General features: G+C 45.7%; 14 protein-coding genes across 14 annotated transcripts; 7 read left to right on the top strand and 7 right to left on the bottom strand.

Annotated features, from left to right (window-relative positions):
* Positions 1 to 12101: 12101 nt before the first annotated feature.
* MYCFIDRAFT_188290 (uncharacterized protein) lies at positions 12102 to 13029 on the top strand (the record flags this gene model as incomplete). Its single annotated transcript, XM_007928290.1, has 2 exons — positions 12102 to 12635; positions 12691 to 13029. 2 exons carry the CDS (start codon positions 12102 to 12104, stop codon positions 13027 to 13029), a joined length of 873 nt encoding a protein of 290 aa, XP_007926481.1.
* A 1099-nt stretch (positions 13030 to 14128) lies between these two features.
* Positions 14129 to 15792, bottom strand: MYCFIDRAFT_207717 (uncharacterized protein; the record flags this gene model as incomplete). Its single annotated transcript, XM_007928288.1, has 7 exons — positions 15050 to 15792; positions 15014 to 15020; positions 14930 to 14958; positions 14515 to 14902; positions 14260 to 14484; positions 14171 to 14221; positions 14129 to 14140 (listed from the first exon to the last, which is right to left on the bottom strand). The coding sequence occupies exons 1-7, from the start codon at positions 15079 to 15081 to the stop codon at positions 14129 to 14131; spliced, it is 744 nt and encodes a 247-aa protein (XP_007926479.1). The 5' UTR covers positions 15082 to 15792.
* On the top strand, positions 14937 to 15792 carry MYCFIDRAFT_211264 (uncharacterized protein). The gene has a single exon (XM_007928289.1). It carries the CDS (start codon positions 15115 to 15117, stop codon positions 15631 to 15633), a length of 519 nt encoding a protein of 172 aa, XP_007926480.1. The 5' UTR covers positions 14937 to 15114; the 3' UTR covers positions 15634 to 15792.
* Positions 15793 to 15838: 46 nt separating this feature from the next.
* Positions 15839 to 17266, bottom strand: MYCFIDRAFT_84857 (uncharacterized protein; the record flags this gene model as incomplete). Its single annotated transcript, XM_007928287.1, has 3 exons — positions 15839 to 16290; positions 16366 to 17095; positions 17150 to 17266. The coding sequence occupies 3 exons, from the start codon at positions 17264 to 17266 to the stop codon at positions 15839 to 15841; spliced, it is 1299 nt and encodes a 432-aa protein (XP_007926478.1).
* A 532-nt stretch (positions 17267 to 17798) lies between these two features.
* Positions 17799 to 19682, bottom strand: MYCFIDRAFT_46000 (glycoside hydrolase family 13 carbohydrate-binding module family 20 protein; the record flags this gene model as incomplete). Its single annotated transcript, XM_007927621.1, has 1 exon — positions 17799 to 19682. The coding sequence occupies one exon, from the start codon at positions 19680 to 19682 to the stop codon at positions 17799 to 17801; it is 1884 nt and encodes a 627-aa protein (XP_007925812.1).
* Positions 19683 to 19706: 24 nt separating this feature from the next.
* Positions 19707 to 21093, top strand: MYCFIDRAFT_174653 (uncharacterized protein; the record flags this gene model as incomplete). Its single annotated transcript, XM_007928286.1, has 11 exons — positions 19707 to 19740; positions 19793 to 19867; positions 19929 to 20047; positions 20080 to 20153; positions 20191 to 20207; positions 20233 to 20240; positions 20280 to 20294; positions 20324 to 20461; positions 20507 to 20634; positions 20669 to 21012; positions 21041 to 21093. 11 exons carry the CDS (start codon positions 19707 to 19709, stop codon positions 21091 to 21093), a joined length of 1005 nt encoding a protein of 334 aa, XP_007926477.1.
* Positions 21094 to 21355: 262 nt separating this feature from the next.
* On the bottom strand, positions 21356 to 22104 carry MYCFIDRAFT_211263 (uncharacterized protein). Its single transcript, XM_007928285.1, has one exon. The coding sequence runs from the start codon at positions 21973 to 21975 to the stop codon at positions 21625 to 21627; it is 351 nt and encodes a 116-aa protein (XP_007926476.1). The 5' UTR covers positions 21976 to 22104; the 3' UTR covers positions 21356 to 21624.
* A 507-nt stretch (positions 22105 to 22611) lies between these two features.
* Positions 22612 to 23965, top strand: MYCFIDRAFT_84855 (uncharacterized protein; the record flags this gene model as incomplete). The annotated part of the gene is made up of 5 exons (XM_007928284.1): positions 22612 to 22623; positions 22712 to 22759; positions 22841 to 23170; positions 23246 to 23630; positions 23802 to 23965. 5 exons carry the CDS (start codon positions 22612 to 22614, stop codon positions 23963 to 23965), a joined length of 939 nt encoding a protein of 312 aa, XP_007926475.1.
* Positions 23966 to 51838: 27873 nt separating this feature from the next.
* MYCFIDRAFT_203535 (uncharacterized protein) lies at positions 51839 to 53273 on the top strand (the record flags this gene model as incomplete). Its single annotated transcript, XM_007928283.1, has 3 exons — positions 51839 to 52168; positions 52219 to 52737; positions 52787 to 53273. 3 exons carry the CDS (start codon positions 51839 to 51841, stop codon positions 53213 to 53215), a joined length of 1278 nt encoding a protein of 425 aa, XP_007926474.1. The 3' UTR covers positions 53216 to 53273.
* A 531-nt stretch (positions 53274 to 53804) lies between these two features.
* MYCFIDRAFT_196527 (uncharacterized protein) lies at positions 53805 to 54938 on the top strand (the record flags this gene model as incomplete). The annotated part of the gene is made up of 1 exon (XM_007928282.1): positions 53805 to 54938. One exon carries the CDS (start codon positions 53805 to 53807, stop codon positions 54936 to 54938), a length of 1134 nt encoding a protein of 377 aa, XP_007926473.1.
* Positions 54939 to 59036: 4098 nt separating this feature from the next.
* Positions 59037 to 60509, top strand: MYCFIDRAFT_215212 (uncharacterized protein; the record flags this gene model as incomplete). The annotated part of the gene is made up of 2 exons (XM_007928281.1): positions 59037 to 60277; positions 60399 to 60509. Exons 1-2 carry the CDS (start codon positions 59237 to 59239, stop codon positions 60507 to 60509), a joined length of 1152 nt encoding a protein of 383 aa, XP_007926472.1. The 5' UTR covers positions 59037 to 59236.
* Positions 60510 to 61184: 675 nt separating this feature from the next.
* On the bottom strand, positions 61185 to 62582 carry MYCFIDRAFT_136460 (glycoside hydrolase family 53 protein; the record flags this gene model as incomplete). Its single annotated transcript, XM_007928280.1, has 4 exons — positions 61185 to 61389; positions 61455 to 62089; positions 62163 to 62255; positions 62343 to 62582. 4 exons carry the CDS (start codon positions 62580 to 62582, stop codon positions 61185 to 61187), a joined length of 1173 nt encoding a protein of 390 aa, XP_007926471.1.
* Positions 62583 to 63555: 973 nt separating this feature from the next.
* On the bottom strand, positions 63556 to 64785 carry MYCFIDRAFT_46968 (uncharacterized protein; the record flags this gene model as incomplete). The annotated part of the gene is made up of 1 exon (XM_007927630.1): positions 63556 to 64785. A coding segment is annotated over one exon (1230 nt), but the record flags the coding sequence as incomplete, so codon positions are not given.
* Positions 64786 to 65524: 739 nt separating this feature from the next.
* On the bottom strand, positions 65525 to 67042 carry MYCFIDRAFT_215211 (uncharacterized protein; the record flags this gene model as incomplete). The annotated part of the gene is made up of 1 exon (XM_007928279.1): positions 65525 to 67042. One exon carries the CDS (start codon positions 67040 to 67042, stop codon positions 65612 to 65614), a length of 1431 nt encoding a protein of 476 aa, XP_007926470.1. The 3' UTR covers positions 65525 to 65611.
* Positions 67043 to 69356: the final 2314 nt, after the last annotated feature.

Below are 69356 nucleotides of genomic sequence, written 5' to 3'. Positions count from 1 at the left end.
ATATACTAGTAGCTATAGAGAAACACCCTTTCTTTTATAGCATCGTATCGTTAGGAACAGCTAGGTAGTAAATAGCTAGCTACCTTTTTTTTTTGTTTCCTAGCTACCTAACTACTAGATTTTTTTTCCTAGCTACCCTAGCTAGCCTAACTACTAGAATTTCTTTCCTAGCTACCCTAACTACCTGAATTTTGCCTTCTATACGGCGGCTCTCTCCTACTAACGGAACCGAGCTACTATATCTAACGAATCTAAGCTCGTTTTTAGTCTTAATCTATCCTCTTTCGGTATAAGACACTCGACAAGCAAATGCTTAGGCCGAGTCTAACTACGAAACCTAAGACTAATTAATAGCTCTATTAACCAATCCTAATCCTCGAACTCCTTCCGCTTCTTAGTAAAGACCTTAAAGAGCGCTCGAGCTTCTTCGGGTGCCTACGGAGTAGTCGAGATAAAGCCGTATCGCTAAAATAGGTAATCCTTCGGAGGCTTATATAGAGATTTAGAGAATTCTAACGCTAACCTATCCTACTAGTAGCTTAGATTCCGGATACAAGCCCTCTCTGCCTTAGTAAAGATTTTATATAGTAGTAGCACTCTGTCTTCGAGAAACGCTTTCTATTTAACTATTAGTATCTGCCGGCTACGAACGCCGGCTATATATACCGAGTATAGAATAATTACCTGTACCCCTTCCTCCTATAGTAATACTTCTGCCGTCCCTAGATACCTAGCCCCGATCGCATTAATCGCAAGCTACTTTGCCTTTATAGACGTAAAGGCTTCGCTCTAATACTAATAAAGAAACTTCTACTCTATATCGAGGATATAAAGACGACTAGTCTCGATTCCAATCCTTGCTAGCTTTTCGTAGTAGCTTTAACTATAATTTTCTAGATTAATAGGACTTATGCCTTAGCCCTTTACTAGTATCTCGTCTCTTTAACTGTGCTCGATCTACTCCTAGCGCTTATCGTCTATAGCGTTAGGCCCTAAGACTGCACCTATTACTAGATCGACGTATAGTATCTCCTCGCTTTTTTTAGTTCCTTTATTCGTAGTATTAAGCTCTGTCGCGGTATCCTAAACTCTAGTATTGTTGTTCTCGGCTATCTGAATATCTCCGTTACTATCGGTCGTATCGATAGAGGTAGCGGCTACAGGTCTAAATGCTATTAGTTAACGTGTTAAAGAAAAATATGCCGGCTACAGCTGCCGGCTACGGCTGCCGGCTATAGCTACTAGCTACGGCCGCTAGCTAGATTAACTTACGCTGCTAGAACTTTACGCTTAAAAACTAGCCGCAATTCTTTCCTCCTCTTAGCCTTCTCTTAGGTTATCTTCTTATTCTAACCTTCACTTTTTTCTATAGGCGCTAGCTATCGATAGAATGCCTTATTCCGCGCCTTTCTTCTTTTATCCTTAGCTCTTTTATCCTTATCTATCTTATCCTTTCTCTCGCGGTCTCGTACGGAATTCTTCTTCGTAGAGTACTCCTCTTTAGTCTTACGCTTTTTAGTTAGACGCTTAGGTAAAACAAACTCGCGGTCTTTAGTTCTATCTTCTGTTTAGCGCGCGGCGCGCTTCTCTCTTGCTATTGTAAGGGAAAGGGGCGGGGGCGTAGCGTATAGTAGTTATTGTCGGTATAGGTATAGAGGAAGAAGTTAAAAGTATAAGAATATCGCGAAGCCCTAATTATTGCCGCCTACGTAACGTTATATAGGTAAGCTTTCGCAACTACGGCAACTACGCCCTAGCAATAGCAACTACGCCCTAGCAACGGTAACTACGCCCTAGCAACGGTAACTACGCCCTAGCAACGGTAATAAAGCGTAGTAAATACAACCTAGTAACTATTATAGCCGGTAATCGTAGCCGGCAGTCGAATAAGAGTATCCTTGTAGCAAAACTACGCCCTAGTAACGGCAACTACGCCCTAGCAACGGCAACTACGCCTTAGCAACGGCAAAAGAGCGTAGTAAATGTAACAGAGTTACTATTATAGCCGGCAATCGTAGCCGGTAGTCGAATAAGAGTGTCCTTATAGTAAAACCAATACAGTCTCTAGTTTAAACTAGGAATCTATATAGTTCGAAAAAACTAAACCGGAACTAGGGAGCTAGTTCGCCGCTAAGAAACCAAACTATATACGTTTAGTAGTTCGGAAACCGAACTACTACGGGGTCTACTCGTAACGTATATAGGCTATAACCTTAGCACCCTTAACAATTCCTAGTACCTAAAAATCGAGATCTACGTACTCGCTAATATCCGTCGAGCCTACGCCCTTAACCTTTAGTAGAGCTACTAAGCGCTTACGCTCGATATCTAGGCGTATCTAGCGTAGGAAGGCCTTATCGATAAGTAATACTATCGCGCCTATATCTAGGCAGACCGCGTATTCGGTGCTGTCCTTCTATAGGCGTACGACTATACGCAAATAATAATAGCCTCGGAACGCGTATCCTCCCTTAACCTTTAGTAATATAGCGGACTTAATAAGCCTAGCGTTCTCCTCTACGCTATCCTTCTTAGGCGTTAGCTCCGTAGCGTACTTAGTACGCCTATAGTTCTATAAGAGATTGTTGCTATCGAACTTCGCGCTACAATTTAAGTATAAGAACTTTAAAGGCCGTATCGTAGTAAAGGGTTCTATAGCTAGAGGAAGGTGCTTACCGACGTATAGGGAAAAGGGGGATAGTAGCGGCACTTCGCTATAGTATACTAATACAGAGTCCTATAAAGAGGCGTTATTATCTACGTCGTCTAATCTATAGTAGATGTCTACCTAGTCGTTAAAGTACGCTAGTACGGAGTGTAGGCTTACTAGCCTCGCCGAGTAGCATAAGCTAGATCGTAGGCGTAAGTATAAACGCGGCTATAGGATAGATATAGGCTCTTCAACTAGAGGCTCTAGTACCTACTTATTAGCGTAATAGTTACGCGGGGCCTTATTGCCTTAGCGGCCGCGTTCTTACTAACCCTAGGTATCGCGTACGTTGTTTCGCGTACCCCTATCTTGTCGTCGTCTACGATTAGTATTCTTGCTACCGCGTGCTTCGTAGCCCCGATTATTATTATATAGCTCTACCCGATTGTTATAGTTAGAAACATACTCTTTTTAGCGTCCGTCCCTCGCTAGGGCTTGCCTATCGTTTCCTTAATCTCGGCGCTAATACTAGTTTTAATTAGTATAGCTACTATTTCTAGGGCGCTTATTACCGTAGCCGCCGGCGTAACCGCGACCTAAATTGTCGCGATATCCGCGTACTACTACGGCGTACCGATCGTCGAACCTACCGGCGTAACTGCGACCTAAAGTATCGCGATACGCGCCCGAAGAATCGGCGTACCGGTCGCTATTACGAGCGTTTCGGTATTGTAACTTACCGTTATACCTATTATAGCCGCGTGCTATACCGTAGCTATCGGACTATATATACCTACGGTACTATGCTTTATACTTGTCTTCTATAGCTTGCGTAAAAGTATAGATCGTATTACTTAGTAAAGGCTTATCGAGCTTGTCTTATAGGCGGGGTTCGAATCGTAACTATACCTAGTAGAGAAGAGCGTACGGTCTATTAGGGTCTATCTCGAGACCTACCTTGCGTACGTAGCGGATGCAGTTTATAATAAACTACTAGAGTGCCCTACGGTTGCGTATATCCTATACTATATAAGATTCGGCGTATAGCTTATCCTAGGCCTCGATAATAGATCTGCTAAACTTGTCCCTTAGTGCCTTATACTAACGCTTAATGCCTTCTCCTCCGCGAATAGTATTACGATTATTGCTCGTAAGCTCGTAAATAAACTATTGCTATATAGCCCTATATAGGCACTTAGTAAGCTAGGTACGCACGGTACGAGCGTAATTAACTACGGCGTAATTACAAGCGGCGTCTAGAAAGAGGTATACCGAAGTAAAGGTAACCTTGTTACCGTACGTATAGATATCCTAGCTATCTAAGTCCGCGTATAGGGCGTTAGGGTAGAAATACCTAATATCTATCGGGTTAAACCTCTCTAAACGCTAAGAACGCTACGGGCTGCGATAGGGTAAGCGGCTAAACTAAAAGTTGTCGATATAGTACAGGTTAAAGTTGTAACTATAGGGGCTAAAGTTCCCGCCTTAGGTGCTAGAATTACCCGGGCTCGGGCTAGGAGGTCCTCTAGTACCGCCTTAGCTATAGCGGCGTTGCCTAGCCTCGGCGTTGCGTTGTATATTACGGCGTAACTAATAAGGCTAGGCTTCGACCGGGTTAGGTAGTAGGGCTAATAGAACTTGTTTATACGGGACCTGTTTATTTAAACCTATACGCGCGAGGCGTTCTACTCGTCTAGTGTCTAGCCTATCTTATACTAAGCTCGAAGGGATGCTTTAGCGTAACTAGTCAATCTCGTCCCGAATCTTATCCCTAAGTTACTAGGTTTAGATAACCTATTAATTTAAGAGTTGTCTAAACAGCTAGCGTATCTTATTGCATAGGACGGCTAGATTAGCGGCATTTAGGATCTCGCCGTTAGCGTCTTTAGCGGCCGCGTTAGCGCTAGCGGCGTTCTAGTTCTCGCGTGCCGGGACTTCGCGTAGTGCGCCCTCTCGTAGGCGTTAAGGCTACAGGTTGTCGTAGGCTAGCTACTTACCGTTGCGCTAGTTTTAGGAGGATAGTCCTACGCTAGCGTTACGTACTCGCTAGCGGTCCGCGACTAGGCGTCTAGCCTCTATACCTAGGAAAGCGTCGACTAATCTATTATAGCGCTACTAGCGAGGAGGCGGGTTACGCTCTATACTAGGCTCTATATATACTAAGTCTATGCGCTAGGTATCCGGGTCTATATCTTAAGATATATCGACTATATTCTTAGCTAATACGGGAGGGAGTAGTAGCTCTTACTCTTATCGTCGGGGTTCTCGCTACTAAGTGCCTTATCGCTAAAGCTTAGGAGCTAGTAAAGAGGACTCTAGACTGCTTAGGGCCGGGAGCTCCTACTGTTCGGGCTTAGGGCTCTATTACTCCGGAGCTTGCTAATTAGGACTCTACTACTCCGTATCCTAGTACTCGGGCTTAGGACCGTATTGCTTAGGACCTTGCTATTTAGGACTCTACTACTTAGGGCCGACTAAAACCGGTAAGGACAAATTAGGACTACTTATAGGTAACAGCTCTAAGGCACTAAGTTCTCGTAGACCTAGGGGAAAAACAATTAGTAAGGACCTATAGCGTACGTACGTAACTCGTCGCGTACTAGCTACTAAGATCGTCCGGCGGCGGCGTAGTTATAGACTAGTATCCGGACTTGCGGGCACTACTATATCTAGAGAGGGTAGTGCTAGTTCCGGAGTAGGAGCCGCTAAGTCGTTAGGTCCTATTGTGTCTAAAACTACAAGTTCGTTATAGAGAGCAAGCAGCGTCTTCGCTACTACTATAACTAAAGAGCAGTTAACTGCCTAATCCTAAGGGAAACCGAGGGTAGTACCGCCTCTAGTATCCGAGAGTTTTCGTAGTATATATTCTTCTAGGGGCTAATACTACGTAGTAATTTTCGTAACGACTACTATAAGCGGGTCTCTTTGCTTCTAGTATACTAACTTAGCGTAACCGGCGTTAGCTAAGAACTCCTTAAAGCAAAAAGCGATGTTTAACGAGTAGGCGTCTAAATTAGGGCGTACGGAAGCTAGCGTATTTATAGAATAAGCGTAGGCTCGGTAATCTTATAAAAATGTAGGATAAGTATAGAGTTAAGGAACTAGACTAAATTCGGGAAACTATTAGGGTACTTATAGGCTCTTGCCTCGACCGGTACCCGCTTCGGCAGGTACTAGTATAGAGTAAACAAACCTAGATAAGGAAGGCGGGCCGCCTAGTCTAGCGATTAGAGGGCTATAGGGCGCCGTCGATTAGAGGGCTATCGGTATATAGCTATATATATACGGAAGATAATATGCGGAATTTAGAGGACTATCGTAATCGTCTCGGTATCGAGCGTAGGTAGTTGTTATAGTTAGGTAGGTAGGTCGGTACCGCTAGTACGGGACCTCGCGGTCGCGTTTTTTTAGTTTTTTTAAGGTGCCCGTTCGTCTAGTACTCGGGTACTATTCGAACGGATCTAGATCTAACTAAAGCGAAGCTACTAATTGTTATACAAGGGACGATTAGTAGTTAGGCAATAGTATCGTATTAGTAAGAGTATCTACGGTCCTACGGAAGTATATATAGGCCCGGCGTTCCGTGCCTACTATAATAACGAACTCTTTAATTAGATAATTAGGGAGCTATAGTATCTTTCTAACTAGACAAGACCTAATATTACTTATACTATTAACTACTTAGCTAGATTCCTACAAAACCCTAGACTAGAGTATATTATAGTAGTAAGATATATCTAGAAATATATTATAGGAACAGTTAACAAATCCCTAGTATTTAAGAAGAGCAAGTCTAGAAAAGTTAATCTTAAGAGCTATCTTAAGGTCTACTTAGATTCTAACTTCGCTAGTAACCTAAAAACCTCGAGGTCTATATTAGGATTCCTACTCCTTATAGTAGGAGGACTAGTTCTCTAGAAATCCTACTAGCTTTAGAAGGAAGTTGTCTACTCTAGTACTAAGGCAGAGTACGTAGCACTTACTAAAGCTATAAGGGAGTTAAAGTAGCTAAGGAACCTCTCTAAGGAAATTAGTAGCTTTACTAGGTTTAAGTTTGACTATATTAAAATCAACTGTAATAACTAGTTAACTATCTATCTTATAAAGAATTATACTAACTCTAGCAGGTTAAGGCATGTTTCCCTAAGGAACTACTACTATAGAGAGCAGTATAATAAAGGGAGGATTGATATTTAGTATATTCCTACTAATCTCTAAATAGCAGACTAGCTTACTAAGCCTAAGTTAAATAACCCTATCCTCTAGGATCTAGACTAGCAAAGGACAAACTCTATAGTAGTTACTTATTTTATTCTTATTTATTACTAGAACAGGAAGTCAAACTTAATACACTTATTTTTATTTTATTACTCTCTATAGACTAACTACTCTTCTAGTTCTCTACTAGGGCATCTCGGTATCTAGAGCAATCTTTTAGCTCTTAGTATAACATCTTAAAGCAGAAACAAATATCAAAACTGGATTTGCCTAATCTATAAGGACTAAAAGCTCCCTAATACTACAAATCTTAAATTATATATTAGAAGTTTTATCTAAAGGATCTCTAACCTTCTAAGAATACTCTTATCCCTTTAAGGACTGCCTATTTCCTCGTTAGTGTTGACCTTGTCGTTATCCTAACGATCTAATAGCCTACTCTAGGAAGAGTAACGATCTAATAGCCTACTCTAAGAAGAGCTAGACGGGACTAGTATAGCCGATCTAGAAGAAAGCCGAGAGTATAGATTCCGACTACGACTAGCTATCGTAGCAGTAGTATAGACCCCTGCCTACTAAGCTAACGCGTTCGCAATCGCCTAAGCGCCTTCCGGAGTGTTCTAGTTAATCCTAGAAGGAATCGGGATATATAGGCGACGCTAATCGCTGCCTACTATACTACCTAGATTACGAGGCGGCAGCCTAATAGGACCCGGAAGATTTACCTAGCGATTAGTACTCGAACGAGGGCGCGATATATAGCCTATAACCTAGTTAGTTTCTAATTGAAATCTCGAGTTAAACCTAGCTTACTCGACTTGTTATAATAACTATAATAGTTCGGGCTAGTACAATTAGTATAGGCACCCTTAAGAAACTTACTCCTATTAATAGTTAGAGTAATATACTCCTTATATATACCCTTACCCTCCTAATAGGGCTTATACCTATTATTCCCCTAATAGATAGTGCGACTAGAAGTAGTATATATAAGTACAGCTAGAAGATAGTTAACGTTAGATCTAGAGGCTAGGTTAAACTTCTTATCCGCCCTATATATTATAGCTACGATAGCTAGGTATAAGGGAGTATTACTACCCTTTTACTTAAAGATACGCACGAAGATAACAATATCGCTATTACGTAGCTAGGGAGGCATCTCGTTAAACTTCGAATTAGCTAGAGCGATTAGGATCTTCTATAGGATCGCGACGGTAATCTTAATCTCCTTTAAAACTACTCTCTATTAGTATAGGAAGGCGCATCTAATTAATAAAGCCTTACTATTGTCGATTAACTACTACTTATTATAGCGACTAGGCAGCTTCTTATTTAGATCGTCTCCTCCGCCGCCGCTACTACTACTACCTATACTAGTAGCTAGGCTACCTAGACTAGACTAAGTTGCCGTAGCTATAATAGTAACTCTAGTTAAAATTAGGTTATATTAAACTATATTAAAAAATTTCGGTTATATATTAGTTAGTAGAAAGAAGAAGTTTAAGTTTAAATAGAAAGCGTACCTCTTAAATATAGACTGCTAGGCTTACTATATAGATAGGGTCTAAGTAGCAAACGCGTAGCAAGTACGACTTTACTTTTACTTTAGTATATATAAAAGAACTAGACTAATTAGCGAACTAGGAGAAGCAACCCTATATTACTTAGAATATAATATATAGGTTACCTGCATCTAATTAATTATAAGGTAGCTATACTTTATCTAACAATGCCTATAATAGCCGAGAAAGGAAAAGTAAGGGAAAATAGCCTTTTATTCTAACAGATTCTGCTAGAGGGGGAGTATTATAGATTAGTTAGTACTGCTAAGTGCTAAGGCCTAATTTCCTAGCGATATATATAGCCTCTAGCTTAGATAGAAACTTAATTCCTTTCTTTATACAATTCTATAGTTAATTAATTAATAACTTATTCTACTTAGCTTAATTATAATAGAAGAGACAGGGACGGTAATGCTCCCTATGTATCCTATAGGTTATAATCGACATCCTAAAGCCGCGATTAGACGTCTAAGCCGTCGTGCCTAAGCCCTTTTTCTATATCGAGACTAGGGGTGCTAGGTTGTTAATTGTTAGCAACGTTACTAACGTTGCTAACTATGTTAATAACGTTGCTCTTGTCTACTAAGTTGTTAGTAATATAAGGCTAACTAGGGCTAACTAGAGGTAGAAGGTAATGCTATATTAAAGGCAATATAGCTATAGAATAAGACTACTTCTTGCTATAGATTGAGACTGCTGTATAGACTACTTCTTGCTATAGAATAGGCTACTTCTTAAGCTTAATAATGCGGCCGTTGTTAGAGCGCTTGTCGTCTAAGCGCTTCCGTACTAGTATAGTTACTATATGTCTCTAGCTATTGCTAGCCGTTGTTAGTATTGTTGTTTTATAAGAGCGACTAACTGAATAGCGTATAGCTAACTAGAGGGTCGTATTTGGAAGAAGCCTAGCTATTAACTAGCTTAAAGAATAGTAAGCACTATAGTAGTTAACTACTCGTTGTCGCCTCGAAGAGCGCTTTATAATTAATAGGCTCGTCTTCGAAGTCGTTATCTTCTTAGTAGTAAGATAGACTATATAGATTAAACAGCTATTTAAGGTTAGGTATATAGAGATAGCGAGGGTCGCTTAGTAGTAAGTAGTAGTTATTTATTATAGCTTCTTCGAAGGCAAGTAATGCGTCTAATTCCGCCTTCCTAATCTCTTTCTTAGTTGCTAACTATCGCTACTATATCTCTCGTAACTTAGCTTGTCGTTACTGTCTTACTACCTCTTCTACTAGTCGCCTACGTAAGGCGCGGCTATTTATATAGATATAGGTATAGTCGTCGGTACGCGTAGCAGATAGCTTCGAGCGATAGTCGTTCTATATAAAATTTATAGCGCTAAAGGCTCGCTCGGAAGGTACTAAGTTAGTAGATATTCTATATAGGCGGAGGGCGACTTCTACTATAAGAGGCGCTTTACAAGTAAGGAAGTCCTAATAAGCAGTAATATTGCCGCGCTCTCGGTGCCGACTAAGCTCGTAGTAGTTGCTAATAGCGAAGAAGCGTTGCGTAGAGTCTCGGAATTCGATAAATTCGTCGTTAAATCGTAGATAGCGCTCGAATATAGAAGGATCGTTGTCTTCGTAGGTAAAATAGCGCTTAAAGAAGGCAATGCGGTATTCTTCTTCGCGGTTACTAAATTCTCGAGAAACTAATAGATTATTAATATATAACGAGTACGCTACCTAGTAGACGGGTTGTGTTTGCTTAATAAACTAGAGGTTAAAGAGCGACAATAGGTCCTTCTAGTAAGGCAGGCGCGCCTACTTAATCGAGCGACGTAGTTACCGCTAGCGAGGCACTATATCGCTAACCTTAGAGGTATCGCTCTTACTAACTAGCCGTACTTCGTTAATTAGCTAAAGGAGTATATAAAGGCTCTATAGGCGGCTCTAGAATAGAGGCGAGTTAATAGTCTTAAGGGTAGTAGAGGCGCCCTTTGCGAGGCGACTATTCGAGCTTCGGAATAGCCTATAAGCTATAACCCTCGAGTAGTCTTAAAGGGTTGTTATTGCTATAAATAGGCTATATATTATAGTATAGTATAACCCCTAGCGAGTAAGACAGGCGATAGCAAATGCCCTTAAAATAGCCTCGTTGTCCTTAGTAAAGGCCTTTAGGATATTCTAAGCCTTCTTCGACCTCTTAAATAAGGCAAGTATATATAAAGCCTCTCGGAGCGTATCGCTATAAAACGGTAGGTGCGAGTCCTTCTAATAGTTACCCTAGTCGCTAATATATAGCTATATACTATACGAGTCGTAAAAGACGCAAATTATATGCTTAGTAAGTAGATTCTCGGCGAGTCGGTCCTAGAGTAATCTTATTGTCGCGTAGGTATCGGTTTATAGGCTATTCTATCGTTTAAGGTTACTATTAACAAAGGGCGCTACCTGCTTAGTTACCTACCGCGCGAGGGTAATAGCGTTAGCGTTAGAGTCCTTTATATCTAGCAGGTTACAGAAGAACGAGCTAGATACTATATTAGCTAACAGGTTACAGAAACGAGTACTACCGCGGCTCTTACTCTTATTAGCGCTAAAGTTAAGGTCTCGAAGCGCATTAAATACCGCCTTAACGTCCTTCTCGACCTCCGCTCGTACTATATCGATACAATCTACTACCTTATCGCGACTTAGAGGGTTATAATTAGTATCGAAGGTATAGAAGGCCTCGCGCTATTTAGGATAGAATCTCGCGTCTACGAGATTAAATAGCCTTCTACTATATAATATCGCCCTCGTAATAGCTAAATTACGTACCTTCTTAGACTTAGCGACACTAAATAGCAGCGTGCGTTGCTTGCGCGGCGGCGCCTCTTTATCGTTAGAATAGTAAGCCCTCTTATAGTCTAAATACTTCTAACATTTCGCTAGGTGCGCCTTCTTCCGTAATAGGCTTCTCTCTACTATCGTTCCTTTCCCGCTATCGTACTAGATATACCTTACAAATTTGCTTATATTAGCGGTATCGACTTAGGAGAAGTTAAGGTTAACTAGGTCTTTTAAACGAGGCATTTTAAAAAAGTCGGAATTATAAGATTCGTAGAATTGCTAGAAATGCGAAAATCGGAGGATTAGGTAGTCGAAATAGGTAGAAAAATAGTAGGCAATTCTCTCTTAACAATACCTCTCGAACTATCTAGTTTTAGGCTATTCGGACAATATTAGTAAACCTACTATTCTACTAACCCTAGTAGTATAGTTGCTAGGTAACCCTCTACTAAGCAGTCGCCTAAGCAACTACTACTCGGAAGAGCTATATAAGCAATCTCTGTACTAATCTATACTAAATTGAGCTTAGCTAAGTCGGAAGAGACGGATCTATAAAGGATATTAGTACCGAGATAGTTACGAAGGCACTATGCTATTACTATAGGCTTAGTCTATTCTATACTATAAAGAGGTGAGGTCTATATAGACACCTAAGGCATAAAGATTGATACTAACTGGTTATTAACGTTGTTTTGTTACTAACGTTGCTTTCCACCGACAAGTGGTTACTAACAGCACCCCTAATCGAGACACTGCACCTGCACCCCACCACAGTCAGCCATACCAGCCATTGGAAGTGGAGCTTCTCTACCATGACCTTTTGGAGTATTTATTCCTTGAAGCCTGTGCGACCAGACACTGTCCGTCTACTCTCTCCCTAATTCCCACACCATGAAGCTTGCAATCCACCTAGCCTGCTTCGGCCGTCTGGTCGTGCCATCGACAGCATGGTATCTCCAAGTTCATAACCAGATTGGCTACGTAGTAGACCAACTCTTGAATCAAAACACAAAATACATGCTGTCCCAGATTCTGGAACCGGAATATAAGGGCTCAGTGGGACGTTCTGCGGCTTGGGCAGATACAGTCAGTCGAACCACCGCGCCATATTCATACAACTGGCACTGGATCAGCGCCCGAGACAATCCACCCGACGATTGCGGTCTCTTCTACCACCGCGACTGCCAGCAAGGAGGTTGTGTTGTCTCGCAAATCTTCAACCAAACCAGCATTCTGCGGCCATGCATTGCGGATCTGGCCAAGGGACACTATAAGCCAGATCAGACCTGTGCTCAGGCTCTGAAGTGGACCATACATTTCATCATGGATGTCTGCGAGCCCATGCACACGTCTATGAGGGCTTTGGGAGGAAACAGATTCCCGGTGACGTTCAATGGAACAGAGACCAACATGCACCAGACCTGGGTAAGTCTAACTTGAAATTGGAAGCTTGCCTCTAGGGTGCTGAACAGCTCTCCAGGACCGCTGGATCCTCTATGCAGGCACTGATCGTCCCAATGGTTTCGCGGACGACAAGATCGACCCATATTTCCAAGGCCTGTATGAGCGCATTCGCCGCGAGCAGAACGGCAAGGTCGGCTTCCGAGAGCCTATTGATGATTGGGCAATTTGCAACTGGGACATCGAGCGCGGGACCTACTGTCCGGAGAAATGGGCGCAAAGCAGCAATGCTATTGTATGCGATTATGCATATGGCAGATACGTCAACGGCAGCGATGTTTACAAAGACGGGTATGCCGAGGGCGCTTTCCACATTATTGAGCTGCAGCTTGCGAAGGGTAAGAGAAGATCGACGTGAAAGACAACTAACATCTTGGATGCACCTGCTGACATTTGACATAGCCGCTTGGCGTTTGGGAGGATGGCTGAATTCGCTGGCCAGCATGTATCTCAGCAAGAATCTGGCGGAAATTGATGGCGAGCAGAATCCTATGAGAGGTGTTGGTCATATCTTGGAATCAGATGTTTACAGCGGCAGCCAGCAGAATCCGTTACACAGGGACTTGTAGATTGGCCAAGAAAGTGGTCAGGGTGCTGTGAGTGAGCACATGGCTTCGTAGAATCTTGCTCATGAAAGCACGACGAATGATCAGGACTAGACAGGGCCAGTGGTTGAAGGCATTTGACGACCGCACTGAAGTGACACTGAGACCGGGTGTATGCATAAGAAATGATAGATGAAGCACGGAAGCCGCGTTGAGCATTCGGTTCCGTTGTCTAAAGCGTTGTGGTGGGCACTCAATGGACAAGACAGGTATCACTGCAGGCGCATAGCTGCGTTGCAGGCACACGGCTTCAGCATTCGGTGAGGGCAATGAAGGAGATTGCTCTTTTCTTTCTCAACGCACGCGTGCATGCTAGAGTGCCTCCGTTGAGAGTCACGCTGTTTCGCTTTGAGATTATGCAGCCCGGACAGGCAGCGTACATTATTACACCCAAGTAACGGGGCGCGGGTGAAAATTGGTCCTGGAAACTGCCGTCTCTGCATACCTAGTGACATGCATTTTGTGATAGATTCGATTATTGCAGCCGCCTTGCCTTGGCTGCAAACATCAAGCGCCCCGAAGCCATCTCAGACTCAGTTCCTCCCACAGAGGTCATAGAAATTGCTCGAGATGTGTTCAAGGGGCGAATGGAATGCGCAGCGTAAGATTGGTTAAGTGTCTCACTGCGACCAGCGGTTGACGACAGATATAGAGCCGACGAGACCGAATGAGTTCAGGCAGTAGTGCACAACATGGGTCTGAATCGTGCTCCCAGACGAGCGAACGATGCGTCTCCATGATCACTTCTACCCGAACGCTCTCATACCCCGAGGATGCATGCCACAGGCTTACGGTGGACCACTACGTGTGCCGGTCGATCTGATGAACATCAACGACTTGTTCACCATCACGTTAGGGATAGGGCTAGAGGAAAGATTTTGGCAAGGAGTGCACGCACAGGCGGAGTGTCTGGGTATTACGTATTACGCAACTCTTGGTCATATTCTTCGCTCCTCTTCCGGAGTCAGTAAGAGCTTCTTCACCATGTTGACAATGGCGGCCATTTGCACTCCGCCTTTTTGATCTGCGTTCTCCCCAACCCAGCCAACGCAATCAAAGCAAGCAAGTGCTCCTCCAGGATATTCAGTCCCGTTCCAAATCTTCCGAAGAGTGTTGTCGACCGTAGCTTGAGGGAACAGGACAACGATGTTTCTGATAGCACGTGTTGGAGGAACATCGTTACAGAGGTTCTCGGCGTACGAGCTATTCTACAACAGCTCGCTTGCGCTTGATTGAACGGTGGCTGCTCTCCACGCAGCCAATTTGCAGATGATATCGCCACTGCTCGCCAGTGCTGGGTTGCTCTCAGACGTTCTATGCACTTCCCATGGAGACCTGAGTCTCCTGAAGTATATGACTAATCGGACCATTACCGTAAGCATGACGCACATGCGGTCTCTTGGCATGGGCTTGAGGTGAATGAATTTACGCCCATGCTCGATTGAGATACTCTTGTTTTCCCATTGCGTGCGTTCCCGCTTGGATCTATTGTGAACTTCAAGTCTTCCATAAGAACGTTCAAGGCCGTAGGTGACCTTGCAAGCCTCTTCGTTGCTGACGTCAAGGTACTGTAAAGATCGGGTTGTGGAGAGGCCAAGTCGAAGGAGCGACTCTGGATGAAGAAAGCTCGTTCCTCCGCCAATCGACCTGCACCTGGCAAACAACCAGCTCAGCTGCGGCGGCTATTGCCTGACCTTGTCATGGGCGCCTGGATGTCAGTCAGTATCGTCACAACACGCCGGCACTGGCATTTCGACAGCAGAAGAGGCACACGATGAGCTTCGAAGACTGACCCATTCGTTCATTCCTGAGCCACGATAGCGATCGACCCTACCACAATGGCATTGATCAGGATTCTCGCGACTTTGCTCCTACCCACGATAGCAACCTGCCAGACCTCCACGACACTGGTAACTGCGACTACGACAGTCACTGCGACGGAAAGTGGTGCATGCAATGATTTTGTCGGCGCATGCGTTGTCTACGGCGCCGAAGGGGCAGCGCCATATACCACCACGGTCTACGCTGGAAACAGCGAGACTTCCAGAACGACAGTCACCCCCACCACAACCGTCTCAATAGGCGCGGCAGATACCACAGCCGATGCAGCAAGCGCATGTCGGGATTTTGTAGGAGCTTGCGTAGTCTATGGATCAGCTGCGGCAGGAGCAAGTTACACAACGACAGTATACAATGGAAACAGCCTACAAACGACACTAGGGAACAGCGGAGGATACATTGGCCCTGGAGGATCTAGCGATGGGTACATCGGAGAGGCTAGCAGTCTGAACATGCGAATTGTCATACCCTTGATCAGCCTCGCGGTGGTCAATGTAGGATTCTTTGTCTGGATGTAAAGAGCTAGCACATGCTCATGAGGAATGACGGCATGGGGAACGATACGATACGATGCGATGCGATACGATACGATACCTACCACCTAATGTCTACGAGCGCATAATTGATGGCACAGGTCATTTCAAACTCATTTGGACTCGCGGAAGAGTCAGGCATCCATGATCCTGGCAAAGTCTATCATCACTTCATCAAAATTACGACTAACTAATACCTGTACATTCTGTCTCCGCCATTTCGTTTTATGCTCCTGTTGAGCATGCGATAGTACAGCACGAGACCCACACATCCTACAGCCACGAAGAAAAGCAAAGCTGCATTCGTCCAGTGCCCGGTCGGATACCCTCGCGTCTTTTCGTCCGCCTTGTAGATCCAGACGCCAACAATTTGTCCCGGAGCTCCAAACGAGATATTGATTGCTATCGCGAGCCCAACGGAAGCAGTGCTGAATAAATTCGAGCTTAGCCAGCCAAGAAGTGGCGGGATGCAGCTGAACGCGCCAGAAGCTGCTACAATCAAGCAGCCATATCTTGACGCATAATCATGTGGAGGCAGTACAGCAGATGCGAGGAAGCCTATTGCGCCGATTGTAGCGAAGATGGCACTGTGAAGTCCGCGAGCATTGAAGTGATCAGCGCTCCAGGATACGAGCACTGTGACTACATAAGCCACGGCATACGGAGGAACTGCAGCAGAGTCAGCCAAGACCTAATCAATCAGTGCCATATCCTTACCTGTCATGAGCTGTGCTCGGAGCCCATCGTACCCAAGCCCGGCAGTAATCGTTGGCGTGAAGAGCGACAGGCTAGAGAATGGAGTCGAAATGCCGAAGTACACCACATAGTGCGCATACAGCCTCCAGTCCATCAACGTCTCCTTCGCGTCCTTCCACTTCATATGCTCACTGTGACCATGCGAACCTTCAAGCCTCAAGCGATCAGCCGCAAGCGCCTTCTCATCAGCATCAAGCCACTTCGCAGTCTCAGGATAATCCGGCAAGAAGAAAAACACAAGCACCGAGGACAATACAGACGGAATACCTTCCAGAATGAAAAGCCACCTCCAAGCCGAAAGCCCGCTGACTCGATTCATATGTCCAACCCCATAAGCTATTGCCCCTCCAAACGCACCCGCCAGAGTCGCAGATGCTAGGATCAATGCCACCCGGATCGAGCGCTCCTCAGTCCGGTACCAGAACGTGAGATAATACACCAGTCCGGGAAAAAGTCCTGCTTCGAAGACCCCCAAGAGGAATCGTACTGCGGTCACACTACCGAAGTTCTGCGTACCGCCTAGACCCATGGTGATTGCTCCCCATGATAGCATGAGAAATGCGATCCAGCGACTGGGACGCATGCGCTTGAGCATGTAGTTCGAGGGAACTTCGAAGAGTGCGTAGGCGATGAGGAAGACCATGAGTGCGATTGTGTATTGCATGTTGGTCATGTTGGTTTCGTGGAGGAGCTGGGATGTATGAGAGAGAAGATCTCCCTTTTTCTTCGGTGCATAGATACTCACATCATTCCCTTCCTCTTCATTCAAGACTTTTGCATTTCCGATATTGCTTCGATCGAGATAGCACAGGAGATAAATAGCTGCGCTTAAAGGAACGATTCTCCAATCCTGTTTGAACATTAAATCTCGTTCTTCTCGACTCCCGCTTCTTGTGTAGGGAGGCGTAGAAGGTCTTTGATTGATTCCCGTGGGAAATTCTGTGGATTGGGTATCGATGTCTTCGTTGACACCCCTTCTTTCGGAGTAGGGATTTTTCTCATCGGGATCTTTTGAGTCCATTTCGATTCATTCATCTATGTACAGCGAAAAGAAAAAGAGAAGAAACGGTGAGGCAAGGAGAGAAAGTGTGGCAGAGAACGTGCGTGCAACGTGCTGGTGTTCAACAGCTTCCTTTGCGGTGCAGCAATTGTGGATCATGCTGCACGAGTCGGGTTTGGGCAGAAAGTTGTTGCACGAAGACGGAGTCGGCAATTGGTTGACAAGATCGTCGGTACACTGAGTGGATCCATACAGATGCGGTGCCTCGGGGCAAAAATTCCGAAGAGAAAGCAGTCGAGGATTACTAAGTAATTTCCATTTGGACTATACATTATATTTGAACTGTACAGATATATACTCTCGCTTTCCACTTTGTACAATTGTTGTTTCGTCGTTACGTTGACTGCCATGTGCTGTTCACGGCCGACATTGAGATGCAGGATGGTGGCACTGTGTACTTGCGATTGGAACCAGATTCCCAAGTTACGCCTCCGCTTGAACCAACTTTGATGAATTTGTACTCGAAGGATGTGTCAGACGGGATAAGGACAGTCGCGTTCCAAATGGGATTCGAGGTCGTATACATTGCTGAAGACATCCTGATGGCGTTGGAGGTATTCCACTTCCCAAGCTCGTCGATAGAGCCGATGATCTTGAGGATCTCGCCCCAGGATGTGGTTGTGTTTTGGTAAAATGGCACGGATACATTGCCAGAGACTGCGCAGGATGCCGCAGGTGTATCCACGACCCGGCCGGGTAAAATCGTAGAGCTGGTTGATGTAGTCGCAGCCCTAGATTGGGACTGATCAATGTTGTTGGTAGACGCACAAAGATCTGTACCCGACAGCTCGGAAGTTTTGTAGAAAACCCTAGGTGCACCGTAGTTGATGGTTACAGCAAGATTTCCGCTCGAATCGGTTTGGATCACATTGCAGCTAAGCAGATCTGTGTATTTCGTGTAGCCTGCAAACCCGGTTTTGGCTGGCGTCAGGATTGCAGATCCGCTACCAGAGCTGCCAGAGTCCGTGAATACAGAAAGAAGTCCTTGCTTTAGAGTGGCCATGATCTTTGTGTCGGAGTATACCACTTTCGACTTCGTTGCAGCATACGTAGGATTCTTGCGGATAGCAAGGTTTCTGGCTCCATTCACTTTGGCAATGAAGGTGTACAGCGAAGACTTGGTGTTGTAGCCGGAAGTCCAAAGCGGCTCGCGGTTGTATGGGTCGACCGCTCCGTTGAAACCTTGCTCTTGTCCGTAGTAGACGATAGGAATTCCATCGTTCAAGATTGAGAACGCGATTGCATTCTGCGTCAAGCCAGTGTCCTTTGTGATTGTTGGAAACCTAGGATTATCGTGGTTTTCCAGAAAGTTGCCGAGCAACGTGACATCGGTGCAAGTCGAGTTGAGCCACTGAATGTTATTCGCAAGTTCGGTCATGGTTGCTGAAGTAGATGCGAACGCCCGGTTAAGCCAGAAATAGTTAGGATAGTTGAGAGCACCTGGCATGTAGCTCTGCCACGTGCAAAAGGAAGTCGGGTTCCCGTCTAGCACTTCACCGACAGCATAAACTCCACTTGCCTTGACGAAGCCAGGCCAGAAAGCCTGATTGACTTGCATGGCGCTGTCGAGACGTAGACCGTCTATGCTGTAGTTGGCTACCAGCTGTGTGATCCATTGGTTAAACCCGTTCTGGACAGCGGTATCTTCAGTTCTCAAATCTGGGAGAGAGACCGTGGTGTCTCCCATCCAGCAAACCTGCGTGCTGGTGGTGTTGCCATATTCGAGCGGGCAATATGGATGGTAGTATTTCTGGTCATTGAATGGGCTGAACGTGTTGTACTTCACATTTGCTGGAGCTCCATTGTATGCCATGTGATTGGTCACCACATCAACCATGAGGTACATGCCTCTAGCATGCAGAGCAGCTGAAAGCGCTTTTAGTTCTGCCGCTGTACCGAATGCGGAGTTGAGCGAATATATGTCTTGTGCCCAGTAGCCATGGTAAGGATTTCCATAAGGTGTGTTGGCAATGTTCTTCACGATTGGACTTATCCATACGGCTGTAAAGCCCATGCCTTGGATATAGTCCAGCTTATTCGTGATCCCTTGCCATGTTCCTCCACAGTAGTTGCCCCAATCGCAGGCTTGCGTGGATGAGCCATTTGTGAGAGCGAATCGGTCTGTGATAACTTGGTATATAGATTGCGACCGCCACTGTGCAGACGTCAGTGCGGTAGTGAGTCCAGCAAGAACTGGTATTAATACAAAAGGCCGCATCTTGATGGCACTATCTGTGAATCAATGACACGATCAAAAATGATCTTCGAATGCCTAAGTATCACGGTAATCTTTCTTTTTGCCAAAACTCTGCCGATAACCACACAGAGATTTCCGCATCGGCATGAAACGGGCTCTTCCAGATCGCGTCAAGTTCCTTTGTTGGTATGCACCACGGACCACATGTGGAAGTCTAGACGCTCCGAGGGCTGCTCGATTCGAGTTGAACTTGGACAATGACCTAAGACAAAGGCATCGCTCGAGAACAGCCTGCCGAAACTGGTGTCAACTCTCCAGACGCCAAAGGTAATTTGTCACTGTGGAGCCTGATCTTGATGCTCATTGCTGCGAGACAATACCACGTTGTTTGCGGGACGACATGAATTTGTTTCTGCAGACTCGTCGTCAGTCTTGCTCAGTCTGGCAATATCTGTACTGGCTCCGTGTCCCTGGAATCACCATCTCAAGCACGTGGCACTGTAAATGGCAAGTCAGTCAATTTGTGTAGGTGGCTGATCCGCGAACGTGGCTTCGGAGCTTCTGAATAAAGCCTTTGTAGTCAACATCACGATGCGGATTTGTTCGGATTGACCGGAGCCATTCAATGCTGGGGTGAAACTTGCGGTCGAGGGTCATGCAAGCTGAAGAGGCCGGTCTTTTGGAAGTCCATGAGCATCTCTGCCGTTCAGAACGGCGTGCATTCCAGCACGAGGATCCGGAATGGAGGGCCGCGCTGCTCTGACACGCAGTATCGCAGCCCAGCACAATTCGGTAGGCAAGTTGTCTAAAGTTGTCTTCGTCGCCGTCCTCTTGCTTGGTGTGAGGGCCATGCATATCGCTGGTATTGCAGCACTTCCACAGTGCACGGGGATGATCTGAGCCCATCCTCGGCCACCCAGAGGAAAGGGTCAGAGATGCTGCAGCGTCCGATCGGGGCAATCCATCTCTGCATGTCGATGTTAGAAGTTGGGTTGAAAGGAGAAGAGCGAAGCCATCGCAGTGTCTATCGACTCTAGTTCTGCCAGGAGGTTTGCCAAGCCTTTTCGCCATCACCCGCAACATATTCTAGTGGATGGCCGGAGACCACTGTCGCTTCTGCTGCTCAAGACTGGTCGGCCGAACAAGGCCCAGCGAAAGGAGATGTTCAACCAGAGATATGACTGGGAGGAAGATAGGCGCGAGCAACGACTTGAACGTAGACTTGAATGCGGAGACTGGATCTCTATCGCTTTGAGCGACCTGAAGGAAAATCGCCACTACCTTGATCAATATGGCGTTGAAGGTTTCTTCAAAGACAGCATCGCGAAGCTGCAGGAGCTGGACACCGCTCGTTGATATGCAACATGTTGCGCTGGAAGCAATGCTCCTTTTCGTATTGATAACCCAGCGCACGAAGACTGATATTTCCTAGGGAATTGAAGGTTAGCTTCTGCGAGATAAATAGCACTGTTGCATACGGTGTCAACGATACACTACTTGTTGGACTGTATGGTCTGTGGTGCCCATCACGTGCACGATGCCTCAGGCTGCAACTGCGCACCTCATCTCCCGGAGTTACACCAAGCCTTCATCTTATGGCTCCCAGACAACACAGTCTATGAAGGCCGCTTCCTCGCTGTAGGTAATGGCGGCATGCCAGGAGTAATCAGCTATGCCAGCATGCTCAACCAACTCAACAGATCCATGCATAGCAGCTTTACAGGAGCTAAATATATGGGTAGAAGTTGGGTTCTATCTAGGAAACAAGGACCAAGCTGAGCCGGAGCGCGAAGGCTAAGAAAATGGATCTGGTTTGGTGGGCGTGAAAGTAGAAGCATGACTTCACGTGCCTTATGCATCCAGACCGCCTGTGAACAAAGAAACTCATCGTCCATGCCTTCAATTGTATAGTAACTCGAGCTCCAAGAAATCGATTAGGTGAAGCGTGGAAATGTCGCACCTCTCACGCGAGTGTAAATGATGAGTTGTATGCTCGCCTGTGCCCTGAGGGGTCAACCAAATAGCATTGAAGTGGCCTCGAACCAGAGCGTGCCAAAGCCCCAGGTGAAGACGCGCGTTTCGTATGAACAGCCTGAAGCGCAGCCACAACCCCGAAGATCTTCTTCGGGTCCTCTTCATATTTCTCGATGACAAATCGGAGGAGGTCAAGGAGGGTATTTTTGGATGTCTGGTCTTTACCGGAGTTCTCGTAAGCTCGATGGATGCCTACTGAGATTGCCTCAGAGAGTGTCTTTTGCTTTGGGCCGAAGTATAGTTGGTAGTGCTTCCAGTCGATTTGTGGCATCTGCTGCATCTCAGAAAACAACACCAAAGTTTCGTGGCGAATAGAGCCTACTTTGAGCAGCGAATGCTTTGAGGGCGCAGGGAGCTGGTTATGGTCGGGGAGGGTAATCTCGTCTTCTCTGTCGTCGAGGATACTTTAGTAGAAGTGGATTATAGGCCTGGCGTGGTGGGTGGCCGTTATAAGTGGAAAAAGGGGAAGTCAGGGGCGAAAGATTGCACATGCTCCCCAGTTGAGTGAGGGAGACTGTTCACTCCGGCTGGTGAATGCCGCCATATTTATCTGCCTGTGACAAGCTGTCTTGCAATATCGTTCATTGTCTGCTCATAAGGGCGAGCTGAGGCAAACAGCGCTCTGTGAAGGTGAAGTCGAGGGTGCTTGTGAACAAAGAGCCCTCGAGAGCAGCCTGCCCAGCTTGCGGTCAGAGACAGTGGCTGCGTCTCGGCGGTATGCTTGTGATATGGGCCAGGTAAATGTCTTTAGGCAGCTGCACTCGTGAACGAGAGCCAGTCTCACCTTTCACTCTGTTCGACGTAGTGGAGTTTTGTTTGCATTCGGCCGCGAAATGGTCAGTGCTTCCCGTCCAGCAACGCGTGCTAAAGCTCGAATTTCGCGAGCTAGCGGACTTTCCAGAACATCACCATCACCATGGCTAGCGAGGTATGTCGGCTTCCCGTCTACTGGCATTGCCATTCATGCGACCGTGCGATAGTTGCTTGCAGTCGGCCACAAGCTAATGTCTTCGCAGCAGAACAACAACGGCCAAGTGCCCGCTCCATACACAGAAGGCGGCATCGTAAGTAGCACTGCTCGAGTCGATATCCGATATCCGTAGCACTACCATTTGACATCGGGAAAGATGACTGACCATTCCCAGACCGACCTCCTGAACATCATCGAAGAGACAGAGCCTCTCCCAGACGAGGACAGCACCATGGCAGCTCAGGGCCAAGACGACCTCGACGCCGCCCGACTTCAAGACGAGGACAGCACCATGGCCGCTCAGGGCGAAGACGACCTCGACGCGACACCACTCCCAGCCGATCCATTGCGCGACGGTATCCATGTGGAGCTGCGCAAGCTCCTCGAGGCGAGTGAGGCCAATGTGCGCAATGGCCTGGCCATGCGCTTCGCGCTCTATCTCCTCATCCAGCTGTTCCGCGAGACGATGAAGGACGACGAGGAGAAGGTCCTCGACAAGGACAAGGTAAGTGTGCTTCATAGCCGACCCTCACAATGTCTAATCCATTTTTGCTGACGGATTCCATCTTCTTCTCACCAGTGGCTGTCCCAAATCACCACCACCATCCATGACACGGCCGCGGACAATACCATCCGCTATAAGACCGGCGCCGTCATCACAGACGCGCTCGCGCAGGCGCCGTGGGGCATGGATGCCTCTGCATCTAATACGACCCGCACCATCAACTCCATCTTCGATGGCATGCGCAGCTTCGCGCGCACACTCAACACCGCGCTCCACCAAGAGGAGCAGAAAGGCACCATTCTCGCGGACTATGATGTCGACGAGAATAAGTCCGACGAAGAAGAGGACGGCGAGTTCGAGGGCGATGCCACTGGCACCACGGCTGCCGGCAAGAAGCCAGCGCGCCCACAGAAAGGCGGAGATGCCAACTCGCGCGACAATCGAGGCAACCATCGCCACGGTATCGCACGCCGGTGAATAATATCGATCCCCTACACTGTCGAGAAGCTTTGCTAATCATGATATAGTTGGACCACGGAAGAGTACCTGTGCCTGCTCAAGTGCTGGCTCAGGAACGCCAACAAACCACACCAAAAAAAAGTCGACGACCATAACTCGACTTTCCCAAGAGCTCCCGGCGATACGCACATGCGCACTCGAGAAGGTTGCCGGCAACAGATGGATAAGATGGTGGGACTGACGCGGGCCGGGCTGGATAAGCGGATCGAGGCGAAAATCGAGGAACTGGAGAAGGAGATTGCCGCCAAGGCGTTGATGCAGCTATCCCAGGGATAGAAGATTCGCTTCTCGTATGCAATCAGCGATGGGATAGTGCCCTCGAGGCTTGAAAGGATAGCTGCCGCATAGAGTCGACTAAGTCCTCCTAGGCCATAAGATCCCCTGAACGAATACCAATGTCATTAAAGCTGCTCTCCTCTCCTTCTTTTCACATAATTCTTCTCCAACCAGATCTAATCGGTGGCATTTTGTGCGGATTTGGGCCGAAATCAGTCCTGCGAGAAGAAGAGCGACGGAGATGTGATTCGAAAGTTTTCTCTCTTTGGCCGATGCGACTGCGAGACACATCTCTGCTGCGTGTAAAAGGCCAATGATCTTTGCGCGAATCCAGGTCGGTGCCTATACGGTGGAAAGCAGAGCAAAGGCAAGGCAAGAAGGCTGTGGCTTCACCATTAGACTGCCGCGCTGCACCGTGACTCCGTTTCGCGATCGATTATGAGGTCCTCGGGGCAACTCCATACTTATTCCATGCGGCAAGCGTTGACAAATGGCAAGGTGAGATCTGACGCTGCATGCCATGATTGTTGGCTGGTTGAATTCAGTTTTTGCTATGGCTCCTCCCTGATGTGTTTTCGCCACTGCTCCCTCGGATTATCAGTGTTGCTAGAGGAGGGAAGAAATTCGAGTGGCAGCCGAGCGAGATGAGAGGGAGCCCACCTGCCAGCTGCGATAGTTCTGAGAAACTGCAGCGCAGTGTGGGCAGTTCTACTAAGCACCTTAGGCTCAGTCTGGAGTCCGCAGGAATGCTCTGTGACAAGAAGCCGAGGCCCGTGAGTACTGTATCAGAGCAGGTCACCTGCTTCCTTGCGCCGCGCATTGTGTTCCCGTTTCGAAGAGTCTGGCTGTGCTTTCCATATCGAATTCGGCTGAGTCTACGTGCTCGAGGCACTATAGAGGCGATTGAGTGAAATCCCGGACATTCGCTCTTTCGGGGGTCTGCGACTCCCTCCGATCGGGTTTGTTACGCTTCCATACTCTGGTCCAGGAGTGCAATGAATGCGTTATTCGGAGAAGGCCAGACTGGTGATGATCGGGGCACATCCTTGGTACAGCTGCACCATAAACGGCTTCTCCTTTCCTAAGCGCTTAGCCATGGTTTTGACCTCGGATCCAGCTGAAGCTACACCATTAAAACATCGAAAAGCTAGCAACATGACAGGACAGAGCTACAGCAAGGTGGCTTAGGGGACATCCAACCTGATTGCTTGCAACAAGGTGATACTCTGGTGTTGAGCAAGTCGAAAGTGCTATCAGCGACGGATCCAGGTTCTGGCAGGCGATAGATGCTTCGAAGGGATAAAGGAGGTGATGGTCGTGGTCCTTCGCCCGAATGCCTCAGGTCTCTCTGCGTCTCGGTAATGAGATGTAGACTATACGATCCAAATAGCAGCCAGGTTCATATGTCAGCTGAGATATACTGGAGACTCCTGCGAGAGAGAGAGCGGGAGTGTCTAGAAGATTGGCGGCTCTCTTTACGTCTACGGAGGCCTATACGTACTAGAGGCTCAATGCAGCACTTCTTACCGCAGCGATATAGCACAATCCCTGCCCCTATAAATTGTTTTTAACACATCTTTTTGTCTAGGGGACTTATAGCTAAACAATATATAACAAAGATACTCTAATTTAGGTCTATCCTTAAAAAATATTAATATTTTTAGTCGATCCCTTCTAAATTAGTAAGCTATATAGCTTAAAACTCTAGAGTAGACGTTTTAGAATTTTAGTGTCTTTTAAGCCTTAGTATACTATTTTTAGCAATCTAAGATCTAGGTCTTATAGTTTTGTTTAATAAAAATCTAGTTCTAGATTTTTATTCTAGTATAGCTACTATTAGTAATATAATCTAGAAAAGAACATTATTAGAACCTAAATCCTTACTAGGTTCTCTTAAGTATATCTTTTTATATAGAAGAGTTATACCTTTATAATATAAAACAAAGATACTCTATTTTTGTTAGGACTAAAGAGGTTATACGTAATTAGTATATAACCGGGCTCGAGTAAAGCTAGGGTCTCGATGCCTTAGGTAGGGCTTGGCGCTTAGCAGTAGGCTAACTTGCCTGCCTTCCTCCCTCTCCTCCTAGCTCCTTATCGAATACTACCTATACCTACTACTACCCTATCTACCTACTAATATACCCTTCTTATATAGTATTCGATTACCCCTTTAAGGGCAGTAGCTAGATAGTCCTTATTTCAAGCTTTTAGCGGTATAGCTACGAAAACTATCGATTTAACTATATTACGCCCGAAGAACGGGACCTATATGTACTATTCTATTAAAACAACCGTACTAATTATTAAGCAAAGCCTTCTATACGGCCTATTATACTAAGTCAATCGTACTAAGCCGATATCTACTAATTCCGCTATATCCGTATCTTAGGGGCTAATAATACATTATTAGCGCCGCCCCTTATAATAGCCGGCTTATTACGAAACAACAATCGCGGCGCCGCTAGCAGCGCTAGCAACGACAATGCTAGTAGTATAGTGCCTGCCGAAGTGCCTACTAAAGTGCCTACTAAAGCACCTGCTAAAGTGCCTCCTACTAAAGAGCCTGCTACTAGGCCTGCCGAAGAACCTATAATTCTAGGTAACGACCTAGAGTTGCCTATTAACGATATTCTTAACAACATTATTAATCGACGATATAGCTAACTAGCCTTTAGCCCCTAGCTAGTAGCGAGGCTTTAAGAAGCTACCTAAAACAGGCTCGCTACTCTACGTTAAGAATAATAGCTAAAGGATAACCTCCTCGAAATTCGCCGCCTTTAGGAGGCCCTAACAACTAACACTAAGCCGATAGTAGGGCCTTCCTTACTATTAGTCCTAGTCTAGAAGAAGGATGCTAAACTTAAGGACTATACCGTGTTTAACGGCTCTAGTCGAAAGCAATACAACGACTATATCCGTAACTGTAAGCTTAACTAACGAAACGCACTAAGGGCTCTACTAAATAACTATTTACTAGTCGTCTATGCTATACAGTACATTAATAGCGACCTAAAACGTACCTAGGATAACTATTTTAATTCCCTCGATAATCAGACCGCTGTTTAGTAGCAAACCTACAAAACCATTATGCTAGACACCCTTAGAAACCCTATACTAAGGCAATAATATGCTTAGGACCTGTATCTTCGAGCTAAACAAAAGACTAATCAATCGGCTCGTTTATTCGAGGCCTATTTAAAGACCCTCGAGGATAACCTCCCGGCTAAGACTAATTCTATATAGATCTCGGAAATACGCCTAAAACTTAGATAGGAACTTATCCTCGAATTGGACCGTCGCCGTATATTCGAACAAGCTAACCTAATACGTATTTAATTTATAGTCGAAGTAGAAACAGCCGAGCGAGCTATCTAGCTCTAATAACGACTAGAATCGAGGATCCGGCTAGCTAGTACGAACCGCGGCAATCGTAGTAGCCGCGGAGGAAACCAAGGTTCCTACTATAATAACAATGCTAACAATAGGAATAGTAACAATAACCGTAGAAAAGGCCGTAGCCGCCGGCTATATAGAGGAGGCCGCGATAGTAGACCCCGCAGTGGTTCGGGTTAGTTTGGTTTGGTTTGCTAAGCCGAAACTCTGGTTTGGTTTGGGTTGGTTTGCTAAGCAACCATATAAGTAGCTAGTTCGAACCATATAATTTATCGGTTTTTAAGAAGTGTACGAATGTATACGTAGCTTTAAGCAAGCCCTTTGTAAGACTTAGTAGTGTAGCCGGCAGCGTAGCCGGCATTTTTAGTCCTTAGTACTTATAGAATTTTCGAATCCTACTTAGGCTACGTGGTTGTATAAAGGTACTTATATGACCTTAAATCTATAGACAATTAGCTAAGGGTACTAACCAATTAAAAGTATACACACATACATAAGGCATTATAGTTTAGTTCGGAAACTGTACTCCTTAGGTATGAATTTCATCCTTTCGTTCACGGTTCAATTCCCTAACTGCTTAGTAGAATGTCTTCATCCAGATCTAGGTAGAACTTATCGATTTCCCTAGAAGTCCTCCTCCTTAAGAAGTTTATGCACTTTCCTACCGAACTATTCGACAACATTAAGTACTAGGATAGCTCCTCCCTCGGTATCGGCACAGTATATAAAAGAGCTATAAGGCAGCTCTATAGAACGTTCTACTAGTCACTCGCTATACTAAGGCCGAATGCTAGTTCGTTCCTTAGAACTCTTAGTCATTTAGGAGATATAAAGGGTAGGGCAGGTAGTGACTTCGTATTATATAAGGAGGTAGAGGCTGCTATAGAAGAGGCCTTCAACCTGTAGAAGATAGTGAAAGATATAGAGGCAGCTGTAGGTCTAGGTACCTAGTTGAATTTCTAGTAGGTAGAGTATAAGGATATTTAGAGGGAGTATTAGGTAGAGTTGCGAAGGCAGGTGTATAATATGCTCTAGAAAACAGGGATAGTGCCTATAACTATAACTATTAGGCTCTTCAACCTTCCTTATTTTTCCCTATTTTCTTTTTATAAAAATCTAAACTAATACAAATCAACCGGAATGTCTATCTTCTTTTAGTTCTTTGAAAAACCTAGCAGCGTAGCTAGCAGCGTAGCCGGCAGCGTAGCCGGCAGCGTAGCCGGCCTTTTTACTCCTTAGTATTAACGGGATTTTGGGAGACTTCTATTCCGTACGGCCAATAAAGCATACTGTACTATATACATATACTTAGAGAGTATTTAGAGCGCGGTATACAGCGCCGTATAATAGCGGCTCATTTCGCATATAGAAAAGCTTGTAGACGACACTACGAACATCCTTCCTACTAGTATATCCATCCTATCTACTACTATCTCGAATGTAGACATTCTAGCCTTTTAGGATCTAATCGAGTACTTTAAAATCCTTATCTATAATCGTTATACGCTTCGCGTAGATAGCTATAAGGTTGACCGCTAAAATAGTATTAGCATAGTCCGAAAAGAGGTAGAAGAGAAACATACATTCGAAGATACGAACTAGGTAGGCTTCTATAGCCTCTTAAAGGGCGCCTATCGCGGAGGCTTAGAAGCGAAGGTCCATTCTATAATCCTAGGCAATTTCGCGAATAAGTCGTTAGAAAGGAGTTTTGCGGATTAGGAGCTTAGAACTCTTCTAATACTGCCGAATCTTACGGAGGGCTACGGCTAAAGAAGGATTAGTAAAAAGATAGTAAGAATACCGGCTACGCTGCCGGCTATGCTGCCGGCTACGCTGCCGGCTACAAATAGGACTTACTTCCTAGGCGCTATCGACGCTTCGTACGATTGCTACTAGTAGTAGAAGCGCTAGTTGTCGTCTTGCGTAGAGCCTTGCCCGCCGTTGTCTTACGCGGAGCCTTGCTCGCGACGCCCTTTCTAGCACCGGAGCTAGCGGTAGTAGCAGCAGCTATCTTACGTTGATATACTATGCTCGTTCCTTTATTTCCGATCTTGTTGCGACCCGTAGAAGTAGCAGGTCCCTTCTTGCGAGGCGTCGTGACTTAGTTAAGTGGATTCGCTATTGTAAAAGTCGTCGAATTGAGGAAAAAAGTGCGTTACGAAGGTGTACGAAGGCGCGCGCGGAGCGAGGGTATTGCGGAGGTAGTAGATATAGAGCGTAGAGGTGTAGGTATCGATACGAAGGTTAAATATAGCGAGAGAGGTAGTGTCGCGGTGTCGCTAGGCAATAGAGTGAGCTTCGCGCAAGCCTATATTATAGTAACGTTAGAGTAAGGAAAGAAGGCAGGTACGGCTGAAAAAGGCAGGTACGGCAGACTTTGAAATATAGCCGGCATATATAGCCGGTATAGTAATAGGCGAAAGCCTCCTTTTAATAAATAGCCGGCGTGATAATAGTATCCTACTATAGTATAGATATTCTTTAGTAATGCCTTTACTAGCTATAGTAATCTTATAAGTAACCTAGGCCTATTGCTAGTAAATATAAGAAATATCAGGTAGGCTATACTAAACAAGCTAGTTATTTAGCAGAAAAAGGCCTACTACCGTCTCTATATGCCGGCTACGGGTGCCGACTATCGCTCTAAATTCAACTCTGCCCTATCTCGGAGGCTGAGGTACCGAGCGGAAACCCTACAGCTTATATTCACTCGGTTGTCGCGGAGCGCTTACAGGTGAGGTATTAGAAAAGAGTATAAAAAGTACGAGAAGAGTATCCTAGGATATAGGTCGTAAGTAAATAAGAGTAGTACGCCTAGTTATTTATATAGTACGTTACTCTATACGACTAAGAGCCTATATTATCTTGAACTTCGCTTGTAAGACCTCGACTCTACTAGTATACTATCGATCTCCTCCTCGGTCGCTAATACGCTATCTCAATTCTTCTTCGAGTTGCCGGACTTAGTACGTATCTGTAGCTATACAATAGCGCTACGTATTATAGAGAATTTCTCGTTGAAGTTTCTCTCTCGTAGGCTTACTATCTACCTCGCAGTATAGAGGATCAAAGTGCTAATACTAAAGAATCTCCTTATAGTTAGGATACTAGGGCTCCTTAGGACCTTTGTGTTTTAGGTCTGAATAGAGACGTATTATAAACGTTCTATCGCCCTTTCGCTTACTACCCGCTAGGTCGCGATATGCGAAGAAACTAATCTGAATGTAGCTCGTCTCTATAATAGCCGGGTGAATATAGAGCGCTAGGTTTCTACTTCGTACCTTAGATTTAGGGACGGCGCGGAGATAAAATTAGAAATATAGCCGGCACCTGTAGCCGGCAAAACGATGCGAAAATGGGCCTCCTCCTAGGTTAATCTAACGACTAAATACAATTTCCAACTAATCCGCTGTAAACCGACGCCGAATTTTAGCTAGAAGCTGCATATCTTTATTTTAAAGAGTAACCCGCTTCGTATAGATAGCAAGGAGGTTTGAAAGCTTAAGCTCGGTTACGAGAAATGCCTCCGTAGCTTCCTAAAGAGCACTAATCGCCTTAGCCGTAAATCGCATACTAGACCGAAAATCTAATGTAATTTCTCGGACGAGTCGCTAGAAGGGAGTCTTAGGGATTAAAAGCTCGGTCCCTCTTTTGTTTTAGAAAAGCCGGATCTAGCGAAGGGTAATAGTACCTAGTTTAAAGCGCCGCTTCTTTGTCGTCGAGTCCTGCCTTATTCCCTTTCTTTTAATAGAAAGATAACTTTTCTTCGCGATAGTCTTTGTCCGCCTACTCTTTTTAGCCTTCTCCTGTCTACCTATAGCCTTCTTATTTTTCGGTACTGTTTTCCGAGGAACCCCCTTCCTTCGTATATACTACGGAGAGCCTTACTCTTCCGATATCTCGTTCTCGCTACGGTCTCCCTATACTTAGCTTGCTTTACCCTTGCCCTTTAGCCTCTAAAGATATTTATCTACGCGTTTAGGCGACGAGGGCATATCGGTAGGACCTAGAAATTAATAAGCATATAATCGTAAGGAGACATTAATGCTTCTTGCCTTCTAGAATAAATGGTCTTCTATTAAACCGCCTTATTAGGTTATCGTCAGATTCGAATAAAGGATAGTAGCTTAAGGAAGGGGAAGCAGCCGGCTTAGGAAGGCCCGAAGAGCCGAATCCTTAAGGCATGTTTGTCTTTAAGAATATAGGGAAAGGGAAGAAGGAGAGGAAGAGCGAACAGAGAATTAGAAATAGTCCGTAGGTAAGCGGGGTCGGTTGCTATAGCAACTAGTCTATTTGGGTCCTAGGAATTCGAAACACATTTCGGACATATGCCGGCTATATACGCCGGCTATATTACCTTATACGTAAACGCTTCGTCTCCTTAAAGCTGCTCTAAGCCTATATACGTTTCCGCTTCTCGACCCGGTATCGCCTTCTGCCTCCGCCCTCCTCCTCTTCGTTATCGCTAATTAGGGTTTCGCTTAGACTAAATTTCGCATTCTCTTCGCGCTCCTAGGTTTCTTCGATCTTAAGGTTTTCCAATTCCTCGATTAACTCCTTTAGTATAATCTTTAGTAACCTGCCTTAGCGATTCTAGTAGAGGAGATAGTATCGGAATACTATAATAGATTCGAAGGTAGTAGGCGAGTATGTTCGATTAAAGCGGCCCTAGTAACGAGCGATACTAAAAGACCTCTTATAGCCTATGCCTACGCTCGGGATAGCGAGGACGTCCCGAGCGACCGACGCTATCGTTAGAAACTTAGGCTCTAACCGCTGCTATATAGCGAGAATATCGTCTCCGAATTCGTCTAGAAGACCGGTAAGATCTAGAGATTATTAGCCCTCTTTCCGAGCCTACGGGTTTATACTTACTCGCGCGCCGATAGAGATCGAACTCTTCTTTATTCACTTTAGTAGTTGCTTCCTCTTCTGCCTCTACTTCCTGCCTACGAAACAGGTATAATATCGGAGCCTTCTAAACCTTCTTTTTCTTTGTAGGAGCTGCATTTAGACTAGTTTCTTTCCGACGCTCGTAGAACATCTTTTCTAGAATAGTCTAGTAATGCTTCGGCTATACCTCGTCCGCCTTCTATTCCGGCCTCTGCTAGTATATATCCTTTTCTACCGGGTTGAGCAAGCACGTAACGCTATAGATATCCCCGAACGAGTTAAAGGTAGTACTGTAATATTTATGCAACTTAGTATAGGAGGTGTCTATAGCTTTCGTTATAGCTACTTTCTAGGGAACGCTCTTCCTAGCTAGCTTAGCTGCGGTTTCCTCGAGCTCGTTAAAGAGTTAGTTATAGTACGTAAAGATAAGGTAGATCGTCGGTCCTCGGGTTCTTCTAATCGTAGTAGTAACCTTCGCGTAATGCTTACTAATATCGACGAGATACTCTGCTTAGCGCTATTCGGCGGCGGTAAGGCCGAGCTACTTAATACCCTCGGAACTCTAATAGATCTCGAGAGCGGTACGTAAAGTATATCCCCTCGTAACTATATAGAAAGTCGAATCGAACCGGGTCTTAACGTCTTAGGTAAAACGGAGTAGGCGCTAAGGAGGCCGCTTTTGCTATCGCTTATTCTATGCGATATTCTAGGTATCGGTTTTAGGGCGCTCGATTAGGTTCTTTTAAATAGCCTCGAATCGGTTATATCTCTATAAGCTCGAGTTCGTATATATTACTAGACGACGAAGCTAGAGAAAAAGAGTTAGAACTATACTAGGTTACCGGCTATAGGTGCCGGCTACGGACAAAAGTTATACCTTATACAAAACGAGAGCGAGGCTCTCTGCCTTATCCCGTCTTATTACTATAATAAGTTTCTCGACTTTCGACTTTGCTTTATCCTTATTTAGGATCTTCTGTTGGTCGTCGTTTAATAGTGCAATTTTAAGCGTCTTAAAGAGGGCTCGGATCGCGATTTGAACTATATAAGCGAGGTAGGGAAACTTCTATAGGGATACAACTAGCAACGACGTCGGCTCCGATTCAATAGGGCTAGGGCTATTAATAGGCTCCTCTTTATCGTTATTATCGTGCGTATTATCGTACGTATCCGGAATCGTAGCGAGCTTAATATTCGGAAGATTAAGCTAGATTGTAGACCTTGTAATCTCCTCTACGCACTCGACCCTATCGATATAATTAGTGATTTTAAAGATATATGCGAGTGAATTGTATATACAACGCCTTATACAATGTTCGATTATTACTAGCGTTGTCCGTAGTAATCGAGATCAGTTTCGTTGTTACGCTAACCCTGTCTATTACCGTATAGACAAGCTTCGCTATATCCTTACTAGTATAGGAACCTAGAATTTTAGGGAATCCGATTATAAGTTCCTAGAGTTTCTAATCCGAATTGATAAAGTATAGTATAATCGAGAGGAAGGAGGCTCTTATAGTCCGGCTTGACTAGCTATCGATAGCAATAGCTACTCGGCGAGTATTACGGAGGATCTCCCGAATGTCGTCTAACGTAGCCTCTTTGTTCTTTTCGAATATGATACGCTAGGTTGTCGCGCCGAGAAATAGGGGAGGGTAGTTTATAAGACATAGGTATGTCTTCTATATAGACTCCCTTTCGTAGAAGTCTTCCGGAAGACCGTTTGTAGCTAGCATTTCGTTTGCTAGTTGCTTAAAGTCTTCGGGGGAGAAATCGGTAGCCTTTAATCCTAGAGCTTCCTTAAGCGTAGCCTATAATAATTAGCTAGATCTCTACGGTTGATTCAGGTAGCCGGAATCTATAGCCGGCAGCTATAGCCGGCAGCTATAGCCGGTATTTTAGAAGATATACCTCTTTCTAGAACGCTATATCTATATCAACTCTCCTCTCTCCTTAAGATTCCCGACACCGTTTAGAATAGAGATAGTTCGTAGGCGATAAGTTCCTATCCCCTAGTTTCGGGTGTTTTAAGATTGAACCGCAGAAGTTGTAGACAATTACTAGTTGACCTTTAAGTCGAGAAGTCGTATAACGGTGCAATGCCCCCTCTATAAAGAACTTCTAGAATATATCCGTTCGCTCCTTACTCCCCTATCGCATCGAGTACTTCCGGAGTTTATACTCCTTCGAACGTAAGTATAAAGGGAACTATATCTTATAGACCTATTGATTAAACTGCTCTATATACTCGGGTTTCTAAAGATACGCCTAGCTAGCCTTTTCGAAGATTTCCGGATTAATACTCGATGTTCTTATATCTCCGAACAACCTTCTGCTTAGACTCCGTAAAGGTAAGGACTAGGTAGTAGTACCCTATAATGAATTCCTACTACTAGGATTCGGAGAGGATGAATCTAGCCCTAATCGTAGTCTAGGACTCGATAGGCTCGAAGGTGAGTATACGACCTCCTCTCGACGTTGTCGCAATCTCGCTCGTATACTAGACTGTTTCGACTGTCGTCTCGTTATTACCCTTCCTAGTGTAGCGCCTAGTATATATACAATGTCGGTCGGCATGTTTTGAGGTTTCGTACGGTAAGGTAAGGACTTAGGAGTAGTAGATGTATACTAGTAGCTATAGAGAAACACCCTTTCTTTTATAGCATCGTATCGTTAGGAACAGCTAGGCAGTAAATAGCTAGCTACCTTTTTTTTTTGTTTCCTAGCTACCTAACTACTAGATTTTTTTTCCTAGCTACCCTAGCTAGCCTAACCACTAGAATTTCTTTCCTAGCTACCCTAACTACCTGAATTTTGCCTTCTATACGGCGGCTCTCTCCTACTAACGGAACCGAGCTACTGTACCTAACGAATCTAAGCTCGTTTTTAGTCTCAATCTATCCTCTTTCGGTATAAGACACTCGATAAGTAAATGCTTAGGCCGAGTCTAACTACGAAACCTAAGACTAACTAATAGCTCTATTAACCAATCCTGATCCTCGAACTCCTTCCGCTTCTTAGTAAAGACCTTAAAGAGCGCTCGAGCTTCTTCGGGTGCCTACGGAGTAGTCGAGATAAAGCCGTATCGCTGAAATAGGTAATCCTTCGGAGGCTTATATAGAGATTTAGAGAATTCCAACGCTAACCCATCCTACTAGCAGCTTAGATTCCGGATATAAGCCCTCTCTGCCTTAGTAAAGATTTTATATAGCAGTGGCACTCTGCCTTCGAGAAACGCTTTCTGTTTAACTGTTAGTATCTGCCGGCTACGAACGCCGGCTATATATGCTAAGCATAGAATAATTACCTGTACCCCTTCCTCCTATAGTAACACTTCTGCCGTCCTTAGATACCTAGCCCCGATCGTATTAATCGCAAGCCACTTTGCCTTTATAGACGTAAAGGCTTCGCTCTAATACTAATAAAGAAACTTCCACTCTATATCGAGGATATAAAGACGACTAGTCTCGATTCCAATCCTTACTAGCTTTTCGTAGTAGCTTTAACTATAATTTTCTAGATTGATAGGACTTATGCCTTAGCCCTTTACTAGTATCTCGTCTCTTTGACTGTACTCGATCTACTCTTAGCGCTTATCGTCTATAGCGTTAGGCCCTAAGACTGCACCTGTTACTAGATCGACGTATAGTATCTCCTCGCTTTTTTTAGTTCCTTTATTCGTAGTATTAAGCTCTGTCGCGGTATCCTAAACTCTAGTATTGTTGTTCTCGGCTATCTAAATATCTCCGTTACTATCGGTCGTATCGATAGAGGTAGCGACTATAGGTCTGAATGCTATTAGTTAACGTGTTAAAGAAAAATATACCGGCTACAGCTGCCGGCTACGGCTGCCGGCTATAGCTGCTAGCTACGGCCGCTAGCTAGATTGACTTACGCTGCTAGAACTTTACGCTCGAAAACTAGCCGCAATTCTTTCCTCCTCTTAGCCTTCTCTTAGGTTGTCTTCTTATTCTAACCTTTACTTTTTTCTATAGGCGCTAGCTATCGATAGAATGCCTTATTCCGCGCCTTTCTTCTCTTATCCTTAGCTCTTTTATCCTTATCTATCTTGTCCTTTCTCTCGCGGTCTCGTACGGAATTCTTCTTCGTAGAGTACTCCTCTTTAGTCTTGCGCTTTTTAGTTAGACGCTTAGGTAAAACAAACTCGCGGTCTTTAGTTCTATCTTCTGTTTAGCGCGCGGCGCGCTTCTCTCTTGCTATTGTAAGGGAAAGGGGCGGGGGCGCAGCGTATAGTAGTTGTTGTCGGTGTAGGTATAGAGGAAGAAGTTGAAAGTGTAAGAATGTCGCGAAGCCCTAATTGTTGCCGCCTACGTAACGTTATATAGGTAAGCTTTCGCAACTACGGCAACTACGCCCCGGCAACAGCAACTACGCCCTAGCAACGGCAACTACGCCCTAGCAACGGCAACCACGCCCTAGCAACGGTAATAAAGCGTAGTAAATACAACCTAGTAACTATTATAGCCGGCAATCGTAGCCGGCAGTCGAATAAGAGTGTCCTTATAGCAAAACTACGCCCTAGCAACGGCAACCACGCCCTAGCAACGGCAAAAGAGCGTAGTAAATGTAACAGAGTTACTATTATAGCCGGCAATCGTAGCCGGTAGTCGAATAAGAGTGTCCTTGTAGTAAAACTAATACAGTCTCTAGTTCAAACTAGGAATCTATATAGTTCGAAAAAACCAAACCGGAACTAGGGAGCTGGTTCGCCGCTAAGAAACCAAACCATATACGTTTAGTGGTTCGGAAACCGAACCACTGCGGGGTCTACGCGATAGGGGCCGTAGAAGGGGCTCGTATCCCTATAATACTAACCGCTCGGCTAACAATAGCAATAACAGCTACGGCAGTCTACTAACCGGATTGAAGTGCTTTAATTGTAATAGCACTAGCTACCTACTAGGCTAATACGACAAACCTAAGGACTAGGCCCGAATTGACCGTACTTCCGCTAAATACCGAAAGCACCTCTTAGCGGCTAACGCTACCCCTATAGGCTAACCTTCGAAAAAAGAATAAGCGCCGCACTAACTATTAGCCTTATACGGCGTAAGACTATCGACATTATGCTAGCTATTATACGTACCTGTCTTATATCTAGGCGCGATACTAACTATAAGGCAAAGGTTATACTAGACCCCGGAAATTTAGTTAGCGCCCTTATTAGCTATCGCCTAGCTAAGCAATTAGACCTTCGACAACTGCCGAAGACTAACCTGCTAACCCTTGCTTGGTTTAATAACGCTCGGTACTTAACCTATAGGGCCTACTATATTCTAATAGTTCTAAAGGACGACCTCGGAAATAAACGCCTACTAAATTTTACTACCTACGCGGTAGATATAGACAGCCTCCTATCCGACATTGTTATTAGCAACCCTGTTCTTAAGTACTATGCTGTAGTTATAGACTTAGGCAGTTAATAATAGCGATTCGGAATCGCTAGGAAAGAGGACATTAAATACATTAATATTAGCGAGTGCCCTAACGATATTAGGGTCCTGTTTATTAGCAACCTAACACCTGCCTTAGCTAATCCGACTGCCGACTTGCTCGGTAGTAATAACGATAAACCTGTGCCCCCTAATAATCCTAATTAGCTTGCTCGCATACTAGAGCCTATCCGAGAGACCTACATTAATATATTTAAACACTACCTAGCATCGACATTGCCTATATTCAAGGAGACGGATTATAAGATTGACATTATAGAGGGCAAGGAGGTTCCTTTTAGCCCCCTCTACAACCTTAGTAAGCGAGAGCTTGCTATATTGCATAAGTACCTAGAGGAAAACCTAGCTAATAGTCGTATTCGGTATAGTAATAGCCCTGCCGATATACCTATCCTGTTCGTACTAAAGAAGGATAGTAGCCTACGCCTCTATATCGATTATCGTAGGCTTAATGCTGTTACTATTAAAGATCGTTGTCTACTTCCTCTTATTAATAAGACCCTCGATCGCCTTTCTAGTGCCTACTACTATACTATATTAGACATTAAGGACGCCTATTATCGCATCCGTATTCGTAAGGGCGATAAATAGAAGATAGCCTTCCGTACCCGCTATAGCTATTTCGAGTATTTAGTTATACTATTTAGGCTAGCAAACGCCCCTACAATATTCTAGTCCTATATTAATCGGGCCCTATCGGGCCTATTAGATTACCTCTATATAGTTTACTTAGATAACATCCTAGTTTATATACACTTACCCGATATTGCGGAGCACTAGGCTATAGTCCGTAAGGTGCTCGATCGCCTACGAGCCTATAGACTGTATTGCAAGCCTTCTAAATGCACCTTTGCTACTAAGGAGGTATCCTTCCTTAGCTTCCTCGTATTAACTAAGGGTATTAAGGCTAATCCTAATCGGATTAAAACTATTACTAAATGGCCTATTCCTACGTTAATTAAGGAACTATAGTCGTTCCTCGGCTTCGCTAATTTCTATCGTCGCTTTATTAAGGGCTATTTACGGTATGTAATGCCCCTAACTAAGCTTACTAAAACCAAGGCTAACCTAACTAGAGAGTTCAAATAGACTAATAGAGTACAAGCCGCTTTTAACGGCCTAAAGCAACGCTTTACTAATATCCCCTTATTGCACTATTTCGTACTAAGCAAACAGATCCGTATTGAGACTGACGCTTCCTAGTTCGCTATATTAGCTATTATGTTACAATAGGCTAATAACAATTACTAGCACCTAATCGCCTTCTTTTTACGGAAGATAATCGATATAGAACGTCGCTACGAGACCTACGAGTAAGAGCTCCTAGCTATTATCGAGGCCTTTAAGCACTAGCGCTACTATCTCGATAGTGTATAGCACACTATTTAGGTCTATACAGACTATAACAACCTCCGTAGAATTACGAAGGTTACTAGGGTTATAGGTCGATAGGCTAGATAGGCCGTCTATCTCGCTAGGTTTAATTTTAATATATTATATCGGCTAGGCGTAAGTAACCCTGCCGATAGCCTATCGAGGCGACCTAATTACGATAGCGGGACTTAGTAATCTATTAATTTATTGTTTCTAACCCTGCAGTATAAGATTGCTATAGCCCGTATTATTAATAAGCAAACGCAGGATAAGCGGACCTCCGGACCCCGCGGCGGCAACAAATACTAAAGCGGAGTTGTCGTTCTTCTAGTATACGTTAAAAGAAAGGACGTAGATCGCTCGAGCTATAATAACTCGATTAAGGATATTGCTATTTATAGTAATAGTCTATATAGCGATAGTACTATAGAAGAGGTTGCAGTAGTTCCGGCTACTAGTACTATTAGATGTATATAATGCGTACCTCGTTTAATAGCGAGGGTACTATTAAATAACCTTGCAAATAGGGATAGTTAATCGTTTATAGATAAGCTATTACGTGCTTAGCAGAGGGACGCCTTTGCTATCGAGCGTATTAATAGGCTTGTAAGTAGGCGAACGACTCGATCTAGTAAGAGTAACAACTAGTCGATCGACGACAAAGGTTACTTAAAGTTCAAGGGCAGATACTATGTCCCCGCTAAACAATCGATTAGACAAGAGCTTTTAAAGAGGCACTATAATAGTAAGCTCGCTAGTTACTATAGCATAGAGAGGTCGTACGAGTTACTATCGCGTATATACTACTAGCTAAATAGTAAGCGGTATATAAAGGAGTATATATAGACCTATATAGTATGCTAGCGAGTTAAAGCACCGAAGCACTTGCTATTTAGCGAGTTGTCTTTACTTCCTGTTCCTAGGAAGCTATTCGCAGAACTTACAATAGATTTTATTATAGGCCTTCCTCCTACTAAGCGTAGGGGTAGCAAGGATGTATATAATGCTATCCTTATTATAGTAGATCGATTTACTAAAGGCGCTCGATACATCCCGGCACGTAAGGATTAGACTGCTATTAATATAGCAGAGGCGCTATAGACTAACATCTTCTATATCTATTAGGGAACCCCTAAGGGGATCGTATCCGATCGTAGATCGACACTAACATCTTACTATTAGAGCGAGATTTGCTTATAGCTAAGACTAAAGCATCGGCTATTAACAGCCTTCTATCTATAGACTAACGGTTAAACAGAGAGGCAGAATACTACCCTATAGCAGTACCTACGCAGTTACATTAACGAGAACCCTAACGACTAGGTTAACCTCCTACAACTAGCTAAATTCGTGTATAATAACAGTGTCTACTTATCGACTAAGGTGTTACTATATATAGCTATAATAGGCTAGAATGCTGCTATGCTACAAGACCTACTATCGCTCGAGGCCGAGTGTAAGGAAAGGGAAGCTATTACGGGTAAGCAACGCGTACGCAGATGCTAGATGTAAGACTTAATAGGTTCGATAAAGAGCTAAGTCTATCTACGTAAATCCGAATAGTTTTATACGGTGCGCTAAGCGCTAAGTAGTAGGTTAGAGTCGCGTAGGCCGAATGCCTAAGGCTAGCGCTTTCTACCTAGGGCGTAGCCCTTTATATTACCCCCGTCCTCCTCCCCTTCCTTAGCGGGGATAGAAAGCCCCCCGTAGTTTCTATCGCTATTACTTTAACTATTAGATCTGTACTTATCTAAGCTTCTCTAGAGTAACGCGCTCGTAGTTTCCTCCTTCGCGATCGGGGTTTCCGCTACTTTCCGGTTAGGGTTGCCGTATCCTAGGCTTTAAGGGCTGTAACTTTCTTCGCGACTACTAAACCGCGCTCTTTTACCTATTTATCCCTTCCTAAAACGCGCCTTACTTATACTCGCGCCTTCCGTTGCTTTCGCGACCTTTACTTCCGTATCGCTTTCTATAAGTATTAATATTTCCCTCTTCTTCTTCTTCTTCTTCTTTTTCTATATATACCTCTACTACTACTACTACTACTAATACCGTAAGTCCCTCCCCTTCCTCCTCGGTTCCCTTCGCAAAATTAACTTGTCCTAGATAGCTCGTCGAATCTACTATATTAGTTGCTACAACTCCGGCGAAGACTACGCCGACTAATTTATAAGGTTTCCGTCCGATTCGTCGCGGGGTCTACTAACTTTCTTAAGCCCGCTAGCTCGAGGGCTTACGCTAATTGCGCTCGTAAGAGGATTGCCTACGCCCTACTATAAGTTATCGCGATTCCCGTATTAAATCTCTTGCTAACTATTTAGTCCTTAAATAGCCTACGTAGCCTACGCTAGCTATATCCGCGCGACCCGCGCTAATGTCGCCGAGAAGCACTCCGAGCTTCTTAAGGTTCTTAAGGCCTAGAAAGCCCTTAAGTCTCTCTAGCCGTAGGGGTTGTTATCTAGGTAAGATTCTCCGTTCCCCGCGATAAAACCCTCGCTAACCGTTTGTTTTAGCGCTATCGCCTCGGAGGTAACGAACACTATCGCTAATATCGTAGCTTAATAGACTTAGACGTAAGTTCCTCGCTGCCCTTCGACTTTCTCTCGCTAACCTCTCTTTTTTAGTAGCGTTCCGACCGCCCTCTGTCTCGGTAATAATCGTCTAGGTCCGCTAGAGGAGTAAAGGTTTCCGGGGGTTTTCTAGGGGTTTCTAGGTAGCTTCGGATATGTTATTATTATTTTTTTTTTATAGTCCTAAGGTAACCTTCTAATTTCGGGCGGGGATCCGACACTTACTTATAAATACCTAAATAAAATTCTTCCTAGCTCTAAATTATGTTTCCCTTCTCTAGTGTTCTAGTAATTCTAAGTCTAATAAGTTAGTAAGAAAATCTAAACTCTAGAAGTTAGCAAAAGTCTCTAGAATCTATAGACCCGTTATTCCGCGGAAAAACTCTAGGTTGCTATATTATTTCTTCCGTTTTCCTCTCTTCTCCTAATCTCCTAGAGGCCCGTCGTTCTCCTCGATTTGTCTATATTTCGCTTCGAAGTCGTCTAGCGCGGAGGTATCCGCGATATAGTCTAGGGGTTCCTACGTAGGTTTATAGTACCCGCTCTATTTTACAAGTGCTTCTCGCCCGCGGCCTTGCTTCTTTTTTCGGGCGTATAGGATTTCTTCGACCTACTACTCTTTATACGTCTCGATTAAGATAGGGTCCGGCTGTTCGTCGTCGGTTACCTGCCCTAGAAGGGGGTCCTAGCTCGTAAGTCTTAGAAGGTCGGTATAGAATATCGGGTAAATATTACTAGGTATCCCCGAGAGTTATACTAAGATAGGCGACAATACCTCTTCTACCGTATACTTAGCGTACTTCGAGTCGAGGCTCTTCTTTAGTCTACCGGTCTAGTAATTCCTTAGGTCGAGCTAGACCTTGTCTCCGATACGATATACTAGCGCTAGAGTTCTAGTCTTATTCGCGCTATCCTCTTGTTTCTATACGGCTTCCGCTATCTATACTTAGTATAGATCTAAGATCTGCTTAATCTTGTTTACGAACTCCTCCGCCCGTTTCGCTGTAGTTAGCCGTCTATCGATAGCTAGGTCCTCCTCTAACGTAACGGGGGAGGTAGATTCGTAACCGTAAGTCGCGAAGAAAGAGCTTATTCCTAACCCCGCTTAGTGTCTCCCGTTAAACGCTAGTTCTACCGTAGGAAGCTATTAGTTCTAATCGGACTATATCTAGTTAATATAGTTCCGTAGGTAAGCTTGTACGTCTTAGTTTGCGCGCTCCGGACCTCCGTTAGATTATAGGTAGTAGGCGGAGCTTAACCTCTGCTTTACGCCGAGCAGTCGATATATCTCCCTCTAGAAAGTGCTCGTCTAATTCGTACCTCTATCGCTAGTAATAGTACGAGGAAGTCCGTAATGCCTAATCTAGTATTTTAGGAACAAAACCGCGCATTCCTCTACTTTTATAGAGGGAGTACCGATAAGGGCGATCTATTTGCTTAGGCGGTCTTTAATTACCTATAGATACCGGTTCCTATCTAACTCCGGTAGGTTAGTTATAAAGTCTATCGAGATTTCCTAGAAGAAACGGTCGGGTACTAGTAGGGGTTTTAGGAGGCCGTGTTTATATTCCCTCTATACCTTATTACGTCTATAATAGTTGCAGTTCCGTAGGAATTGCCGCACCTGCTTCGACTATAGCGGCTAGTAAAAGTCGCGACCTAGTATAGAAATAGTAGAATCCCGGCCGGGGTAGCCGTAGAGCGGCGAGTCGTAAATCGACTAGATAATCTTCGTACGTAGTATATCCTACTATAGTTCCTCGGCCCCTATGTCTTTATATTCGGTTTCCGTCGTCGCTAGGGCTCCTAGAACCTAGAGCTTGCCGCGGTAGCGAAGGAACCCCTTAGGGTCTATTATACAATCCCCGATCTAAATTTTTGCTTTAATTTCCGGTTGCAATATTCTGCCTCCTTTACGGATTTTTCGTACTACCGTCTAGTATACCGTATCTTTCTCGATAATGCTCTTCTATATATCGTTTATCTCTAGGTCCTAGAATAGTTTAGCGCTTTCCGGCGAAGGCTACGCGGGCTCCGTTTCGTTCGCGAGTAGGGATAACGGGGTCGCCTTCGTTATACGCGGGAAGCTACGGATAGTAGTACTAGAAATCTAGACGTTTTCCGGCTAGTTTAGAGAGAGGTCCGGTTCTAAGAATCTCCGGAACCTCGAAAGCTTGTCGTCTTAGCCTAACGTGTCTTGTTCTCTCCTTAATAAGGCATCCGGTAGGATAGCTTCGATTCCCGGCCGGTAGACTAGGGTAAACTAGTGCTTCGCTAGTTCTTCCTACTATCGGATCTATCTTTCGGATAGCTAGCGCTTCACTATAAAGTATTCTAGGTTCTTATAGTCCGTCTAAATCGTAAAGGGGCTATATAATTTTAGCTCGGAGTCCTAAAACTTAATACTAGACACGACTACGAGTATTTCCTTATCGTAGATATCGTAATTAATCTCCGCCTTGTTTAGTTTCTTCGAAAAGAAGCCTACCGGTCGGCGGACTCCCGCCTTTTCTTAGATAAGGGCGCCCCTAATCGCGAACCCGCTACAATCCGTCTTAAGGAAGGTAGGGAGGGACGGGTCCTACTAGGCAAGTACCGGGGCGCGGCAGAATTTGTCCTTTAGCGTCTCGAACGCTTTATCCTATTCTTCTCCCTAGGCGAACGGGGTTCCCTTACTAGTAAGCGTAGTTAATAGCGCGGAGATCTTAGAATAGTTCGGTACGAATATGCGGTAGTAGTTTATAAATCCTAAGAAACGACGAACTTCCTTTTAGGTCTTAGGTGCTACCTATTTTCGTATAGCTTCTATCTTTTCGGGGTCGGCTAACACTCCTCCTTTGTCGGTATAGACGATAAACCCTAGGTACTTAATCTTTTTCTAGGCGAATTCGCTCTTTTTAATATCGAGGTAAAGGCCTCTATCCTAAAGCTTCTTAAGTACCGCTCTTACCTTACGGAAATAGTCTTCCCTCGACCCGCTCGAGTAGATAACTACGTCGTCTATATATACCGACGCGAAGTCGTCTAGATACTCCTATAGGAGAGTATTAATATACCGTTAAAATATAGCCGGGGCTCCGGACAAACCAAACGGGCACACTAGCTATTCGAACGAGCCTAGCCTCGTCCGGAAGGCCGTCTTATACTCGTGTCCTTTTGCTATTCTAATCTTGTAAAAGGCCGAGACTACGTTAACCTTAGTTAACTACCGGGCCTCCGTTAGGTTCCTTATAGTGTCCGGGATTAGTAGGAGGGGGTATCTATCTTACTTCGTTAGAGCGTTAAGCGCCCTATAGTCGTAGTAGAACTGTAGTCCTCCTCCGGGCTTCTTAACGAATAGTACGGGCGCCGCCGCTTCGGAGTTCGCCGGTTTTATAAACCCCTTCTTTAGGAGCTCGTCTAGCGACTTCCGTAAGACTAAGAGTTCTTATTTCGATATACTATAGAGCGGACCCTAAAGGAGTTAAGGCTAGGATCCGTCTAGTTTCTCCCGGAGTTCTATTATATAGTCGATGCCGGGGCGATAGGGCGCTAACTTATCGGCTTCCCTTTAACAAAATAGCGCGGCTATATCGCGAACCTCTAGGGGTAGCTTCTTCTTTAGCTCCTCGATCGTCGGGTATTCCTTCGTCTTTAGGGCCTTTTTAATGTCCTCGGCAATTGTCGCGGCAAATAGGCTTCTTACGGTATTAATCGTAGCGATATTCCCGTTCGTATCGACCTCGCGGTAATAGCGCCCTTCTTTAATCTAATACCGAGCCCTCCCGTAGTAGTACCGTCGTTTTTTAGGCGTAGTCCGGACCTTGTTATATACCTTCTATAGGTTCCCTAGGATAAGGGAAAAAGCTAATCCCAGTACGACGTAAGCGTATACTATCTATTAGAATCCGTTAATTTCTATCCGGAAGGCGACGACTCCTACAATTTTCGCGTCTTGTATTACCGTAGACGCTCCTTTTACTTCTCGGGACTTACGGCTAATATAGCTAAGTCCGAGGCCTTTAGCTAGGCCCGCATTAATTGTAGCGTAATACTAGTATCCTTCGTCGATAAGAGTAGAAGTTCCGACGTTATTTTCGAGGACTATATCGGTATATATAAGATTCCCGTTTATATCCTTTTTAACTTCTTCCTATTTCTTTACCCGTACTCTATCTACTCCCGACTCCTAACTACGAGTAGGAGTTACTCTTTTCCCGAGTCGGAACTGCTTAAGTCCGACTATTCTTCCGTATCCTCTAGAATAGGTTATACGGAGGCGACACTAATCTTAGTAGGCTAAGCCGGCGGGGCGTACGGGCAATCTCGAATACAGTATCCGCTCGCTCCGTAGCGGAAGTAGAGTCTTTTCTCCTTACGCTTCTCTCTTTCTATAGAGTCGACCTATTTAGCCCTAGGTTTCCCTACCGTCGATTGTTAGGCTCCGCGGTTCTTTCTATAGGAAGCGTTAGTTTAAGCGGGATTTATAACTACGTCTCTATTAGAGTCGACCTTCGGGTTCGCCGCGGGGGCCGTATAGGGGGGAATAACGACCGTAGGACTCGCTACTTCTTTCTTCCTTTCTTACTAGCGTTTCGTAGCTTATTTAAACTAATCTATCGACTCGAGGTTCGTTATAATCCGCTCGACCTCCTCCGTATAGAGGTAGTAATCCTTAATCTTTAGTACGGCGGCAGTATAGGTCTTAGCCGCGTTTAAGAAGGTGTTCTTTAAATAACCGATTTTCGTATCGTCTGTCTAACGGTCTCCGCCTACGCTTAGTAGGAGGCCGTCGAATTCTAGCTAGTAGTCGTACTAAGGTTGTCCCTAGGAGTGCCTTAGGGCTTAGAGTTGCTCTAGCGCCTTTATAGCTTCGTTGCTATCCGCGAAGACGTCCTCGAGTTGCTAGAAGAAAGCTTTAGGGTCCTTTCCTTTCGTAAGGCTTCCTCTTTCCTAGAAGTAGCGTATCCTAGCGCGTTCCTTTAATAGTAGGGTATCGTATACGGTATCCTAGTAGTAATCTTCGGAGAGCTTTAGTTTTAGCCCGGAACGAACTCGGTACGAACTCCTTAGTCGTAGTAGGTAGTCCCGGAACGACTCGGCTTTCCTATCCTACGATAGTAGTTTCTACTCGCGGGATGCCGTTACGTTTTAGCCGGAAGCCGAGAGAGTTTCTAGTAGTCCCTTTAGGATCTCGTTCGTAGACTAGTCTCGTACTAAACTAGCTTCGGGAGGCCCGGGCTAGCGAGACGCTTCCGCGTATTAGAGCGCGGAACGAGTAGCCTATAGCTAGGCTTCTATCGTCTGCTATCTAGTATAGAGACTCTCGAAGGCACGATAAATCTCGTCCCTAGTTATCTCTAGTACGGTAGAGGCAGCGTTCCCCTAGCTATCTTACTCGGGTTCCTAATAAACCTTAGCGTTTCCTATATTAAAGATCGAACCTAATATTACGGGTAAGCAACGCGTACGTAGATGCTAGATGTAAGACTTAATAGGTTCGATAAAGAGCTAAGTCTATCTACGTAAATCCGAATAGTTTTATGCGGTACGCTAAGCGCTAAGCAGTAGGTTAGAGTCGCGTAGGCCGAATGCCTAAGGCTAGCGCTTTCTACCTAGGGCGTAGCCCTTTATAGAAGCGCGTTAAGTACTAGAGACACTAGTAGCTATTAAGAGGGTTTAAAAGATACGAGAAATTTACGCTAAGATAGCTAACAAACTAGCAAAGGCCTAGGCCTACTAGAAGGCCTACTATAACAAACACTATACGCTAATAACCTTTAAGCAAGGCGATATAGTTATACTAAGTACGAAGAACCTCCGCATCCGTAAACACCTATTACCTAATAGCAAAACAAAGCCTAAGCTCGCACTAAGATACATTAGCCTATTCCGCATTCGAGAAGTTAAGGGCTCTTCCGTATAGGCCTATTAGTTATAGCTTCTACCCTATTACACTATCTATAATACCTTCTATATATCTCTTCTTAAACTATACTACTAGCGCGAAGGCGATAAAGCGTATGCTAAGTTAGAAGAAATCTTAGCTAATAGCGAAGAGCTATAGTCTATAGAACGTATCTTATAGTACCGGACTAGGCAAGGCAAGAAGGAGTACCTACTAAGATAGCAAGGCTATCTACCTAAATAGGACTCGTAGGAAGCTAAAGGTTCCTTCGAGGACATAACTAAGTTGTTAGATAAGTATTAGACTAGTATAAAGAATAAGAAGAAGGCTAAGGGCCTATAATGTCGCCTAGGAATAATGCTACCCCCGGGGTACTATTAGCTAACTAATTAGAAGCAAGCAATTGTTAGCAACAAAGGACAATGAGACTATACTACTATAGAATCTACCTCTTTACTAGCGCACCTTACTAGCGCACCCTACAAGACCCTTCTCTTAGACCCCCCTCTTATTCCTTTATTCTATCGAGGCCCTAAGGCCTAAGCGATCGACAAGGGCGATACGTGCGCGCGCGTACGAATAACGGTAATAAAGATAATAGCGTCGCGCTACGAGCTAGCGAAGGACGGCGCGGCCGGAGCGGCTATATTAGTAGCAGTATTGCGGGGTATGTTACTATTTAAGAAAGAAAGGATACCGCTATATTAGTAACGGTATTGCCGAGTTGTTATTAGTTAAAGAAGGTGAAGTTAGCGCTAAGACGACTAGCGCTACTATTATTAACATTACTTGCTATTGTCGCTACGCCTATAGATACAACCTTACCTACACTACGAGCCTAAGGCACCTTAATTAAAACTTTAATTAAAGCTTTAAGCCTATTAAAGGTTTGATTAAAACTTTAAGGCTAAGTCAAAACTTTAACTAAGTTAAAAGATTAAGCGACTAATAGACTAACTAAGGGCAAAACTATAGAGCTAAGCTAGCCGGGGTCGATCTTACGGATAATAGGTTACTCCTCGATCTATCTAACCCTTTAAGCGAGGCGAACCTCTACTACTGCACTTATAATAGCCTTTACCTATAGAAACTAGACGAGCTGTGTTTTTTAAAAAGATATAATTAGTTAACACTTAAAGGCTACTAAACCTAACTAATTAGGGCTAGTGAAACTACGACAGTAAATAATAGTCCTCGTAATAATAAGAACAATAACCCTCGGAAGCGGACAAACCCTCGGGCCTCGGAAGCGGACATTGCTAGGTCTTTTAGAGTAGACGCAAAGAACTCGGTACGATATTACTTAGAACGGAGGTAGGGCTGCAATACCTCGTACGTCTACCTATTATAGTAGGGAAGACGCGCTCGTATTATAATTAGTCGAAGGTCCTTAATTCTTATAGATACATATTACTTTATAGTTCATTATATATAGAGATAGCGTAGTTAGAGTTATATATTGTATTGTTTAGAGGTGAGGTTTAACATAGTTATATAATCGGTAGTTGTACGTTTAATTTAGCGCGGACTAAGCGGCTTATTAGACCTGCTAAGTTAGCGGCAACGGAGATTAAGATTAGAACAAAGACCGGCTACGAGGGCGCGGCCTTTAGAAGGGAAGCGTATATTAGGACTAAAGAGGTTATACGTAATTAGTATGTAACCGGGCTCGAGTAAAGCTAGGGTCTCGATGCCTTAGGCAGGGCTTGGCGCTTAGCAGTAGGCTAACTTGCCTACCTTCCTCCCTCTCCTCCTAGCTCCTTATCGAATACTACCTATACCTACTACTACCCTATCTACCTGCTAATATACCCTTCTTACAATTTTTTATCTATTCCTAGGAATTAAGTAAAACTGTTATAGTTATCTACTAAGAGTAGCCTAAAATTCTAAAAGAAAGATTTTTAGATTTTAGTGTTTGTTAAGCCTTATAATACTATTTTTAGCAATCTAAAATCTAGAACTAAGGGTTTACTGTTTTACCTAGTTTTAATCTATATTTCTAAATACGCTTACTACTAGTCTTACTATCTAAAAGCGAATATTTTTAATAATTATAAGCTTAAGAATATAGAGTTTAGAATTTTAAAAAAAATATTCTTTTTTAGGTTATAAGACTATTTACAAACTAGCTAAAGTAAAAGCTCTAGTAGGGAATCTTACTAGACAAAACTATTAGGTTTTAATTTCAAATTGCTAGAAATAGTATACTAAGGCCTAAAATATACTAGAATCTTAAAATCTTAATTCTAGGATTTTAGGCTAATCTTAGTAGATAGCTATAATAATTCTAGTTATTTTCTAAAAATATATAGAAAGCAGAGTAATTTTGTCTTATATTACTAAGCTATAACTCTTCTAAATGAAAAGATATATAAAACAGAATCTAAGAACAATTTAAGTTTTTATAGTATTCTTTTGTATATTATATTACTAATAGTAGCTATATTTAGACAAAAACCTTAAAATAGAGTCTTATAAAGTAAAGCTATAAGACCTAGACTTTAGATTAATAGAAATAGTATACTAAGGCTTAAAAACCGCTAAAATCCTAAAACGTCTAATAGAGCTTTAGGCTATATAGCTTACTAATTTAGTAGGTAACGACTAAACATTTTAATTTTTTCTAAGAAGAGACCTAAATTAGAGTATCTTTGTCTTATATTGTTTAGCTATAAGTCCTCTAGATAAAAAGATATATTAAAAACAATTTGTAGGGGCAAAAATTGCAGCACAAAGTCTGCATTGAGCCTCTGGTTCTACAGAGCTCCGTCCCCGTCCAGGCTCTCCACGAGCAAGCCTGCCGCAGTGGAAGTGGCGTTTCGCCAATGACAATGCACGATGAGCTTAGGTATACAGTACCGAAGATATCGCCAGATGGAAGATAACCTTACGCGTCCTATACTCGCCTCCTTGGACCTCCCAACAGCCTCGCTCGACAGCTCTCCTGCGCAAGCACGAACGCCGACGCGAACGCACGCGAACGACGAGAGATGATGGAGACGTCAGGATAGCTCGAGAACCCACGAGGAGGTCACGTCAGTGGGCATGCAAAAGGTGGCTCATATGGCGAACGGGAGTTAGAAGACCTCTGAAAGCGCAGTCGACAACACACCACCAACAAAGCCCTGATATCCACAATGCTTCTTCAAGAGGCGCAGAGCCACCCACGTATGCCATTCTGCGTCCATCTTGGGGCAACAACTCTCGCCTATAAGTGCTGTGCGATCTGGCAGATCGGCTTTGAAGGCTCCTTGATCAGGTCTTGGACATTAAGCCCCTCTTCCTCCCATGCTACCAGAGACCACCTTCACTACGGTACAGCACGAGTCTGGTCAGGATGAGCACCTCGGGAATGCGCTCTGGTTGCCGCTTTGGGTAGGCGCGGTAAGCATACGTGTTCGTGATGACCAGGCTACAGCACAACTAGCCACAGTACCGCACGCGAATCTCGACAGTTCAGCGATGGCACTCGCTACTGCGCGCTCACTGTATAGGACACTTCCCAAGCTCAATTTCTTAACGGCTGTGCTGTGCAAGGCCACATTCCCTTCCCCGGAAGATTGTTACTCGCTCAAGACAGATGTGAAGGCATCCTCGATCTTAGACTTTCCTATCGCTCCTCGGTATCTTTTTGGCTGTGGGCTGAATTGAAAGTGAGTGCGATCGCATAGCACGGGAGACCGGCAGGCCAACATGTAATGCAGACGCTAGGATTGGCTCACAACACGAATGGACCCCCCTTAATCAGACTTAATGCGAGCGTGTTGCCGCTACTGTCCCGTCTCCAAATCCGCAACGGGAAATTTAAGCTTGAACCCAATGTGCAAGCTTGGAGACACTTCTGCTTCCTCAAGCTATCACAGCTTTTGCTTAGTATGGAAGGAATTTAAAGACTACATCTGCATCGAGGAGACGGCTCACGAATCACTGCAATAGCTTGACCCTTTCAAGAACGCCGAGGCGTCTCACTGCAGGACTATCTCTGCCACGTGCAGCCATAAACCAGAGCATGTGCCATGCTTGTAGCATAATAAAAGGGACTCCGGGGAACACTAATGCACTGCCGATCACTGTAGAACCTGGCTTGTCCTGCTGAGGCACCAACCAGGACAGCAGAGGAATCTTCCTTCGAGAACACGAGCTAGTCAACAAAAATGGCCGAGGCAGGGAGCAGCATAGGGACTGAATGTTCCCTATAAGTTTCGAGGCGCTGCCGCTGTGTACCTATGTCTGTGCAACAGCAACCACAGCCTGAGGATCAAAGCACATCCTCACAATGTCGCCAAGATCTCTTTTCGCTGCTCTCGCAGCCGCCCAAGGCGCTCTTGCGTACCCTTGGGTCGTGAATGCTCCTGGTGTGGACTCATCCATGCTGCCACGATCCAGCCGCCTTAATATGCCACGAGATGGTCCAGACTGTCCTTTCAATGCCAACCACCAGCCAGCTGCGCCAATCACCTCGCAGTATCCATACAACAACGCAATCAACGGCAAGCAAGGAAACGGCAAAGGAGGATACTTGGTGCCAGATCCAGATGACACCGCTCACCAGTACCAAGCTCCCAACCCAAAGACCGATATTCGAGGACCATGCCCCGGTATAAACGTAAGTCGCCAACGCGTAATTTTAAAATGTCGGAATACTAACATGAATAGACCATGGCCAACCATGGCTTCTTGGCTCGCGACGGCATCACCACTTACAACGAGCTGGTTGATGCACAACAGAACGTCTACAACGTTGGCTATGACCTTGCAAATCTGCTGGCCATTGCCGGCGTCGGACTCGACGGTGATCTCGTTGGAACCACCAAGCTCTCTATCGGATGCGATGCCACTTCTCGCACAGCTACTGCAGGCAACGTACTCGCCGATGAGCTTGGGTTGAACGGCCACAACCATTTCGAGGCCGATACTTCCCTCACTCGCAATGACTACTTCTTGGCGAATGGCGACAATTACAGGTGGAACGCAACTCTTTTCACGCAGATGATGAGTTACTGCCAGGGCAACTGCAACCTCGAGCACTTGGCCCTCTACCGATACGCCAGATACAATGCATCCAAGGCAGACAATGGCAACTTCTTCTTCGGTCCTGGATCCCTGCTCTTGTACGGAGCTGCGTCCTTCCTTTACGAGCTGTTCCCAACTGCAGGTGGCACTGCTGACGAGGCCGTGAGTGCTTCATATCCATTTTATCGGTACTTCTGCTAACATACGTCAGACTATGATGTCCTTTTTCGGTGCGGACAAGGTTGATGGCAAATACGTCTTCAACGGCGGAGAGCGCATTCCACCCAACTGGCGTGCCCGTGTCGACCCATACGACAACAACAAGGTCGGCAACCAGATCATCTCAATGTATCTGCTACACCCAGTACCATTCGGCGGAAACGTCGGCCCAGGCAACTTCAACGGCTTGAACTACAGCTCCTACATCACCAACGGCAATCTGAACCAGCAGACCTCATCCTACGCCATGTGCTTGATCTACCAAGCACTGACCGGAGGTTTCCCATCAGAACTTGGCCAGCTGGTCAACATTCCTGTCGCCGTTGAGAATTCTATCACTTCCATGCTTGCACCAATGGCTCAGAACTTCGGGTGTCCGCTTAACCACAACTCTGGAAGCAGCGCTTCTGGGTCGCAGTAGAAGCATGACGATTCTTATAGCTTAGGACTATACCCAAATTAAGCCTACGCGCTATTCTTGTAACCACGATATTATTGTGCGTCTAACCTCTTTGGGCTTCTCATGCATGGCTACCCAGGTACCTGGGAACTGATGGGACTGATGAGGCTGTTTTGCACACTTTTCTGCAAAGATCGCTGCGCTATTGAATGCCTTGCCACTGACGGGCTGGAATTTGATCAGTTGATAGAAAGCTGAGACGCTGTTCGTCCGCACTTTAAGCCCGAGGGCCGTCGCGAAGAGAACGAGTGCTTTATGGGTAACCAGAGGCTTGCGCTCCACATGAGTAGGGAGCAGGAGCTCTCGGATTACACGCAACCTCATGATATTTCCTTAAGCCTTCGTGTTGTTCTAGATGTGCCGAATATTGACACGTGGACGGAAAAGGGCGCTAAAGTCGAGTCATCATTCACTCAAGATGTGAAAATTATGACGCCATCCCGGCCTGTGACAAGCGCTAGTCTATCGCGATTGAAGTCAAGTCAATTTAACTTCCTGGACCTCATCCACTTCTTTCGGCACGAATTTACACCTTCTAAATTGGTGCACAATGGCGACTAAACGAAAGGCAGCTGAAGATGCCAGAGCCGCGATAGCAGAACAGGCAGCCCAGCGCAAGCGTGCAAAGTCATCTGCGACAGCAAAGACGTCTACCGGCCAAGGTGCCGTCGAGACGGGCGTTACTCAGGATAGCGTGGAAAAGAAGATTCCGGACTCGAGTCGCGATGAAGTTGCGACGGCCAATGCAGCTGGCTTGCAGCATGCAGAGGATGAAGACCGATCTAAGGTCTCTGTTGGAAGCGGTCCAGGCCTCGTAAAAGCTGTGCGCGGAGGTAGCAGCAGCAAGGCCAGCCAGACACAGAATACCCTTTCAGAGGCAGAAAACATCTCAACCCCTCGTGGGAAGACCTCAGGAACGCAGGGTAAAGATCGGAATGCAAGCACATCGGCCAAGTCAGCGCCTGTCGACAAGCGCTCAAACAAGAAGCCACAGATCGAGCAAGGTATTGCAAAGTCACCTCTTGACACTAGCAACAAGGTCGCCCAGTCTGATTCAAGTGAGGGAGAAGAGTTGCAGGCGGTGCGCAAGACACGTGGCAAAGGCACACGAGCATCACTGAAAGCACAGATGACCCCCGAGTCCGGAAATGAAGGTACGAAGCATGCGCCGAGTAAGGCAGAGAAACGAGTCAAGGCCCGAAACGAAGACAAGCATGTGACAAAGCCTGGTAGAAAAGACAAGATGCGTGCGGTGACAGTTATCTGGTCAGGGCGGCCACAGCGCAGAATTGTCTACACCAGTGTCAGTTTCCGGGCATCGAACGACACTGATGCTAAGACGTACCGTTCGACCAATTTGCAGGCGTTCTGTTTCAAGCACAGCCGCCGCATGGAACCACCGAAGCGTGTGGACTGGACCTCACCGGTTGAGAGCACTGCCAGCGATGGAGTTTTCCGACCTGTCAAGAAGACAATTCAGCCTGTCAGTCCCAGTACGTTCCGCACTATCACGGCGCCACCAAGACCGAAGGAAATGGCCAAAGATGAAGCCTGGTACGCACAAGAATTGGCCGCTTTTGAAAAGGTCAATCAAAAGCCTCACGACGATGCGCAGGAGATGCAGCAAGAATACCACCAACAAACACGCAATGCTGATGCCGCATTCGTGAAGGCCATTGTCTAGCCGAGTTGCTTCTGTCTGTCAGCGTGGTAGTAGAATCAAGGAGCTCAGACCAGAGGGAGCGATGTTACTGTCCATTCGTATTTGATCAAATCTCGATCTCTTTGACCAAAAACGCACTGTTCCTCAGCTTAATTTGATCAAATAAGGCGTCCTTTATCAGACTCCTGAATTTGATCAAATAGGGCGTATTTGGTCAATTCCAGGTGTTGTTTCGTCAAGTTTGTGTAGAAACCGGATTGTAAGATAAGTCTGCCAAGCTATAGGAGGCAGATCCTAGCTAAATTCAATCTCTCTTTACAATACACCTACGCACTATTATTATTATACCGGAGTAACAATAGCAATACTCTGTACATCTATTCGAGTCGTTTGCTGTACTCAGCGTAATATAAAGATATTGTGTTATGTTGCTATAGAGTCCGAAAGCTATTAGCTAAAATCGTGTTCCTAACAAAGCGCACTTTAGAAATGTCTCGTCAACCTTCTGCCTCTGCCTCTAGCCTCTCCTTTCGACTAACATCGCCGATATCAGTACGATAGAACATCCAACTGCAACGTAATACGCCTATACGCCCTTCCGTACGACTATAGCCTCTTCCGACCGTCGTTATACCTAGTTTCGATAGCTAGAATACTAAACAACGCGTCAATCTATTCCCTCTATTAGCGTACGTCGCTTTTAACGAATACCTTAAAGAGAAGAAGCTGAAGGGCTACGACAAGATACTAATAACTTAAGAGCGTTATCTTCGCATTGTTTAATAGGTTACAGTCGATAATGCTACGCTTAGTCGTATAGGATACAATATACTCAGCAAAGCCGATTATAATAAGAAGATTTAGGCTCTATATCGCTTCTCGTAGAATAAGGAAGAACAGCGCCTTTATACGAAGGAAAACAATAAGAAGGTAATACGTAAATACGAGATCTTCTATGTCCTGTCGACTAAATACTGTTACTTCGGATACGCGCGCCGTAGAGCTATTCAGCACTTAGTTAACGAGAAATTCTATAGTATAACGAAGAAGGATATTATAGAGGTTCTAAGGTACTATTAGGTCTGCAGTTTAATTAATTGTCGACCTGCTATACCTAAAGGCGACCCTCTATAACACATTATCGCCGAGAAGACTCTATCTCGAGTTCAAATAGACCTGGTTTGTTACTATTGAGAATACAACGAATACAGCTAACTTCTACGCCTTAGATTGACTTCTTAAACGACCCCGACGGCCCTTACCTCTATCTCCTATACCTAAAGGACTATAAGACTAAATTCTGCCGCGTTTACGCGCTTACTTCGAAGTAGAGCGCCGAGATTGCTTTCTATATATAGGACTTCGCCTGCTTTGTTAGTATTACGGCATTATATTAGATAGATAACGGCAAAGAGTTTAAGGGCGTAGTTAAGAAGTTGTTAAAGTCGTACGGTACGAAGATCGCTTACGGTGCGCCGTACTATCCGCAATCGCAAGGCCTTATTAAACAAGCTAACGGTGTCCTCAAGCGCCGTATTGTCGCTATTAAGCTACAACTTGGCCTTAGAGGTTAGGTTATAGCAGCGTACGAGGCGGCTCGAATTTACAACAATACGTAGCACTCGGCGATTAATATAACACCCTTTAAGGCCTTCTTTAACCGTAACCCTCTAACGCAACCTCGCGTTGTTATAGAAGAAGTTATAGCGGCAGCAACTAAAGGAGATGCGGACCTGCTATTTAAGCCTAATAAACTGTACGCTATCGACGAGATACTAGACGACACTAAGAGCATAGCGACTAAAGAAGCCGATAGATATAACACTTAGTAGGTTGACGATAGGCCTCAATTTAACGAGGAGGACGTACCTATTAAACTACCTATAGACGACAACCGTTGCGGCAATAGCAATATCTCTATAACACCTCTTTATAATATCCGCAATTAGCGACGTACGATCTACACCTCTAGCGCTAGCATATCTTCCGCTATAGACTATAAACAGAACATGCTTATAGATTATATATTAGCCGCTTAAGAAGCCGCCAATTTAAGAGCCGATAAGGTACGTAAGTATAAGAATCTACGGACCTTCGAGATTAGCGATATTGTCGGCTTATAGATACCGAAACAGTACAAAGTGCCTAATGGTCTAAGGCTTATTATATACTAGGTTATAGAGCAGTTTAAAGATAACAATGGAGTTGCTAAACTACTGTTTAAACTGCTGTCTCCTTAGGGCCTAATTAAACACTACTAGTACACTCGGTACCTCGTTAAAGGCGACTGCTTCTTCTTTGCTGACTTCTTAGTCTATGCTAGCTATAAGAATAAGGAGATAACACTCTCCGAAGCCGCTAAATTGCAGGCTCGCATACTATTAACTTTATATAGCGCCTGCCGCTATATTAAGAGCCGTTGTCGCTCTATGCTTTATAGCTGTCGCAAGGTAGGCAAACCGTGTTTAATCGCTTGCTACGGACAAGGCAATACCTACGACAATATGGAAGACTACGGCTACGCTACTAACGAGTCTATTGCCGGAGATAGTGTTAATAAAGAGCTTCTCAATTCTATAGACATTAACAACCTTAGAAGTAGTAGCAGTGTAGAGCTATAGGCAGAGAGCGACAACGTACAGAGCGACAACGTATAGAGCGACAACGTACAGAGCGACAACGACTCTATACCGAGAGCTAGTAAGGCGCTAACAACTTCTCAACCGTTAGCTTCTTCTTCTACTACTACTATAGAGCCCTCTAGTAACGCTATTCTGCTTAGTAGCGACGAGTTAACAACGCCTAGCTAAGTTAATAACCGTCCGTAGCGACAATACAGGCCAACTAAGAAGGCTCGGCTTCGTAACGATAACAATAATAACTATAAGCGGCAGCTAAAGGGTTATACTATGCCTGCCGGCGTTTAGAAGAGGCGCAATACGAAGGCCTTATTGCGTAGTACCTAATAGAGGGTACGGAGATCGAAGACAGTAACATTAGGAGGACCGTAGCGTTTAAACGGAGGATTTAGGGCTGTTTCTACTTATAATATTAGTCTAATCGTCCTCTTCTAATCTATTCTATCCTCTGCAACATATGCTATCGGATTTATTGTCCTCCTTCGAATTTGGATATACCTCCTACTTGTATAGTTATGCTAAGGAAACTAGTATACCGCTTTCTATACCTATTCTTTACTAGGAAATAAGTCAATTGTTATCTCCGGATACGACAGTAAGCGTGTAGTAGCATGCTAAGCATGCTAAGCTTGCAGGAGGGCGAATTTGGTTAAAGAGGGCTGTTTTGGTGAAATACCAAGGAAGCGCTTATTTGGTCAAATTCCAAATGAAATCTTATTAAATAGGCCTTATTTGATCAAAGCGGTAGTCTGACGAAACGGCGCCAACAGCGATGACAAACGAGGAAACTATACCGATGGGCCTTGTGGATGCTGCAGCAGAGGATTGAACTCACGGCGCATTTCTACTGAGACGGTGAAGAAATGTGTGAACTTGCTGCTAACTTAAGGGAAAGAAGTTGACGGAGATGGCATAATCAATCAACGTTAAGACTAACGTTGAAGTTTCTCCTTTCATTGCACTTCCAGGTGCCTCCATAGATCTTAGTATCACGACCTCAACGACTGACATGAAATACGATATATCAGCTCGCGCGCCGCCGGAAGCTCATACAACCACATGTCTAGCCGGAGCTATTTCCCCGAGCTCTACCGATGGGAGTGATCGAGATAGCGGCTACGATTCTCACCGGACTACAGACCGTAGTGAATCCACTGAGATCGATGCGGCAGTGTCGAATTCCCATGAGAAAGGGAGACGATGTTGTTCAGCCTCGTCTCCCAGATCTGACTTTCTCTGTCAAGCTCGAATCGAGATGTATCAGAGCAATGCGGTAGCAGGCATTGGACTTGCTCCTCCTCCATCACCATTCTTACGTACTACTCTTGGCCTTGAGCAGCAAGACTTTGGCCGTCCATATATAGACGGGGGCTGAATATCATCGGCCAATCGTTGAATATTCGGCTCCACATTTCACAGCCGCACTCTTTTCATCACAATTGCATCCTCCCATCCTTCTTTCACCTCAACACCACCTCACGCCTGTCGTTTCTGTCACATCGTCAGCAGTGATATAGCTTCATTGGCTCTCCGACTAAGGCCCGTCAGCAGTCAGCGTGCTCGGAAACCTGGACACCAAACTGAGTGTTGCCGCCAGGCGAGGAGAGGACGCGGCTACATCCTGAGATCAATACCTGATGCCTGCTCGGATTCGCATAGGCTGATACGAGGCACTTCAAGATGTCACCATCACCAACATCCGTTGCAGTAGTCAGTGCTAGCTCCAGCCAGCTCGCTAAAGCTGTCAAGGCGCTCTGGACTCAAAAAGCGAGCAGAGACAAACAAATAGCGTCTCCGGCACTGGATGTTGAAGCGCAAGTCGATGATGTCCTTCTGGTTCTAGCCCTTATCGGTGAAGCACTCATACCGCTCAATGTCTTTGACGACGCCTACTATCAAGCAACCTACTTCGAGGTTCAGACTGCTATTGCCAGCTGCGGCCATCAAAAAGTTCAGGAACTCTTCGAATCGCTCGCGGACGAACTCAAATACTTGGTGACTGCGGGTCTGACCATTTGCGCGGTGTTCGCTCCGATGCACGTCTACCGTGGCTTTGGTGCTTGTGTCTTCGGAGACTGGAATTGGGCCTGTCCAGATTTTGAATTCCTCGACAAGAAGGTCAAGAAGGAGACCAGCCTGTTCGCAAAGAAGCCTGATCCTCAGCCTAATAGGCCTGTACTCCTTGCATTCGATCGAGCTCTGCAGGTGCTTCAGGTAAAACCGATGGCATTTCTGGCCAAGCGTCCGTCGATATCTTCTTTCGCTGAGCAGCAACCACGTTACAAACCACTGCCGAAGAAGGAAATCCAGCATGCCCTCTCCGACTGCGAAGACTTCGGCAAGGAGCTCGACAAGAGAGGCCACCCTGCACCTCCAGGCCAAAAGATTTCGAGTTGGGGGTTGCCATGGGCAGGCTGGACAAGTACATTCAGCTGCCAGCTGACCAAAAACTGGGAATTAGCGATGTTTCATCAAATGGATCCTGGACGCCTCTTGCACGCATTTCTTTGTCGAGGCAGTCTCAACCTTCACCCGGGAGAACTCATTATTTTGCCACCAGCCACCCCAGCCGAGTCTCTGGTGTCATGGTTGGCCAATATGCCTGGCTTCACGCACAAGATCATCGGCTGGGATGCATTAATGACGAGTGGGTTTGAGAAGAAGATTGGCAAGAAGATGACGAAAAAGATTGGCCACTATCCGCTGCCCAGCAAATACGTTGTTCGTGATCCCACAGCTGAGCCGGCGGACACTGTAGTGTCCCCAAGAGCCTCGATGCCAACTCTTCTGACGAGCCCAACGAGGACATCATCATCCATCACGCCTCCTCCATACTCCCCAGCACTCAGCGACGAAACTCTCGGAGACCGGACTTTCCCGCAATCTGAGAAAGCAAATGGCATCGTCGAAGCAGATAGCGAAGGAGTACAAGCTGGACCAAGCAGGCTTGTAGAGCTTCCCATAAGGGAGCCTTCTGAGCTTTCATCAACGCAAACTCCTACTTCGCCGACCGCACCTTCTCCTCCGAGACATTCAGCTTCTGTGCCACCTCCATCAAAGCCAGTGATGTCGCCTCCTGCTGAAACCCCTGCAAAGTCCGCCACAATAGCTGTCCGCCGGAAGGCTCCTCCGCCTCCGCCAACGAACGGTGCAGCTATCCCTCGACGCGCTACCTGTCCCCCTTTGGAAACAACAAGTGAGATGTCTGGCTCAGCAGAAAGCTCAATGCCTTCCGTCAATGTTACCGATCCGCCACCAAGACCGCCAAAGGTCCCAATGGAGCTAGATTCAACCCCGGTCAACAACAGCACAATTGCCCAACTCGAGACTGCAAGACAAATTTTCATCAGTCCAATACAAACCGATCACAGCGCACAATACCTCACCTTGCTTAATGCTGTAGCTCAAGGCACAATTTCACCACAACAGCTGCGGGAAGTCCTCAAACATGGAGCGCCAATACCGTCACTTACTGCGGAGCCGCAAGAGCTCGAATGCATTCCAAGACCTCCGAAATTCGCGGGTGTCACAATACCACCGGGAGAGATGCGAAGTCTATCTCAGAGCAACATGAATGGAGATGTGTCTCTGATACTGAAGCCTGGATCAGGAACCTGAACGAATAGCGTCACTCCTTATAGACGCTCTCTAGTAGTGATTCTGCAGCCCCCCTGAACATATTCACGCTCTTCCTGCTATAAGCAGTGACATTCGGGTACTGACTCCAATCGGAATCGAACAAGATGGCATCCTGACATGAGCTTCCCAGCCCTGTATTATTCAGCCACGCGGGCTCCCAGTAATTGATCCCTTGCCCGAGGCCGCGCGGAAGTCTGGGAGGGAAAAGAACCATCAGTATCTGCAAAAGAGAATTCCATTCCTCGAGAATGAAACTTACTGCTTCACCACGTCGATCACCTTTCCAACCCACTCGAGCTGCCCGGCAACCGAAGCAGGAATACTCGGCTCACTCAACTCTGGAGCATCAGCTCCGGTACAAATCGCCGGCCAGTCCGTTTCAACGACATGGATGGGCTTGCAGTACTGGTTCGCCACCCAGTTGAGACTAGTCTTCAGATTATCCAGAGTAGCATTCGTGCCATAGAATGGATAAATGCTAAAACCGAAAACATCCCAATCCGAAGTCTTGACTTTGCCCGTAGCGGTCAAAGCCGAGAACCACCGCTTCTGCAGAGTCAAGTTCCAGCCATTGTCGATATGGATCATGGTCAAAGGCTTTGGGACCCCGGCGTGAACTGCATCCTTGACGCCAGATCGCGCTGCAGCGTAGAGCGTGGCCATACCCGTGAAGTTGGCGATACGAGCGGACTCGGGCTCGACATCGACGTTCACGCGGCCGAGGGGCCAAAGCATGCCGTGCCGGATTTCGTTGCCGAGACTGACGATTGCGGTGTCGACATTTGCTTTGTGAAGGTGTTGGAGGGTGTCGGAGACGTATTTGCGGAGAGTGGAGGCGAGGGGCTGAAGAGTTGTGGGCCATGCCGTAGGTTGCCATTGCTTTTGAGGATCCGCCTGTGGGTAGGCAAGGTCAATATCTGTCTGTACTCATTGCTCAAGCACGCTCTCTAGTCGGTCAAATTCTTACCCAGTAATCCGAGAAATGATAATCCAAATAGATCTTATATCCCTTCTCATGAAATCTCTTCGCAACTGTCGTGATATAGTCTAGATCATACGTCTCATAGTCTGCTCTATCAGTACCACGTCTCACAAACTCAGCGTAGGTAGGTGGCGACATACATCCTGGAGGGCCGTCATATGGCACAGTGGGATTAACCCAGAGGCGCAAGCGTACAGTATTCATGCCGCCATCGCCGAGAATATCTTCGGCTTGTCGCGTAGCATTGCCCTTGGCTGTATCTTTATACGTCGCACCGCCATCTTCGAGGATCTTCAATGAGGAGAGATCATGGCCAGCGTAGAAGAACGACTTGTGTGGCTGTGGCGAAGCGTGTACGAGATGTGATGCCGAGAATGTGGCGAGGGCTGCACTTGTCCACTTCATCTTGGTCGCTCGAAGGGCATATCATTCTTCGAGTAGTGACGGTGACGATTGTGCTTCTCCACGTGCTTGTCCCGAGTTTCAATGCCTCAATGCGGAGGATGATGTACCGACTGGAATTAGTTCCACGAATCACACGAGCTCGCGTGATGTCGGCTAATAGACGAGATTCAGCTCTGGAGCTCGCAGACAACCCGCTATATAGCTATCCCCTAAACGAAGTCCGTGGTTAAGTCCGTAGAACTGCTGTATAAGAACTAGGAGATCTGGTTGGTCGAATCCGCTTTGCACAAGTTAGCACAGACGTGTTTTGCATAAGAACTCAACTAGAATCCCAGTTTTGCCGACGAACCCCGCGAGGCAACGAGTTTTTAGAGGGGCCCATGGGGGACAATTCAAATGGTGTGCCGAGTCTCACTCGTGCTCCACATCCCGATCTCACCTATCAATGACACACCATGCAGCAATTCACTTCACTGCTCTGCTGGAATACAGGTCATCGCCTCATCCCCATGGCTTTGAATCGGCGTGCTCGCTTGGAAGGTTCTGTCGAGTCGAAGGAAACGCGCTTCGGTCGACAGCGTTGACTCTGATGGCGTAGAATTTTTTGCGCATGTTGCGTTCGGCCTGGCGCTATTTCGCTAATCTATTCGACAGCACATCTCGTCTGGATAAGATGGCACTGATATACTGGATGTCCTGGTAAATAACATCTCCATCCGCGATGTCGCCCTATCTGAGCACGACCGTAAGCACCTGAGCTCCCGTCAGCATTTCGACGCACCATTTGACAGAGGCTCTGATCGCACACCTCTGCGCTTTCTCTCTAAACTCGTTAGCAACAAGCGCTTGGGAGAGAGCGCTGAGCCGCGCGCTTCTCTAGAGCCGTCTAACTCCTGGCCCAAGAACAGTCGCTCTTCCGACGTTACTTAGTAGATACTGAATAAGATATGTTCGACTTCACATCCACGGTGAGTCATTTCTTGTTCGCAGCTTTCATGAGAGGCTCCGTGTCGATTCCAAAGAATATGACGTGGACGGTGATATCGTCTCGCACATTCCGGCTGTATGGCGGCTGGACACTCATCACACCAGTGAACAAGTCTCTTCGCTTTCCACCCAAAGCATTCTTGACCAGATGAACACCGCAATGCTCGTCTTCAACAACGAAGTGCTTTTGCTTGACACGCCACTTCAAGCACTTCTCATCTTCATCGAAGTAGGTGTCATCATCAGCGAGATCTTTGGCACTGGTATAGGTCGGTGGGCGATTGGATTTCCGGAGGTAGTCCCTCCACGAATCATTCTGGCCAAGTTCTTCGGCGATGAATGCTTCAGGTTTGTTCTTGTCGAGCCACATCTGCACGCAAGCAACAGCATCCTCCGAGGACAATTGATCCCAAAGACCATCGCTGGCCATAATCAGGAAGTCAGCTCGATTGCCTGTATTGACCTTAGTCTCCATGACCTCTGGCTCAGCAGTCAAGTATGGCGGTGTCTTGATCATGCCCTTAGGTCTCGGCTTGGGCCCAAAGAAGCGGTCGTGGGCAAGCTGAGTGAGGTCAGTCGCCCATTTCCATCTGGCATCGCCAAATGCTCTGGAGATTGCAATTCCGTGTACACGACCACTGGACGGATCGACGACATCATCTTCGCCGGGGTGGTTCTTCTTCAAGCGCGTGACCTCATCTTGGTTGAAGCCGGTTTGGTCAATGGACATAGGTTTCGCTACGTACTTCTGGGCGGCGTTGTCCCAAGTTCCGAGGACTGCTCTAGAATCGCCGACATTTGCCACGCGCAGAATGTCTCGTGCGGGATCATAGAGGGCAAGTAGAGCGCACGATCCTGAGAAGGCTGCAGCTCCAGCAGATACCACTTCGGCTAAAGGGCCGCCGGACTGTATGCGCTTGGCGGCTTCGTCGAGGATGTCTTTGTCAAGCTGTAGGAAGGACTTCTTGATTGTGCTAACAGTGTGCCAATCATTTGGAACATAGGACTGGTCCATGCACTTGGCATCCCATAGGTCTTGTCCGACCACGTTCGGGAGGGCTTGTTTCAGCATCTGCGCAGTTCTGGGCCCAGCATGCCCGTCGAAGATGGCCCATTCGCACCAATCGCGCTTTGGATCATTGAAGAGAGTGTAGGCGCCAGCCGACCATGTATCCTCGCATGGCATATTGGACGGCATCTGACAAGTGTGGCCGACGGTCTATGTTTGGTCAGCAAGTGTGATCTGACCCAAGACCGTAGCCCGTGACCTGCCTTGGGAGTAACAGAATAGCCGGACTGTGCGCGGAGAAGTTCATCGGCTTGCTCCATGGTAATTGGAGGCACTTCTTTCGCTATTGCATCCAGAGCTGCTGTGGCAACAACATCTGTCATGACATCTTTAAGCTCACCACCAGCCAGCGCGCCGAGGAGATCGAGTGGTTCGCCCATAAGCCAGTGATAGCCAGCTCCCAGGCCGAAACACGAGGTACTCCATAGAACCGTTCTCACGATCCGTCGCTTTGGCTTCGGGGCTTCTGGGTGCTGGAAATACGTTGTATGAGGCGTTGTATGAGGTCCTTGGTACGTCTGGTTTCGTCGGCGCAACACATTTCTGCCGCACTGGCTTGTGGTGGGCCGGCGCCGGCAGACTCGCAGCGTTCGTGCCCACATGCTGTCGGCAATGTGCGCTCAAGTCTACCTCTGCGAAGCCGCGGCGATGTCGAAATGCAGGCGAAGATGTTGATTGAAGCGCGACGGGAATAATAATCATACACCGGACACGCGTGAAGAAAGCGCAGAAACAGGGGGGGTGCAATTGAGTTGGCGCTACGCCAAGAATGGCCAAGCTCGGAAGTATGCCATCTGCAGGAGGAAGTACGCTAGCTTTGATCAGTTAGATCTTGTTTTCACGGATCACCCCCTTCCGCCATCTCGCTTAATCAGGGTGTTACTGTGAAGACTGTATATGATTTGTTCTCGACTATTACTTTTGCGAGTCGTTTGGGACCCTACATGATGCTCTCCCTCGGTCCCAGTACAGTTTACATGTCAGTATAATAAGTGACAGTCTTCAGCTTGACAAACTCCTCAACGCCCCATTGAGCATTGAACCGGCCCCAGCCACTCTTCTTCACCCCACCGTGAGGCAAGCCCGCCTCGTCGTGCACAGTCATGCCGTTGATGTGAATGGCACCCGAATCAATCTCCTTGGCAATCTTCAAGCCTCTCCCAAGATTCGTCGTAAACACTGCACCGGACAGTCCATACTCGGTATCGTTCGCGATCTCGATCGCCTCCTCATCGGATTCGATGGGGATGAGCGACAGCGTTGGTCCGAAGGATTCCGTGTACCAGAGATCCATGTCCTTCTTCGTGTCCTGCACAATGAGGGGCTGGATCCTGTAGTTGGAGGAATTGTTTGCTGCGGGATCCCCATAGACGACCTGCGCGCCTTTCGCCAGAGCATCTTGTCTCAGTCTGTAATTCTTCTCGGCACCTGCCTTAGCAACGAGGACCGGCTCGTCGCCATTTGGATCGTAGATCTTTGGAACAACGGCTTTCAACACCGAAGCGAATTCGTCTATGATCTTGCGGTGCACCAAGACACGTTCTGTGGCCATGCAGATTTGTCCGGCATGCAAGAAGGAGCCGAGAACGACCTGGAAAGCTGCATTCTGGACATTGGCGTCTTCGCACACGATTGCAGAAGCTTTGCCTCCGAGCTCCATCAGGACTGGTTTGAGCTCTTTGCCAGCTTTCGCAGCGATGATGGAGCCTACGAGTGTTGAGCCAGTGAAGTTCACTTTCTTGACAGCCGGGTGCTCGATCAGGGTATTGGTGACTTCGGCCGCATCTGAAGGCTGGTGGTAGATTATGTTCAGAACACCATCTGGAAGACCGGCTTCCTTGAAAATCTGTCCCAGTACCCAGAACGTCTTCGGTGACAGCTCGGAGCCTTTGAAGACGACTGTGTTACCAGCGACAATGGGGAACAGAAACGCTCTGCAGCCCAGAATGTATGGCGCGTTCCATGGCGCGATGCCCAGAATGACTCCGTATGGTTCCTTGTATATGAAGGCACTTTGGTTGGGATCCTTGGTTTGCGGAATCACGCCGTGAATGTTGGAGGCTCTTCCAGAAACGTCGCGGAGGTAATCGATCGTGGTTTGTGTATTGAAGTCAGCAAAGGGCCGGAGAGCACCTGTCTCCTGCATCATGATCTGGGCAAGTTCGTCTCGGCGGCCGTCCATGATGTCTGCAGCTTTCAGAAGGATTGCCTGAATGTCTGCAGCTTTCGTCTTGCGCCATGTCTTGAATGCATTTTGAGCAACCTCACAGGCTTGAATTGCTTCCTTCTTCGTCGCAGATGCTGCGGACCAAAGTTTCTTGCTGTCCACAGGGCTTACGACATCGAACGTGATCGAGGTCGTGGTCTCTTTGCCATCAATCCAAAGTGGCACGATTTCGCCCATCTTGTTTACTCTGTGTTATGCGGGTCGAATTGGCGCTGTTCTTTTCTTGCTCTGTTGTCAACCGTTGTTTCTCAAGGGTACGTGAACTTCAATGGCTTTTTCTGCGAAACAGCTCTCTCGTTATATTCTTCTGCAGCTCCCTTGTTCAGATTCATCATAATAATCTGGTTTGGTGAGTAGGAACCTTGCAGATGATCAACTGCCGAACCGCTGCCGTGCGGGCGTTCTTGTGGGGAGAAGGAGGGGCTTAATTACAATTGATTAGAAATTGGAGGAGGCTCTATCAAAAGAAGATGACGGCTGGCCAAGGCGGGTCGTGGCTATAGTAGCTAACAGGAATTAGTCCAAATCGGGACATGCAGCCAAGGACCGGACTCGGTATAGATTTGCTAGCGCTCCGTCCGCCTTAGTTATAAGCGCGTTCTTATTTGTTTTATTTGTTTATCGACCTTGTTATTACTACTATATTCTACTACTACTATTTCCTATTATCGATTTAGGACTCGCTACTCTTTCTCTCTATTAAAATAGCCGACCTTATAAGCATTAAAGCCCTCGCCGCCTTCTAAGAATTTAATACTATCTATACTACGCTACTACTAGTCGAATTTCCGCGCTTTACGCCGTAAGTAACGACGTATATAGAAGTAGACGAGTCCTCGGCCGAAGAGTAATTAGAGTACTCGGCGGATAAAGGCAATAACGGCGAGGTACCTCGTAGACGTAGATCTATATATAAAAGGTATATCGAAGTTATTCTAGGTATTTATATAATACTTAATACGCCGGACGATCTTATACGCTAGCGCTAGGCGATAATCGACCTGCCTACTAAGTTAATATTTACTATCGCTACGTAGCGCTAACTATAGCCGTATTAGTCTAACTTTTAGTATTATAAAGAGGCTTACTACGAGGTAAGAACTAGTTTACTATTAGAGTAGTAGGTTTGTCGTAATAGTAGAAAGTAGCGTACGACGAAGGGTTATAGTAAAAAGCCGATACCGAAGAAGATTATAAGGGCGCGCGAGTATTATATAATAATAAAGGTAGTTTTTATCGAATATATTATAGAAGGGGCGGAGGAAGAGGACCTAGAGATTATTAGTATTAAAGTGCGTCGCAATAACGCTACTAAGTATACTAAATTCTGTACTATACGCCGCTTTAATCTTTAAAAGAGATGCGACGTATTAATAAGAGCCGCTAGCCTTTAGGTATATAGAGGATATAAGCTAAGTATTATTTATAATACTATCTCTACCCGATACGACCCTTAGGCTCGCGAAGTCTTCCTTGCCGCCGGCGGCGCCTATATAACGCGAGTTTATTATAAGAACGCTAGAAAGGCCTTTAGTAAGGTTTTTAAAAACGCGCGCCTCGGTAGATAGGTTAGTAGTTAGTAAGACTAGTAAGAAGAGCTATTATTATAGCTACGAGAAAGTAAGTAGACTAGATAAAGTAGATAATATAAGGTTAGAATTAGATTGCGGGCCGCTCGGTTATACTCGCCGAGCTCCGAGCGGCTAATTAGATCTACGGATTCTTTTAGGAATCGCCCTCTAATCGAGGAACGAGTTTAGTCTAATTCTACTACTTATTAGAAAACGAGAAAAGCCTAAATGTAAGAAGGGTATATTAGTAGGTAGATAGGGTAGTAGTAGGTACGAGTAGTATTCGATAGAGAACTAGGAGGAGAAGGAGGAAGGCAGGCTAGTTAGCCTAACGCTAAGCGCTAAGCCCTGCCTAAGGCACTAAGACCCTAGCTTTACTCGAGCTAGTTATATGCTAATTACGTATAGCCTCTAATACACGCTTCCCTTCTAAAGGCCGCGCCCTCGTAGCCTTTCTATATTCTAACCTCGACCTCCGTTACTACTAACTTAGCAAGTCTAATAAGCTGCTTAGCCGCGCTAAATTAAACACTTAACTACCTAATTATATAACTATGTTAAACCTTACTTTTAATACAATGTCCAACTCTAACTGCGCTATCCCTATATATAATAAACTATAAAGTGATATATATCTATAAGAATTGAGGGCCTTCGACTAATTACAATACGAGCGCGTCTTCCCTACTATAATAGGTAGACGTACGAGGTATTGCAGCCCTGCCTCCGCTCTGCGTAATATCGTACCGAGTTCTTTGCGTCTACTCTTAAAAGACTTAGCAATGTCCGCTTCCGAGGGTTTGTCCGTTCCGAGGGTTATTGTTCTTGTTATTCGTAGTTTCGCTAGCCCTAATTAGCTAGGTTTAGCAGCCTTCAATTGTCAATCTTATCTTATCTTTTCCGAAAAAACACAGCTCGTC

This window comes from Pseudocercospora fijiensis (assembly GCF_000340215.1).
Source record: "Pseudocercospora fijiensis CIRAD86 unplaced genomic scaffold MYCFIscaffold_4, whole genome shotgun sequence".
Taxonomy (NCBI): domain Eukaryota; kingdom Fungi; phylum Ascomycota; class Dothideomycetes; order Mycosphaerellales; family Mycosphaerellaceae; genus Pseudocercospora; species Pseudocercospora fijiensis.
The sequence above is the reverse complement of the archived record's forward strand: the minus strand, read 5'-3'. Positions and strand labels throughout refer to the sequence as shown.

Excerpts from the sequence above, each read along its gene's own strand:
- MYCFIDRAFT_211263 (XM_007928285.1), bottom strand. The coding sequence starts at position 21,975 with ATGCAGCAGATGCCACAAATCGACTGGAAGCACTACCAACTATACTTC.
- MYCFIDRAFT_211264 (XM_007928289.1), top strand. The coding sequence starts at position 15,115 with ATGGCATTGATCAGGATTCTCGCGACTTTGCTCCTACCCACGATAGCA.